This window comes from Microcebus murinus, chromosome 4, assembly GCF_040939455.1.
Source record: "Microcebus murinus isolate Inina chromosome 4, M.murinus_Inina_mat1.0, whole genome shotgun sequence".
NCBI classification, from domain to species: Eukaryota; Metazoa; Chordata; class Mammalia; order Primates; family Cheirogaleidae; genus Microcebus; species Microcebus murinus.
The window spans coordinates 15,041,750-15,108,695 of record NC_134107.1 but is presented as its reverse complement, the minus strand read 5'-3'; the positions used below and the strand labels follow the sequence as shown (position 1 = coordinate 15,108,695).

At 36.8% G+C, this 66,946-nt stretch overlaps 1 protein-coding gene across 1 annotated transcript; it reads left to right on the top strand.

The window, feature by feature from the left end:
* Window positions 1-19,303: 19,303 nt before the first annotated feature.
* LOC142870452 (membrane-spanning 4-domains subfamily A member 12-like) lies at window positions 19,304-60,579 on the top strand. Its single transcript, XM_076001255.1, has 7 exons — window positions 19,304-19,634; window positions 20,954-21,045; window positions 27,148-27,291; window positions 40,385-40,441; window positions 54,371-54,490; window positions 56,744-56,861; window positions 60,392-60,579. Exons 2-6 carry the CDS (start codon window positions 20,995-20,997, stop codon window positions 56,849-56,851), a joined length of 480 nt encoding a protein of 159 aa, XP_075857370.1. The 5' UTR covers window positions 19,304-19,634; window positions 20,954-20,994; the 3' UTR covers window positions 56,852-56,861; window positions 60,392-60,579.
* Window positions 60,580-66,946: the final 6,367 nt, after the last annotated feature.

The following is a 66,946-nucleotide window of genomic DNA, read 5'->3' as shown; positions in this document are numbered from 1 at the left end:
GTTGCCCTGTGGCTCTACATTGTTCAGACAAGAACTGAGAAGGACACTCACCCATATCTCAGCCCAGGAGCCTAAGCCTCCCTGATGGACTCACCAACCTCTATCTCACAGTAGATCCTGAGGGGGCCCCATCTCAGCTCCAGCCCTCTCTAGTCAAGGAGCTTTCCCATCTGTGTCTTGAGACCTGCTAGGACAATTAAATTGGCTTTCCAGCCTCCATCCCACAGGAGATCCCAAAGGGGCCCAGTCTCAGCTCCAGTCCCTTCTGATACAATCAGGGAATTATTCCATATGTCCAGGGTCCTCCTGGGAGACATATGCCCTTTGAGCCAAAGAAATTCAGCTCTCTAACCTCTAGCCCAACACAGATGCTGAGGGGAACACATCTCATATCTGGCCACTCATGCTGCAGTTGGGGAACTATCCTATCTGTGCAGGAACATGCTGGGTAACATACACCCCTCTGAGCTGAGATTTAGGATCTCCAACCTCTGCCTCACAGAAGATCCCATGGGGGCCCAATCTCTGCTCCAACACCTCCTGCTATAGTTGGGGAAACTATCCCATCTGTGCAGGTACCTGCTATAAGGTGAGACATGCACCTTTCTGAGCCAAAGTGAAAGGCATGCCAGCCTACATATCACAATAGAACCTAAGGGGACCTAGTCTCAACTCTGGCCTCTTCTACTCCAATTGAGAAACGAGCCCATTTGTATAGGGATCTGCTGGGGGATGCATGCCCATGAGCCAAAGATATGGGTTTACCAGTCTCCTTTCTACAGCAGTTCCCAAAAGGGTCCAGTCTCAACTCTGGCTTCTCTTGCTGCAGTTGGAGATCCATCCCACCTGTGCTGAGACCTTCTGGGAGACACACCCATTAGGGCCACTAAAGCAGTCATCTGGACTCAGGTTCCTGGCCACCATTCTTACACAGCCCCAGTACCCTTATTAGATCTTCCTTAGGTCCATCCGGGCCAGAAGGCCACATCAACCTTGAATCCCTTGTGAGGCTCACAGCAAGCCTAGGCTTAGAGAATCCTTTATGCTGAGACAACTACAGTGGTCACAGGTTCTGGAGAAACAAATGTCAGTTTGCTTAGAACCCCTTCATCACCACCTGAGCTCTGCCTCCACCTCTCCACCCATCTGTGGAAAAATTGTCTTACATGAAACCAGTCCCTGGTGGCAAAAAGGTTAGGGACTGCTGATTTAGGGAACTTCAAAACAGCAGAGAGCTTTAACAGTGGATTAAGCCAAGGAGGAGAAAGAATCTCAGAACTTGAAGACAAGACTCTCAAGCTAACCCAGTCATTTAAAGAGGCAGAGAAGAAAATAAAAAAGACTGAGAAATCACTGAGAGAGATATGGGACTATATGAAATAAACTAATATATGAATTATAGGTATCCCTGAGGGAGAAGAAGAAAGAGCTAAAATCATGAAAAATCTATTTGAGGGGTTTACTAAGGAAAAGTTCCCTAGTAATGCTAGAGATTCAGACATCTAGAAACAACATGGCCATTGAACACCAGTGTAGGGGACTGACATATATTTTCCTAGTTTAAGAATTAAATTTAGTGAGTACTGTACGTGTTCTGCCCAGAGCATTTGAAAGTAATATGTTCCAGACAAGGCCCTTGTGACAAATACAGTTGCTGCCTAGAGGCATAACAATAGACCTGAGTTTCTGCATTGAGGCAACAGCTGCCCAGCCCCACGATAAGTGGAGGCCTGGAGGCCACACAATAAGCACATTGTTCACTTGATTGCTGCTTAGCCTCATAAGATGGCTGGTTAGTCAATGACGGTTAACACCCCTCAAGGGAGGGGTGACCTAAGCCAAGCACAGCTGCAGGGGATCAGCCTAAGAGGAACTGGGGACGAAAAATGCCCCCTGTGGTGGCCTTGCCCAACCTTGCTAATCTTGGTCTGTGATCTATGCCTGGCGCCTCGAGCAACTGCCTGGAAACATTGAGTCAGGAGACATCAGCTACATGTTCCGGAATTTATGGCTATCGCTGCCATGCTTGGGTGGGCACATATGAGGAAGTAACTTTGATTTTGGGGGTATAAAAATAAAATGACTGGTGCATTCTGCACTGCAGTCTTGTAACCGTCTTTGTGTGTCCGTGTGTCTTTTTGTGTTCTGTGTTTATCTCCTGTCCTGCAAACGGGCCATGGCAAGTGGCGCAACGAGCAGGGTATTGAACCCTGGAGGGTCTTGAACCCTGAATGGAGTCTGCATCATTTCAGGATGGGAGGACTGATCAGGTGCCCCTTTGGCTATTGGTAAGTGGCATCCAACAGGGAACTCTCGGGAAATATGGGAAATACTCCCTCAGTTGCCGAGCATGAATATCAAAAGTTAATTCAAGGTTTGTTAAACTCGGTGGGGATTGAAGTAAGAGAAAGAACCCTAAAGCAGTTGTTTGCTTTAGTGCAGAAACACTGTTACTGGTTTCAATCTCAACCTCAGGTACAGCTAAATCTTCATAGCTGGCAACAAGTTGTTAAAGCTTTGCACACTGCCCATCAACAAGGAGATATCATTGATTTGAAAATTTGATCAATTTGTAGTGCTGTTACTCAGGCTCTCTCTCTTTTACGGTCGGACTCGGAGAGGGGTGATTCTGATAGGAAAAATGATAAAAACCCTCCAAGATCTCTACCTCTTTCCCCAAGTAAAGATGATCAGGAGGAGTCCTCAGGAGAGGAAAGAATTGATCCCTCTCCTGATGTTTCTGCCCAAGCCAAGATAAAAGAGCTCATTCGATCTGAAATACAGGAGTTAATCCCTTTGTTTGAAAAGAGCTGGATGGCTGCGGCAGCTGGTCCACTGCCCCCTCCTCCTCTTTCTGCCTATCCTGTTCAGCCTACCACCCTGTCTTCAAAACACATTTTTACCATTCCTTTGGGTACTCAGGGGCTGGATGATGATTTTCCACCTCCTCCTGATTTTGATGATAATCTACCTTTAATACCAAAGTCAGGCACTACTTTCACCATCCCCCGACATAGGGCATTTCCCATTGTTAAAGAGGCTTTTGGCCCTGAAGTAGATGCTAACTATCCAGGAGGTGGTTTTCATATTAGATATCAAGGTCTTCTGTATAAAATTCTAAAGGACGTCGAGCAAGCAGTTCAATAATATGGTCCCCAATCTCCATTTGTTACTGGTCTTATTGATGCCTTTTCAAGCCAAAACACTTGTATTCCTTTAGATTGGGAACAGTTAGGAATAACTACATTAGAGAGCCCCCAATGGCTACAACTTTGCAGTTGGTGGGTTGAGGAAGCTCATATCCAGGCTCGTCTTAACGCTCAACAAAATCCTCCAGGGCTGACGGAGAATGAGCTTACAGGCTCAGGGCAATATAAAACCTTAGAAGCCCAAGTGGGACTTGGAGATGCAACCTTAGCTCAGACCAAATCTATTTTTATCTGAGCCTGGAAAAGGATTGGAACATCTGGAACCCTGGGGCTGTCTTTTACCAAAACTATGCAAGGCCCCACCGAGCCATATACTGATTTTTTATCCTGCCTTAAAGAGTCAGTCCAGAGAAGCATTATTAGTTCCACAGAGGCCACTACTATTATCTTACAGTCTTTGGCTGTGAAAATGCTAATCCTGATTGTCAAAAAATTGTACACCCATTAAAAGCTAGCGAGGCTACTTTGGATGAGTTTGTTTGAGCTTGTGCCAGTGTGGGAGGCGCTGCTTACCACGCCACCTTATTAGCTGGAGCCATTCAAAAGGGGAATAATCATCCTACATGTTACAATTGTGGTAAAGTAGGACATATTAGGAAAGAATGTAAACGAAGAGGGCTAAATGCCCAGCCCATAAAAACTTTGCCTTCAAAGCCTTGTGGCCGGTGTGGTAAAGTAGGTCACTGGACTAATGAATGTCAATCAAAATTTGACAAAAATGGCAATCCTCTGCCGTCCCTTAATAGAGAGAATTCAGGAAACTTCTTGAGGGACCCCCAACCTCAGGGCCCCCAAAACAATCTGAGGCCTCACTTTCAGCAGTTTCTGGTGAGCGATGGGACAGCCCATCAGATGAACAACCCTTTTCTCCAGGAGAACGAGGCTTAAATGTCTCCCAATATATGCGGCCACCAAAGGCAGTACTGCGGCCAAACTCTCTGTGCCTAGGACATATACAGTAACGCCAGCAGGGGGCGTTCATAAGCTGTCTACTCAAGTTTTTGGTCCCTTGTCTCAGGGAAAAATTGGACTGGTAATTGAAAACAATAATAGCACCCTGAAAGGTCTTTTTGTACACTTAGGGGTCATCGATCCTGATTATACTGGAGAAATTCAAATTATGGCTTCAGTTTCTCAAACTACAAAAATTTTTGCAGGGACTCACATAGCTCAACTTCTACTTTTGCCTTATACCCCAGTTCCCACTAGAGACGCCGATTGCGAAGGGGGATTTGGCAGCACAAGCACAAAGATGTTTTGGGAAACTTGAATTCAAGATTCTCCGCCTGCCCTTAATCTTACTGTTACAGACTGCTCTTTTGAGGGGTTGGTAGACACTGGGGCCAATGTCTCCATTATTTGCCTTGCTCAGTGGCCCCCTGAATGGCCCAAGAGCGCCGTGCCCACTGTACTTTCTGGACTGGGCCAGGCTCAACTTGTTTATCACAGTGATGACTTTCATGTGCTTAGTACCAGAAAGTCAAAAAGCTTTAAGATTTTATATTACCGATATTGCAGTAAATTTTTGGGGATGGGATCTTTTACATCAATTTGGAGCTTTTGTGATCATTCTTTGCTTACCTGCCAACGTTAAACATATGATGTTAAAAATGGGCTATGACCCCATACATTTTTAAAAGGCTTCTGAGGCGACATCCTCTCCTTTAAACTAGTTGCTCATCAAACTCCTCAAGCTATGTCATTGCGTTGGCTCAGCGATCAGCCAGTATGGATAGAGCAGTGGCCTTTAACGAAAGAAAAGCTCGAGGCTTTAAAAACTTTAGTTGCTGAACAGCTTAGAGCTGGACATATAGAGCCTTCCACATCTCCATGGAATTCCCATTTTTGTTATTAAGAAAAAATCAGGAAGTGGCGATTTCTCACAGATTTATGAGAAATAAATAAGTGTATTCAACCGAAGGGTCATTTACAACCTGGCCTTCCTTTGCCTTCCATGATCCCTTCGGGATGGTCTCTTATGGTTATTGATCTTAAAGATTGCTTTTTTTCTATTCCTCTTCAATCCTCAGACTATAAGCAATTTGCTTTTACCATTCCTGAATATAACAATGGGTACCCCAATGAGAGATATCAGTGGCAGGTGTTACCTCAAGGCATGCTAAACAGCCCTACACTATGCCAAGAATCTGTTGATCATGCCATTAATCCTGTCCACTTATGGCACCCCTCTATTATCCTTTATCATTATATGGATGATATTCTTCTTGTAGCCCCAAATCAGACACTGTGTGATGCTGCATTTAATGATCTTCAGGATCAGCTTAAATCCTACAATCTTGTCATTGCTCCTGAAAAAATTTAAACTGAGTTGCCTATTGATTATCTGGGATATTGTTTATCTGAACAACAGTTAAGACCTCAAAAATTACAAATTAGGAGAGATAATTTAAAAACACTCAATAATTTTCAAAAGCTCCTTGGAGATATAAATTGGCTATGTGGAACAATGACTTAGTTCTGGATTTCTTACCTTTCTTCAACCTTCCTGTCTGATTATTCTCTACTTTTTTCATACATATCAGTCCCCTACAGGATGCCTGGGCCAAGACACTGGCATCCTTGAGTGGCTGTTTTTACCTAATAATCAAAATTAAAAAACTTCTTAACTACTTAGATAAACTTGCTCATTTAATCACCAGGGGCCGACGACAAAGTTGCCAACTATCCGGATGAGATCCTGATAAAATAGTTACAAATTTGAGTTCCAAAGATATTCAAACTGATCTTGAACTTTCTACTGACTGGCGGTAGCCTGTGCTGACTATGTTGGAACTTTTGATAACCACTAACCTCCTCACAAATTGTATTCTTTTTTATGTATACATTCTGTTCTCCCTCTGACAATTATAGCTTCTCAACCTTTATCTGCTTTTACTTTTTTTACCGATGCTTCCAACACTCGCAAAACCAGTTATTGGAGTTCCCAGGTACAAAAGGTTGTTATCTCTCCTTTTCCATCAGTCCAGCAGAGTGAACTTTATGCTATTTGTCTGGTGCTGCAAGACTTTCCCAATGAGCCTCTTACTATTGTTAGTGACTCTCAGTAGACCATTTATGTCACCTCCCAATTATCTACTGCCTCGTTACCACTTAATTCTTCTACAACGTTACAGCAGTTGTTTTCACACCTACAGACTCTTGTTCTCAAATGGCATTTTCCTATTTATTTGGTGCACATTCATCCACATCACGGATTGCCCAGTCCCTTATCACAAGGCAATACTAATATTGATTCTCTACTTGTAGCTTCAGTTCAAGATTCCCCAGCTAAGCACGCCCTTCATTATACTAATGCTAAAAGCCTTCAACAATGATTTTCTCTCTCTAGAAAACAGGCTCATGCTATTGTCTGCTCATGTTCCGCCTGCACCCCTCTCACTCTTCCCTCTCTCCCCACTGGGTGCAACCCACAATGGCTGCGTAGTAATCATATTTGGCAGATGGATGTTACCCACATTGCCTCATTTGGACAGCTTCATTATGTTCATCATACAAGTGACACTTATTCTCATTTTCAGTGGGCTACGGCTCATAGCTCTGAAAAGGCCGATGCGGTTCTTACTCATCTTTATTTCTGTTTTGCAGTCATGGGACTTCTGGTGACATTAAAAACAGATAATGCTTTAGCTTATACCCCTCAAAAACTTGTTAACTTTTTAACACTATATTCCATTCACGTATTACTGGAATCCCTTTTAATAGCCAAGGGCAAGCCATCATTGAACATGCCAATCGTACTCTCAAGCTTCAATTACAAAAACAAAAAGGGGAAGTCAAGGAATCTCCTCACTGACATTTACGCTGTGCCCTCTATACCCTTAATTTTTTAAATTGTTGGCAGGACTTGCATGCCTTGGCAGTAGAGCGTCATTTTGCTTCTTATCCTCCTTTGCAAAAGGCCTGTGATCCCGTGGATGTTGCTACTCCTACCGGAAGATGGATTGAGGGAGAAGTTCTACGATGGGGTCGGGGATATGCTTATGTCTCTACAGAACAAGGTTGTGAGTGGGTTCCTGTACGCTGACTCAAACGAAGATGCCCTAGTCAAGGCACCACTTGAGATGAGAACGCAACATCTGAAACCAAAGAAGAAAAAGCAGGCGGTAGCGCTGGCAGTGTGACTGCCCTTTAGCCTACCTGCCTTTCTACTAATTTTATGCTCGTCCTTGGTTGATCAGGTTATTTCTGCTGATGCTCAGCATGTATATTGGGCTTATGTTCCCTATCCCCTCCTTTTCAAAGCGGTATCTTGGGGGGAGCCTGAAGTCATCGTCTATACTAATGATTCCAAATGGCTGCCTCCTCCTTATCAATATCAATCACTGCATCCCGGGGATGAAGGGAGACCGGTTTCTAATTACTCTACATATGCTCAAGGGTATCCCATTTGTTTTTGAGCAAGAGAGCATTGCCTGGTACCCTCTACTCGAGCTTGGGGTCTGCAATATAACACCTCTACTTTTGCAGCCCACACTATACTATTATCTATGAAGGGGTTTAAAGGGGTGCCTTCTAACATAACTGAAAGACCTCCATCTCTACCCCTTTGTTCTATGCCTCAAATTAAACCTCCTGTAACTCATTTTGATTGGAGCATATGGAGAGGTAAAGTTCTAAAAGAAGTACACAATAATCCTAAGACTGTTGACTGGAGCCCCTGTGGCAACTTTAAGGAAAAGTTTTCTGGTCACTCCTTACGCTGGCGTGTTTATAAAGATACTATTGAGGCTAATTGCTCATTAGCCATCTCATTGCTAATGAGACGGTTATCTGGCATGATAAAGGCCTTTCTTCTCCCCAGTCTCACTTACTCAGGAGGTCAGAAAAACAAGGGCACATTTGGAAACTCTTGGCTACAAAAGGAAACCTTAAAATTTGGGTGGGGAATATGTCCTCAGATGAGAAGGGAGGTGTAAAAGTACACCTCCAGCATTGCCATTCTAAAATTTTACTGGCATGCATGCCTTATCCTTATCTTTTACTCATGGGAACTGTTTATTGGAATCAGTCTACAGGAAAGTTGACTTGCCCTGGTAACTGTGCCCTATTTACTTGTGTAAACTTCACTTCATGGGCTACTTTTAACAAATCCTTACATAGTCTATATATCCTTAAGGCTCACACAGAAATATGTTTGCCTGTTAAACTTTCTCAACCTTGGGGCAATTCAGCCCTGGTCCCCACTCTTTTAAATAAAATAACTTCTCTGGCTCATAGAACAAAAAGTCATTGGTCTGATAATCATGGCAGTCATTGGCTTAATAGCTATTGCTTCCTCAGCTGCTGTTGCCAGGATTGCTCTCCATCATTCTGTGCAAACTGCTGATTTTGTTCGTAAGTGGCATGAAGATTCACATAAATTATGGCAACATCAAAAAGAAATTGAGCCGGGCGTGGTGGCTCACGCCTGTAATCCTAGCACTTTGGGAGGCTGAGGCGGGCGGATTGCTCAAGGTCAGGAGTTCGAAACCAGCCTGAGCGAGACCCCGTCTCTACCAAAAATAGAAATAAATTAATTGACCAACTAAAAATATATATACAAAAAATTAGCCAGGCATGGTGGCGCATGCCTGTAGTCCCAGCCACTCGGGAGGCTGAGGCAGTAGGATCGCTGAGCCCTGGAGATTGAGGTTGCTGTGAGCCAGGCTGACTGCCACGGCACTCACTCTAGCCTGGGCAACAAAGTGAGACTGTGTCTCAAAAAAAAAAAAAAAAAAAAAAAAGAAATTGATACTCAACTGGAAGGTGAAATTATTCAGTTGCAGAATATAGTTCAGTGGCTGGGAGACCAAATTCAGGTTTTGACAACTCAATCTTTTCTCCATTGTGATTAGAATTCTTCCCGTTTTTGTGTCACTCCTATTCCTTTCAATAGTAGTCGACATTGGATGTCATTATGAAAATTGTTAAACGGAGGCCAAAACCTAACTGGTGACCTCCAAAACTTAGAACAAGAAATCACCTCTGCTTTTCAAGACAATCTGCAAGATTTTAATAATGATGAGTTCTTTTCTGGCCTGGCCAGTGGATTGTTGCAGGCCCACCCTTTGGCTTCATTAAAAACTATGCTTAGTAGTATTGGAAGTAATTTGGGTGTTCTCCTCCTTGCATTATGTTTTGTGCTCTTAATCTACAGGTGCTGGAAAAAAAGGCAAGCAACTCAGTGACAGCAAAAACAAAATGTCATGGCTGTTTTCCAGCATGTTCACCTTCAAAATTAAATAAGATAGGGGGAGATGTAGGGGACTGACATATATTTTCCTAGTTTAAGAATTAAATTTAGTGAGTAACATATGTGTTCTGCCCAGAGCATTTGAAAGTAATGTATTCTGGACAAGGCCCTTGTAACAAACATGGTTGCTGCCTAGAGGCATAACAATAGACCTGAGTTTCTGCATTGAGGCAATAGCTGCCCAGCCCCACAATAAGTGGAGGCCTGGAGGCCACACAATAAGCACATTGTTCTTTTGGATTGCTGCTTAGCCTCATAAGATGGCTGGTTAGTCAATGATGGGTAAGACTCCTCAAGGGAGGGGCAACCTAAGCCATTCACAGCCACAGGGGATTGGCCTAAGAGGAACTGGGGATGAAAAATGCCCCCTGTGGCGGCCTTGCCCAACCTTGCTAATCTCGATCTGTGATCTATGCCTGGCTCCTGGAGCAACTACCTGGAAACCTTGAGTCAGGAGACATCTGTGTCCTTAGGCTACATGTTCCGGAATTTATGGCTATTGCTGCCACACCTGGGTGGGCACATACAAGGAAGTAACTTTGATTTTGGGGGTATAAAAATAAAATGATTGGTGCATTCTGCACTGCAGTCTTGTAACCGTCTTTGTGTGTGTCTGTGGCTTTATGTGTTCTGTGTTCATCCCCCATCCTGCAAACGGGCCACAGCACACCAGGAAGATTCATAACAAATAGGAAATCTCCAAAATACATAGCAATCAACTTGGCCAAAGTCAAAATAAAGGAAAAAATTCTGAAAGCAGCAAGATGAAAGCAACAACTAACCTACAAAGGAAAGCCTACGAGGCTAACTGCAGACTTCACAGCAGAGACCTTACAAGCCAGTAGGGATTGGGGTCCCATCTTCAATATTCTTAAAAAGAACAACTTCCAGCTCAGAATTTTGTATCCTGAAAAACTAAGTTTCACAACTGAGGGAGAAATTAAGTCTCCTCCAGACAAGCAAATACTGAGGGAATTTGTCATGACCAGACCTGCCCTGAAGTAAATACTCAAAAGTGCATTATACATGGATCAGCACAATGGATACCCACCAGCATAAAATCACCCAAAAGCTAAAGCTCATAGATCATATAAGACAAAAGCTCAAGAGTGAAAATGAAGCAATAAAGTATTACCCAACATGAACAAATCAGCATCCCACATATCAATATTATCTGTCAACAGTCTGAATGCTCCACTCAAAAGACACAGGATGGCTGAATAGATGAAAAAACACGACCCATGTATCTGTTATCGCCAGGAAAAACATCTAACCCACAAGGGCTCACACAGACTCAAGCTGAAGGAATGTAAAAATATATACTGTGCAAACAGAAACCAGAAGAGAGCAGGTATAGCCATTCTCATATCAGATAAAATTGGCTTTAAATCAACAATGGTAAAGAAAGACAAAGATGGTTATTATATAGGAGTAAAGGGAGCAATTCAGAAAGGAGACATAATAATCCTAAATACATATCAAGCTAACATAGGAGCTCCCAAATTCTACTAGCAAAGAGATAAATAGTAGCATCATAATTGTCAGGGACTTTAACACCCAACTATCAGAGCTGCACAGATCATCAAAACTGAACATAAATAAAGCAACAGTGGGCTTAAATGGGGCCCTCAAACAAATGGATCTAACAGACATTTACAGAACATTCTGCCCAAAAAACTACTGAATATACATTCTTCTCATCAGAGAAGACATTCTTAGACATTCTTGGACGTTCTCTAAAATTGATCATACCTTAGGCCAGAAAACATGTCTCAATAAATTCAAAAAAATCAAAATCATACCATAGGTCACAAAACATGTGTCAACAAATTCAAAAGAATCAAGATCATACCATGCATCTTCTCAGAGCACAGTGTAATAAATCTAGAAATCAATTCCAAGAGAAACACTCAGATCTATACAACATCATGAAAATTGAACAACCTGCTGCTGAACTATTATTGGATCAATGATGAAATTAAGATGGAAATCAAAAGATTTCTTGAACTCGTGACAAAGGGGAGCTATCAAAATCTATGGGATTCAGCAAAGGCAGTCCTAAAGGGAAAATTCATAGCCTTAAATGCATACATCAAAAAGACAGAAAGATTACATATCAACAACCTAGTATCACATCTTAAGGAACTAGTAAGGGAAGAGCAAACCAAACTCAAAACCAGCAGACGAAAAGAAATAACAAAGCTCAGAGCAGAACAAAATAAAATGGAATCCAAAAAGACAATACAAAGGATCAATGAAACAGAAGGTGAGTTCTTTGAAAAGATAAACAAAATCAATAGGCCTCTTGCTAGATTAACCAGTAATAGAAGAGAAAAGATCCAAATAAGCTCAATCAGAAATGAAAAAGGAGACATTACAACTGATACCCTAGAAATACAAAACATCTCTACACACATAAACTAGGAAGTGTAGAGAAAATGAACAAATTCCTGGAAACATACAACCTCTCAATACTGAATCAAAAAGAAATAGAACTTCTGAACAGACCATAATGAGCATTGAGATCAAAGCAGTAATAAAAATATCTCTCAACAACAACAAAAATCCTGGACCAAAAGGATTCACAGCTGAATTCTATCAGACCTAAAGAGAAGAGCTGGCACCTATCCTACAGAAATTATTCCAGAACACTAAGAAACAGGAAATCCTCCCCAACTCATTCTATGAAGCCAGTATCACCTTGATACCAAGGCCATAAAAGGACACAACAAAAAGAGAACCATAGACCAATATCCCTTATGAATAGAGATGCAAAAATACTCTACAAAACACTAGAAAACTGAATTGAACAGCACATTAAAAAAAAAAAAATCCACCAGGACCATGTGGTCTTCATCCCAGGGAAGCAAGGATGTTTAAACACATGTAAATCAGTAAATGTGATTCATTACATAAATAGGAGCAAAAACAAAGATCATATGATTATTTCGATAGATGGAGAAAAAGCATTTGACAAAATCCAGCACCCTTTCGTGACAAAAACCTTTAACGAACTAGGCATAGAAAGAACATATCTCAAAATTATAAAAGCCACATATGACAAACCCACAGCCAACATCATATTGAATAGAGAAAAGTTAAAAGCAAGACAAGTGTATCCACTGTCACCACTTCTATTTAACATAATACTGGGAGTCCAAGCCAAAGCAATCAGGCAAGAGAAATAAATTAAGGTATCCAAATTGGAAAAGAGGAGGTCAACCCATCACTTTTCACTGGTGATAAGATCTTGTATCTATAAAATCCCATAGACTCCACCAAAAGATTCTTAGAATTGAAAAAGAAATTCAACAAAGTCTCATGTTACAAAATCAATGTACACAAATCAGTAGCATTTCTATATACTCATAACAGTCAAGCCACATGTCAAATCAAAGACTCAACGCCATTCACAATAGCTACAAAGAAAGTAATATACCTAGGAATATACTTAACCAAGCAGGTCAAAGATCTATTCAAGAAGAACTACATAACACTGAGAAATGAAATCACAGAAGACACAAAAAAATGGAATAACAGATCATGTTCATGGATCAGTACAATCAACATTGTTTAAATGTCCATAATGCCCAAAGTGATTTATAGATTCAATGCAATCCCCATCAATATACCAACATCATATTTCACAGATCTAGAAAAAATAGTTCTATGCTTCCTTTGAAACCAAAAAAGAACCAGAATAGCCAAGGCAATCTTAAGCAAAAATAACAAAGCTGGAGCCATGACATTACCAGACTTCAAAGAATAATACAAGGCTATAGTAACCAAACCACTATGGTAAAAAAAAAAAAAAAAAAAAAAAAAGAGGCATAGACCAATGGAACAGAACAGAGAATGTAGATATAAAACTATATACCTACAACCAACTGATCTTCAACAAAACAGACAACAACATACACTAAGGAAAGTGAGTCCTATTCAATAAATAGTAGTAGGAAAACTGGATAGCCACATGCAAAAGAATGAAACAGGACCCCTATATCTCACCACTCACAAAAATTAACCCAAGATGGATAAAAGATTTAAATGCAAAAAACCATAAAAATTCTAGAAGAAAATGTAGGAAAAACTATTCTAGACATTAGCCTAGGCAAAGAATTTATGAATAAGACCCCAAAGGCAATTAGAGCAACAACAAAAGTAAATCCATGGGGCTTGATTAAATTAAAAAAGAAACTTCTGCACTGCAAAGGAAATTATCAACAGAGAAAATAGACAACCTACAGAATGGGAGAAAATATTTGCAAGCTATACACCTAATAAAGGGCTAATAACTAGAATCTACAAAGAACTCAAGCAAATCAGCAAAAAAAAACAACAAACAACCCCATTAAAAAGTGGGCAAAAGAAATGAATAGAAGTTTTTCAAAAGAAGATAGACAAATGGCCAACAAACATATGGAAAAATGATCAACATCGCTAATTATCAGGGAAATGCAAATTAACCACATTGAGATATCACCTTACCCTTGTCAGAATGGCCATTATTAAAAAGTCAAAAAACAATAGATGCTGGCATAAATGCAAAGAAATAGGAATACTTATATACTGATGGTAGGACTGCAAATTAGTGCGACCTCTGTGGAAAACAGTATGGAGAATCCTCAAAGAAATAAATATAGACCTACTGTTCAATCCAGCTATGCCACTACTGGGTATCTATCCATAGGAAAAGAAGTCATTTTGTCAAAAAAACACCTACACTGGAATGTTTATTGCACACAATTCACAATTGCAAAGATGTAGAATTAACCCAAGTGTCTATCAATTCACGAGTGGATTAACAAAATGTGAGATATAGATATAGATCATACACACACACACACACACACACACACACACCATGAAGTACTACTCAGTCATAAAAAGAAATGCATTAATGTCTTTTGCAGCAATTTGGATGGATCTGGAGACCATTATCCTAAAAGAAGTATACCAGGAATGGAAAAACAAAGACCACATATAATCTCTAATAATTTGGAACTAATAAATGGGCACACATGTGCACAGAGAGAACTAAAAGTCATTGGGAATCAAGAAGAGGGAAGGAGGGGGAGTAAGGGAGAGTTAAAAATCTACCTAACAGCTACAATGATCACTATTAATGTTATGGACACACTAACAGCCCTGACTTAAAGCATTATAAAAGCTATCCATGTGACAAAAACATTTGTACACTCTTAATATTTTGAAATTTATACACACATACACACACACACACACACACACACACACACACACACATAGAAAGAGAGAGAGAGACGAGAGAGAGAGAGAAAATGGGTATAAAAAAACTTGAATGGGCACATCTCAAACAAGGATAACAAAGTAACCAACAAGCACATAAGAATTTGTTCTCTCTTTTGCATTTCTCTAATGATTAGAGATGTTGAACATTTTTTTATATGTTTGCAGGCCATTATTCTGTTTTCTTTGGAGAAGTTTCTGTTCATTTCCATTGCCCATTTCTTGATGGGGTTGTTCAATTTTTTCTTGTTTATTCTTTTAAGTTCTAGATAGATTCTTGTTATTAGACCTTTATCAGAAGTGTAGAGAGTGAATATTTTCTCCCACTCTGTGGGTTGTCTATTTGCTCTGATGATCGTTTCCCTGGCAGTGCAGAAACTTTTTAATTTGATCAGATCTCATTTTTTTTTTTTTGATGCAGCGGTGATTGCCTTGGGGGTCTTCCTCATAAATTCTTTGCCTAGAACAATATCTGATAGGGTTTTCCCAGCATCTTCTTCTAAGATTCTTCAAGCTTCGTGCCTTAGGTTTAGGTCTGTTATCCATCTTGAGTGAATTTTTGTGAGAGGTGAGAGGTTGGGATCCTGATTCGCTCTTCTGCATGTTGCAATCAAAACCACAATGAGATATCACCTCACCCCAGTAAGAATGGCCTGTATCAAGAAATCCCAAAACAACAAATGCTGGCGAGGATGTGGTGAGACAGGAACACTCTTACACTGCTGGTGGGACTGAAAATTAGTGCAACCTTTGCAGAAAAGAATTTGGAGATACCTCAAACAGCTAGAAACAGAAATACCATTCAACCCAGCAATAGCATTGTTGGGCATCTACCCAAAAGAACATAAGTCTCTCCATTATAAAGACATCTGCACCCGAATGTTTATGGCAGCACAGTTCACTATTGCACGATCATGGAAACTACCCAAGTGCCCGTCAAATCATGAGTGGATAACTAAAATGTGGTATATGCTCACAATGGAATATTACTCAATCCTAAGAAATGACAGTGAGCTAGCACCATTTATGCTATCCTAGATTAAGCTTAAGATCCTAATACAAAGTGAGATGACACAAGATCTGGAAAATGGGCTACATATCTACTCGCTATCAAATTGGTACTGACTGACTAAAACTAGGGTGCTCAAAAACTGGTAGTGTTCAACAGCGATTCAGGGGGGAGACCCACATCTTAAGGATGTGGCGAGCATTGTGGGGAGGAAGGGATTACCTCTATCCCTTTTCAGGGAGAGGCAAAGATATACCCTTAACCAAAATGTCTAAAAAAATCTGTTATCGGGAGGTGGGCAGGTGGAAGGGGGGAAGTGGGGAAGGGTATGTACTTACACAGTGGGTGCAGTGCACACCACCTAGAGGCTGGACATGCTTGGAGCTCTGGCATAGCAGGGTGGGGGTGGGGGGCAGGGGCAAGATATGTAACCATAACAATATATGTACCCCCATAATATGAGGTAATAAAAACAAAGATATGGATTTAAAAAAAAAGAATTTTTTCTCTCTGATCTCAATTACAAAAAACAATGGTGATCTAGCACCTCTTATATTTTCCTGGATAGAGCTTGAGCCCATCCTCCAAAGTGAGGTATCATAAGAATGGAAGAATAGGCACCACATGTACTCACTATCAAATTGGCACTAACTGATCAACACGAAGGTGCTCACACAGTAGTAATATCATTGGAGGTTGGAGGGATAGGGACGAGTAAATTCACAACTAATGGACACAGTGAGCACTGTATGGGGGAAAGGGCACATGTCCAGTTGGGCTTGGGTGAGGCAAAGTCGTAACATGTAACCAAAATGTTTGCACCCCCATAATATCCTGAAATAAAAAGAAAAAGAATTTGCTCAACATTACTAGCATTAAAGGAAATGAAAAAAAACAAATAAAATTCTACTGCAAACATACTAGAATTTAAAATTTTACAGAGGCTGAAAGCATCAAGTATTCATGAGATGTGCAATTCTCATACCTGATGGTGGAGTGTATGTAGGAAAATAAATTAATATTTTTGGAAACTATTAGCCAAATTAATTTTTGCCAATTAAAGATATGCCCTATCACTTAATAATTACATCCTTTCATAGATATTCAATAGATACTAGTCCATATTTGGAATAAAAGACAAGTTCTAGAGTGTTTCTAGTATCTTAATTGAAAAATAGCAAACTGGAAAAAATATAAACATCCATCACATCTAGAAAGGATAAATAAATTGTGTTGTAGTCTTACCAAAATAAAATTAAGTATGAAACCAAATTAGTGCTATAACAGACATATATAATCTCATAGACATGATCTTTAGCAATAGTTACCATACACAAAAGAGTATATAACATGATTCAATTTATATTAAACACAAAAATAGGCAAAACTAAATTATGGTGAGAGAAACCAAATTTGAATGAGGGCTAACAAGGATGCCCTGGGGTACTAATAATTTTCTATATTTTGATTTGGGTGTGATTATGCAGATGTATACATTAATAAAAATAGAGCTGGGCATACTTAAGATTTGTGCATTTTATGGTTTCTTACTCCAATAAAAAACTTTTGAAAATCAATCAATGTAATTCACCACACTGACCAACTAGAAAAAAGTTATATTATCTCAATACTTGTGGAAAGGCATTTGAAAAACATTCACCATAAATTTCATGATAAAAATCAAAACTCTTTATAAAGAGAAAATCTTTCATATGCTCTACAAAAAACCTACAGCATATGAAATTGTTGAAGATTTTTCTGTTGAGATCAGAATTAGTAAAAAGAGCTCACATTGATTTAATATTGTATCCAGGTCCTATTTAGTTCAACAAGAAAAGTAAATGTATTAAAATATAAAAGGAAGATATAAAATTGTCATTATTTGCAAAGAACATGCTATTTTATGTAGAAAATTCAAAACTATCTACAGATAATTTAATTAGCATTAATACCAATCTTATGGCAAACAAAAAATAAACTACATTTCAATACACCAGCAGAAAATTAGAAAAGAATTTTTTGAAGAAGTTGAGAATACACAGGGGTCTGTGTACAATAGAAGGCACATTCCAGAGGACACAGTCAAAAATCTCCCCACCCCATCCTCATCTCCGATGATGCCTGCAATTTTTCATTCTCTTGTGGACTATTCCCACCAGCATATGAACATGTTATTATTTCCGCCGTTTAAAATAAAACAAACAAACTCAACTCTACTTCTCCCTCTATATATGCCTCCATTTCTTTCCGTAAGACCAAAACTTAAAAGATCTATATTTATTATCCACAAATTATCTCCTCCTGTTTTCTCTTGAATTTACTCCAGTTAGGGTTTGGCCCACCACTCCTCTGAAACTACTGTTGTCAATGACAACAGTGACCTCCATATTGCAAAACCTAAAAATTACTGGTGCTCAGTCCTCACCTTAATTGACCACCCAAGGAAACTTTTACCATCATTTTACATTTTCTTTCCTTATATTCCAGGACTCTGTAGATGTCTACTTACCTTTCTGGCCACTCCTCGCCTCCTGTGCCGAATTCTGTGCCTTTCCCTGCTCTCCTAACATTAACACTTATCATCTTCCCTCATCTCACCCTTCCCACAAGGTAAGCTCCAGGGGAGGAAGGGATCTTTATGTGTTTTCTTCACATAAGGGAAAATTCATAGAATTTTATATTCATAGAATTCATAAAATTCATTTATCTCCAATACATGGAACGATACTTGCCACATATTGATGCTTAACAGATATCTGTTGAAGGAATTATACAATATGTGAAATACTTATGCATAAAGCCTCAATAAATGTTAATTCCATTCTCTATCATAACCATGCCTTTAGTTAGCCTTCAAATCAAATAATTTTTACCCTTAAGTTATGACTTGGTATGAACTGAGGAAGTTTGAATAGATGACCTTTAATTCATTCATTCATTCATTTCTACTATGTGCCAGAAACAGCACACATATCCTGAGTGTTCAGTGATTTCAAAAAACAAAAAAAAAAGTTCTATGTGGTACCTGCCGTCATGGAGATGGCCTTCAAGTTAGGATTGTAGCAGTAGATGTTAAACTTGTATAACCTGATTTCAGTATTCAGAATAAGTTAGTGTGAACCTGGGAGGTACACAGAACATACAATTATCTCAATTGTACAGAAAAACAATCCAAGGAACATGAAAGATCAACATTTTGCCCAAGCATACAATTATCTAACAAAAGAGAGAGTTAAGGACCAGAGCCCAGGTTTGCTGACCAGTACTCTTCCCTCTAGACCTTGTGAGGATTAAAGGTGAAAAGGCTTTTGCTGGTACTAACCTAGTAGACAAGCAGAGAAGAGGGTATTTGCTTGATGGAGAAGTCTCCGAACAGGCAGCCCCCTAGGGAATCCCAGGTCCGCGGACAGCCTATGATGATATCACCGGCAGGAAAGGGTTCATCTGTGCCAGCTCCCTCCCCACCACCTCATTCCTTACCCTACTCCTGGGAACCGGCAGAGTTTCTCGGTGTCCGCGCGGGTTCCTGGGTTCCTGGCGCGCGGCACTCTTGACCATAACCGCAGCGTTGGAACCACGAGAGGTAACAAAGGGCACGACCGAGAGAAGCATCGCCCACCCCCACCCGGCAGGTGCTGCCTCCGGGACTCCCGAAGCTGGAAGGTCCTGGTCTAAGAATGCCACCTGAAGGATCAGGTCCCTCTAGCCCTAAGATCAAGTCAGTGTAAAGATCCACTGGTCTGGTGTGGGCCACACCGAAGGCAGGCTTTGCCAACACGTTCCTCTTATTTGGGTTTCAATTTTGTACCAGTTTCTCTTGTTTGCTCTCCAGTAGGGGTTTTTGCTGCCGAGGAAAGAGTCTTTAAAAGAATAAATATGGACAAGGTCACATAAGGTAAGATTTGAACTCACATCTGGCAAGATTTGACTCTTTCCACTGTATCTTTCTATACCTTCTTCAATTTCAAGAGTCAATGGGCCATCTTTCAAGGGCAAACTAAACCTTAATAGTTCATGGTTTATACAACCTGGAGAAAAAAAAATTATAAATGAAGAATTTGAAGACAGGATCTCAGGCTTCAGATGTGGTTCCAGATAAGAGGTTAAAGAGACAAAGGAAAAAACCATCAGGCATTGGAGAGAGAGGAGAATGGATTGTCAAAGCTATGTGAGAAAAGTTAGAAGATAAAGCAACTAGAAAATAAAAACTTTTTATTTGTAAGAAACAAAAACTGTCTCTTAACTAGTTTTAGCAAAATTAAGATATACGTATTATAATATACAAACAAGCATATTTACATGTCAGCCGCCCCTCCTAAAGAAACTGGAACTAGAAAATGGAAAGCCAGCAGAAACTCAGGGAGTCCTGCTCCTCCTCCATGTCTGTATTTCTCTGGGTGTCCTCTCTATTCTTCTCATTCTCAAAGCTTACTTTCTCTACCTCTCTGTCCATTAGAGTAGATACTGCTCCTAAGTCTTTACATCTCCTCATCAAGAGACCAGCTCAAACTATCTGGGAAAGAGGATATCACGAGCCCAGCTTGAGTTAGATACTCACCTTTGACCCAATCAACTAGGATCAAGGAATAATTATCATGGATATTAAATACGGCAGCTAGGGAGAATTGATATGAGTTATACATAATAACAGAATAATAAAAGTTATACACAACTTTAACAATAGCTATCTGTTAGTTGTAATTTTCTTATCTATTGAACACCCTTCCTACATTTTTATGGGTTTCTAACTTGTGAAGCTTACACTTCCAAAGTATAATATATATAGCACTTTATTTTCTAGCCTCCCCTATAGCTGGTGTAGGTATGTGACATGGGTTCTTCCAATCAGGGGCCCCTGAACCAGACTTTAGTTTAGAAGAAAACACGAATGAGTATGAGAATAAACCATGGCAACCAAAATTCTAATTTTTCTGACCCTGTGAATATGGGGCTGTGGATACTTTCTAGACAGATTGGTGTGATTGGGGCAGCCACCATACACTATTTACTAGTCTAATTTAAAGTTGGTAAATAAAACTGAGAGGTAGATGATAGATTTTGTCAAGACAGTTATATTAGTGGTTTGCTACAAAAACATCTCTCAAGGGACTATAGCGAAAAATGAGCAACTGTAAGATTAGATTTCCCTCCCCAGTTTAAGCATCTTAACCAAGAAAATAATTAATACCATTTTGTCTCCATATTTTCCTACAGAAAATAAAGCACATTACACTCTCATTTCTCTATTGTGAAAAATGCCACGAAATCGACCGCAGTTAATCAGAAAGGAAATAAGAGTCTTCGGGGTAAGAACTAAATGCTACTTGAGTGAATAAATGACTATAGTGTTGCAATTTCTAAATATAAAAGGGAAAAGATTATAACTATATGCTATTATGAACACCCCAAATGGAGAAGAGTTTATAAAAGTATCCTGAAATGTTGACATAGCATCTGCATTTTCCACATGCAGACTGAACACATAAACTGTGTATTAGATTAAAGTTAAAGAAAGCAGAAATTATGACTCTATCAACTACTTTTAAATGACCCAACAATATCACAACCTACTCATACTTTCAGCAAATATAGCTGAGGTCTGGAAATGAGCAAAAATCTCTTTTGTGTATGTATAAATTATTTCAATCTAAGCTATGACATGTTTCTAAATGAGGTCAGATTGTGGAAACTACATTTAGAAGAAGGTACACACCATAGAGCTTTGTGAACAGTGATCATAATAGCACTATGCTTTCAACAACACCCCTGAGACATGCCACTGTTTCCCCAGTCAACCCTATCAAATATAGCAGGTATTCACCCATATTGCTGGATTATTTTGCATCCACCCAGATTGCTGGATGATGGAGTCAGATTAGGAGTGAAATCAGCGGTGAAATTAAAGCTCGGTTCAGGAAAAAATTCCCAACATCCCAAGTGTATTATTTCCTCCACTTATTTAAAATCTACCTGATCCCCTGCCAGCATTATACTAAGAGCCTTACATAAAACCAAGAATTAACTCATATTTCCTCTCCTCATTCCCAGTGTTCTGATGTTAAAGATGTGGATTCCTAACCCCCTTATCCACGTAATCTGGTCTTGGTATTGGGAAGTAATAGTTGAAGTATGTCTAAGAATAAATAGGTCTATTGGCCACATTACTGTCCTTCTAATGATATGTACCATTATTCAGAAAGACACAGAGTTCAGGTTTTATTTCATCCAATAAAATATTCCCATTTCCAGTTCTATACAAGATAGAGTAGATACACTTCTCTCTATTCCTATCACAAACTATAGCTAAAACTTTGAACAAATATAAGAAAACTCTGAAAAATACAGACAAAAAGGAGGGAGAGCTAGGGACCTTGGACCCCAAGGAATGATATAGTCATGGGTTTCCTGGGTTTTCTTTTTATATCATGTATCTCAAACTGGGTGCTCAAGAAGTCTGCAACCCCAAACACCAATAAGTGTAAAGAAAAAAAGTCCCAAGTAAAGATTATTTTCTTCAGTCATACATCCAGAAACAAGATAAAAAACATTTAGACAGTATCTGCTCTACTCTAGCTAAACACAGGAGGAAAAACTATGGGACTTTTCCTACCTCTCTCAGCAAAGTTAATGTAGGAACCTAGGCTTTCACCGTCACTTTGCCATAACAAAACACCTCTACCCTTCCTCAGGGTGTTATCAGAGATGGCTGAGTAGAAAGCTGAGATTTTCATCACCTCTTAACAGGAATGAGCTCCCTACTGCAGACCTCAGTATCAGAAGAGGTCACACGGGGGAGCAGTAATGAATGCAGTGACTGCAATCACCAGCCATGGCGGTGTCAGCAGTGGCCTACTGGAGCTTGAACTTCTATCTCCACCCACCAATACTAACATGCTCCTCTCTGCCAGGTATCAACTGAGGCTAAGTGGGAAGTCTAACCTTCCACTCTCACCTAGGAGTAACAAGGCTATGCCCCCATGCTCTTGCCAGCACAGTATCAGAGAAGATCTTATAAAACATAAGATTTAACTAACACTTTTAACTGTGGTAAAATACACCGGACATAAAAATTTATAACCAAAGCCATTTTAAGCATACAGTTTAGTGGCATTAAGTACATCCATGTGATTGTGCTACCATCACTATCATCCATCCACAGAACTCTTTTCATCCTCCAAAACCAACACCCTGTACCTATTACACAGTAACTCCCCATACTCCCTTCCCCACGGCCCCTATCAACCATTCTGTTTTCTGTCTCTACAAATTTGACTTCTCTATATTACTCAAATTAGTTGAATCCTAAAACACTTGTCCTTTTGTGACTATCTTATATCAAGAAAACCTAAACACTCCACCAAAAGGCTCTTAGATCTGATAAATAAATTCAATAAAGTTGCAGGATATAAAATCAACATACAAAAATCCTTAGTTTTTCTATACACCAACAATAAACAACACAAGAACTAAATCAAGGCAATAATACCATTAACAATAGCTTTAAAAATATAAATTAGCTAGGAATGAATTTAACCGAGGAAGTTAAAGATTTCCATAAAATACCTCTACAAATGAATGAAATGAAAGATATTGAAGGACATAAACAAATGGAAAGATATCCCATGCCCATGGATTGGAAGAATAATTAATATTCTTAAAATGACTATAATACCCAGAGCAATCTACAGTTTCAATACAATCCCTATCAAAATACCAATGTCATTTTTTCACTGAAGAATTCTACCAGATGGTTTCAGAATACTTAACACCACTTATTCTCAATATTTTTCAAAAACCAGAAGAGGAGGAACATTTCCCAACTCATTTGAAGAGGTTAATATTATTCTGATACCAAAACCAAATAAAGACAGTATAAAAGAAGAAAACTATAGATCAATATCCTTCAGAATATGGACACAAAAATCATTTACAAAATATGAACATATGGAAACCAAAATTTAAAATTCAATACTATTTACAATCACTTGAAAAAATAAATACATAGGTATAAATCTAATAAACCATGTATGGAAATTGTATTTTGCAAACTACCAAATACTAATGAAAAAATTCAAAGTAGTTTACATAGATGAAAAGGCATGTAGATTGGAAAGCTCAGCATAGTAAAGGTGTTAATTTTCCCCAAATTGCCATATCAGTTTGGCACACGTCCTATCAAAATCTCAGCAGCAATTTTTTATAGATTTAGAGAAGATTATCTAAAATGTATATGGAAATGTAAAGAAACTAAAATACCTAAAAGTTTTTGAAAAAGAATAAAGTGGGAGGAATCATATTACCTGATTTTAAGATATTATATAGCTATAATAATCAAGACTGTGTGTGTATTGGTATAGCAATAGATGCATAGTTATTAAATGAACAGAATATACAATCCAAAAATAAGTACAGTCAAGTATTTATTTGGACTGTACACCAGTACAGTCAATCAGTCAATTGATTTTTATAAAAGTAATTCAATAGAGGAAGTACAGTCTTCTTAGCAATGGATATTGGATGGCCATTGGCAAAAATAAATAAATAAATAAATCTTCAACCTAAAGTCTACCACCTTATACAACTATTAATTCAAAGTGGATTATAGATTTAAATATAAAGTGTAAAACTATAACACTTTTAGAAGAAAGAAAAGAAAGAAAGAAAGAAAGAAAGAAAGAAAGAAAGAAAGAAAGAAAGAAAGAAAGAAAGAAAGAAAGAAAAAGAAGAAGAGGAGGAAGAAGAAGAAGAAGAAGAAGAAGAAGAAGAAGAAGAAGAAGAAGAAGAAGAAGAAGAAGAAGAAGAAGAAGAAGAAGAAGAAGAAGAAAGAAAGAAAGAAAGAAAGAAAGAAAGAAAGAAAGAAAGAAAGAAAGAAAGAAAGAAAGAAAGAAAGAAAGAAAGAGAAAGAAAGAATGAATTTGGTACCTAAGACACATGTTAGACATGACACCAAAAGCATGGAAAACAATCCGCAGGAAAACATCCAGAGGAAAACAATCAATAAATTGATTGGACTTCTAAAAATTAAAATACTTTTGTTCTGTGCAAGACCCTGTTAGGAAGATGAAATGACAAACCACAGGCTGGGAGGAAATACTTGCAAACCACATGTCTGACAAAGGATTTATATCTATAACATATTTTTTTTAATTCTCAAAACTCAACAGTATAAAAAAAAACCCACAAATGATATAATTTTAAAACCATCAAAGACATAAAGGGACATTTCACTGAAGAAGAATACAGGTGGCAAATAAGCATGTAGAAAGATATTCATCATTAGCCATCAGAGAAATGCAAACTAAGACCACAATGAGATATCACTACACACCTTTTAAAACAACTAAAATAAGAAATTGTAACAATGCCAAATGCTGGAGACAATGTAGTGAAATTGGATCTCTCCTACATTGCTAGTTAGAATATAAAATGGTACAGCCACTTTGGAAAATAGTTTGGCAGTTTCTTTAAATACTAAACATACACTTACCATTAAACTCATCAAGAGCACTCCAGGGCATTTTTCTTGGAGAACTGCAAACTGATGTCTCCAAACTTATACATGACTATTCATAGCATTTTTATTTGTAATAGCCCCCAAACTTGAAGAAACTATCAAAATACTCCTCAATAGATGAATAGTTAAACAAAGTATAGTCATTTGTATCATGGAATACTACTCAGAAATAAGAAGGAATGAACTATATATTAATACATGCAACAACTTTAAGGGTATTATGCTGAACAAAGAAAGGCAATCTCAAATGGTGCATACTGAATTATTCTGTTCATATAACACTCTCAAAATAAATAAAAGTGTAGATATGGAAAACAAATTAGTGACTACCAAAAGTTAAGGATGTTGAGGGGGAGGGGAGAGTGACAATAAAGATATAGCATGAGGGCTATCTTTGTGGTGATGGAATAATTCTGTATCTTGATTATGGTGGTAATTATGCAAATATAAACGTGATAAAATGGCATAGAACTACACACACACATTATATACAAGTCGATGTCCTCATTCTGTTATTGTACTATGGTAAGATGTAACCATTCTTAAAATCTGGATTCAAGGTTCAAGAACAGCTCTGTACTATTTTTGAAAATTCCTGTGAATCTATAATTATTTAAAAATAAGAAGTTTTTAAAAAATCCTGCATCCTTCACTAAACTCAGACTTCAGAGAAAGCCACTGTGTTCCAAGCCAAGCAAGGAGATGAAACTGCCTAGTATGGCAGTAGTGGGAGAAGTCCTATCCACCCCCAGTTCTCCTTGCTTCCTCCCTCTGCCACAGCCTGTTATAAGTACTACTAAATGCATAGATTTGTGTTGCCTAGAAGTCAGAGTAATCTCTAAGTGAGAGGAATATTTCCACCAACTAGCCACTTCTTGGCATTCACCATAATCACATACCAGAACAGAAGGCCATCACAAACTTCAAGGCAAAATTGCCAAGTGTGTTAAGGTCTGTGAGAAAAAGGATGTCAGGGCCCCCAGGCATTGTGGAAATATTATTGCAGTAAGGTAAGAGATGCTAGGTTCCGAACTCCAATACAGCTCCCCCATTTTTCAGACTTAACCCATGTGTGGGGGTGGAAGTGAGGGTGGGAGGAGCCAGGAGACTGCCTAATTCAGCTGTGGCAGAAAGAGGCACACCTGAGAAGCATCTATCTGACAACCAATTGAAAGGCCCTACAGTGATATGTTAGAGGGCTGTACATAGCAACTTAGAATTGTCCTCCTCCTATGGTCCAGAACTATCATAGCTAGCCCATGACTTCAATGGGCAGAAATTATCTGATACCCTCACCCCACGTAATGGTCCCTTGGAAGAGTTACATAAAACCAAGGATCCCAAAGTTTCACTATCTTTCTTTTATTTATAAAGGGCCCAGGACTGGGATACAAATCACAGTTACAGATAGTACAGAGGTGGGCAGAACAAAAGAAATCAAAGTCCAAATCCTAGGTTTGGTAGGATAAGAGAAGGGTAGGTAAGGTCAGAAATACCAAGTCTAGTTGCCTATAGAACATAAGAGCTATATATGCAGGATATGGTTGCTGACCTAGGTCAAGAATTATTGACCATACAGGTCAAGGTTTGTTGACCACACAGGTACTAATGAGTCTTGAGGGAGATCAATTATTTCAGGGCTCCAGGGCTCATGCTGAATGGCCTCAGATAAATAGGCTCCTAGTATAACTTATTTGGATACATGCATACTAATTATAGCTGCAAATGGCTTTAAAATAATAACAAACTCTCCTCATCTGATTTGAATGTTGAGAAAACTGAAATTCTGTTAGTTCACCACCTTCTTCTTCCACCCTGCCTTTGTCTTGATATGTATCCCTTTCAAAGGATGGTAAAATAGTAAGTAATTAATGATGGTGTTCTTTTCTCCTAGGCCGTACAAATAATGACTGCCCTGATGGTTCACACCCTGGGAGTTCTCTGGTCGTACTTGATATCCTTACATATTATGGCATTTGGAAAAACTTATGTTCCTTTTACATCAACGATAGGATACCCATATTGGTCATCCTGGTTTGTGAGTAAATAATCTAATCCTTGATTGTTATTCATTAATATATTCATTACATTTAATGACTGTTTCTGAGCCAAGCAGTGTGCCAGAGTTAGAACACTAAAAATGCACAATCCCTGTTCTCAAGGAACTCAATTCTTTTATCTAGTTGAAAAAGAACATATCAATATAAGAGAACCCTTAGATTCTTATCAGTAATGTTCATTCATAATAAGGGTCTATTTTGTATAATGGCCACTTTTTACACTCTATTTAAATATAGGGAACAATGATAAGATGCACAAAAGGCATTTTGGGGAAACATAAAATTGTTGGTGACTATTTAACTACCCATATGACATTAATTTTTCCAGTGGGCAAGTAAAAATGAGAGCATAATTGCTGAGGAAATACTAGAATACAGACAATGGTATGGAGAGAAAAAATGAAATGTTTGTGTTCTATTGATCCAAGAAGAATTTGATAGAATTGCACACAGATTTCTAAAGTAAATTTTGTTTGTGTCTAGTAGTATGGCAAGTGATGTGCCATTGTCCTTAAAGGAGGATATCCTAAAAGAAGGATATTATGGTTGGTGGTAAGCCATTGTTCCTGACAAAATCCTGAGTGAAACTCATTATAATATCACATTTGAAGTTTGGTCACTCAAACAATATTTATTGAGTATTCACTATGTGTCAGGCACTGTTTTATGCACCTAAGACACAACAACAAAACAGCAAAAAAGCAAAGATCCTCGTCCGTACAGCACTTTCATTCTAGTAGGGGGTAGTATGTTAGAATATGGTAAGAGTAAAAGGGTAGAGAACCTGCAACCTTCTGATTTCAAGATTGTTCTTTCTTAACCACCAAAGGAGACAAGAAAAGCTTCATCTTTCTCTGCTGCACCCCTTTTAATAAAAGGATTTGTTCTATAAAATTTGGATTTAGTCAAAAGGCCTCACTTAAGGACCTGGAAGGCCACATGTGGCTTTAAGGCCACAGGTTCTCTACCCCAACCAGGTGAAGGGATATGGGTTATCATTTAAAATTAGATAGTTGAGTTAGAACTTATTGAAAAAAATGACTCTATTACTCATCTATTGTTATATAACAAACCACCACAAAACCCAGCGACATCCAACTACAAGCATTTATTTTTTACTCATGCAGAGTTAGCAGAGATTCAGCTGATCTGGGCTAGAACCAGGCAGGCTTGGCTTCAAGCTACAGGACAGGTCCATATCTACTGTACAAGTATCTTATCCTCCTTAGACTAGTGGTTACTGGAGACATATACTTCTCATGATGAAAGGTAGGGACACAAGAGGACAAACCAAATCACACAAAAACATTTCAAGTCTTGGGTTGGGCCATGTCTGCTAAAATATCAGCCAAAACAAATAAAATGGTCAAGTTCCAAGTTAAGGAGCAGGGAAGCATAATCCAACCACCTTGAGACTACAGCAAGAGTATGAAGAGGTATTATTAATGTCTGAAATTAAAGAGTTGTGACCAGCCATCCCAACTACCACAATGGCATGTGAGCAAAGACAGAAAATGGTATGGTTTTGTCCACATGGATATGGGAAGACTGAACATTCCAAGACAGGAAACATCCAGAACAAAGTCTTCAATGTCTGATAGGCCTGGAGTGTTCTAGAAAAGTGTGGCCAGTATTTCTAGAGCAGAGTGGTAGTAGAAAAGAGGTCAGAAAAATAATGGGGAGCTTGTAATATAGGGCTTTATAAGCCATTGTAAGGATTTTGGCTTTTACTATAAGAGAAATTGGAGTTATTATTCTGTTTCATGAACAGTGTTAGTTAAACAGTCTGGTTTAAGTTTTAAGAGGATCACTTTGGCTGCTGAGTTGAGAAGAGCATGAAGGGGGTGAAGGAGTTCACTTAGAAAGCTACTGCAGAAATCCAGGTGAGACTCAAACAAGGTTGGTAAGAAGTGAAGTGAAAGTGGTGAAAGTAATTATTTTTTTATCTTGCAAATCATTATTTTTCTTTTTTTATTTCAGCATATTACAGGGTACAATGGTTTAGGTTACATATATTGCCTTTGCCCCACCCAAGTCAGAGCTTCAAGCATATCCATCCCCTAGACAGTGTATACCACACCCATGAATATACCCATCCCCTCCTCCCACCTGCCTGACACCCGATGAATGTTACTACTATATGAGCACCCAGGTGTTGATCAATTCATATCAATTTGATGCTGAGTACATGTGGTGCTTGTTTTACCATTCTGGTGATACTTCACCTAGTAGAATGGGCTCCAGCTGTATCCAAGATAAGACAAGAGGTGCTAGATCACCGTTGTTTTTTGTGGCTGAGTAGTATTCCATGGTACATATATACTACATTTTATTAATCACTCATGTATTAATGAGCACTTGGGTTGTTTCCACATCTTTGCAACTGTGAATTGTGCTACTATAAATATTCCAGTGTATGTCTTTTTTACAGAATGTCTTTTTTCCTTGTGGATAGATGCCCAGTAATGGGACTGATGGATCAAATGGTAGTTCTACTTTTAGTTCTTTGAGGTATCTCCATGTTACTTTCCATAGTGGTTGTACTAATTTGTAGTCTCACCAGCAAAGTATGAGTATTCCTATCTCTCCACATCCACGCCAACATTTGTTTTTTGGAAACTTTTTGATAAAAGCCATTCTCACTGCAGTTGAGTGATATCTCATTGTGGTTTTGATTTGCATTTCCTTGATGACTGGAGAAGTTGAACATTTTTCATATTTTGTTGGCCATTAGTCTGTCTCCTTTTGAAAAGTTTCTGTTCATTTCCCTTGCCCACTTTTTAATGGGGTTGTTTGATTTTTTTCTTGTTGATTTTCCTGAGTTCTGTGCAGATTCTACTTATCAGCCCTTTATCAGATGTGTAGCATGCAAATATTTTCTCCCAATCTGTAGGTTGTCTGTTTGTTCTTGTGATAGTTTTCCTTGGCTGTGCAGAAGCTTTTTAATTTGAGCAGGTCCCATTTATTTAATTTTGCTGTTGCTGTGATTGCCTTTGGTATCTTCTTCATAAATTCTTTCCTTAGGCTGATGTCTGTAAGAGTTTTTCCAACATTTTCTTCTAAAATTCTTATAGTTTCATGCCTTAAGTTTAAGTCTGTTATCCAACATGAGTTGATTTTTTGTAAGAGGTGAGAGGTATGGATCCTGTTTCAGTCTTCTACATGTGGCTATCCAATTTTCCCAACACCATTTATTGAATAAAAATTATTTTCCCCAGTGTATGGTTTTGTCTGCTTTGTCAAAGATTATATGGCTATATGAGGATGGTTTAAATCTGGGTTCTCAGTTCTGTTCCATTGGTCTATGCCTCTGTTCTTGTGCCAGTACCATGCTGTTTTAGTTACTATAGCCTTGTAGTATAGCTTGAAGTGTGGTAAATTGATGCCTCCCAATTTGTTCTTTTTGCTTAAGATTGCTTTTGCAATATGGGATCTTCTCTGGTTCCATACAAAGTATATATTTGGGTGTGGAATGTGAAAGAAGTTAAAGATAATGCCTGTGACTTGACATCTACTGATTTAGGGAAGATCACAGATAGAACTGGTTTTCAGAGGAATACAATGAGTTTGTTTTGAACATGCTGAGTTTGAGATATTTATTTAATATTCAACTGGAAATATCAAGTAGCCTGTTGGATATAGAATCTAGAGTTCATAAGAGAGAGTTAGGCTCAAGATACATTTGGTAGTCTTTGGCAAGAAGATATTTGAAAGCCATAAGACTAGGTGAGATCAGCAAGGAAGTGAGTGAAAATAGAGATGAGGAGATAAGTAACGACTAGAGCTGCACTGTCTAATACAGCAATCACTAGTCATGTGTGGCTATTGAGCCTGAAAAATGCAGCTAAACAACATTGAAAAGTGCTATCAATGTAAAATACACAAGAGTCCAAGGAATTAGTATAAATAAAAAGAATGTAAAATATATAATTAATTTTTGTATTGTTCTTGTGTTAAAATGATGTTTTGAATATACTGAGGTTGTATAAAATATATTATTAAAATCAATTTCATATATTTCTTTTTACTTTTCTTAGTGTGGTACTGGAAAACCTAAAATTACATATGTTTCTTGCATTACATTTCTATTGGACAGCTCTAGACAAGATTCCAACTGAGGGAAGTGCTATGATTAGACTGGTTTTAATATAGTCACTCTATGAGTAATAAAAGATTAGATTTAAGAATACTAGGGACATTAGAGAAGGTCACCAGGGTGGTTCAGATAAGAAAAATGTTGAGGGCCTTAATTCAACTTAGAGGTGCCAAACATATGAGTTCTTAGTCTGTTTTGTATTGCTCTAACTGTATACCAGAGACTGGGTCATTTATTTAAAAAAAAATTATTTCTCACAGTTCTAGGGGCTGGGAAGTCCAATATCAAGGTTCTAGCATCTTGTAAGGGCCTTTGTGCTGCATCATCCCATGGCAGAAGTTGGAAGGGCAAGCAAGAGTGAGAAGAGAGAGAGGGCTGAACTTGATTTTATGACAACCTACTCTGGTGATAATGAACCCACTCCCATGATAACAACATTAATCCACTCATGAGGGCAAAGCCCTCATAGACTAATCACCCCTTAATGGCATGATGTGCTAATACCATCACAACGGCAATTGCATTTTTGCATGAATTTTCAAGGAGATATTCAAACCACAGCAGGTTCAAAGGATTTTTCTGAAATTACTAGATAACTAAATAATTGAAGAACAGATGCATCAATTGTATTAATATATTTAAAAAATCTGATTAAAAACAAGGTTGCCATTGTAAAAATTATCACATATATTTATATTTATAATATGAAAGTATTAATTGAAATTATTCAGGGATTTTTATTTGTTTAACTGACTTTTTCTAAGACTACTGTTTCCTCTATTCAACATATATTTTGATTTAATTAAAGAATTATTTATTTACCATTTAATTTGTGTGTGGCATTTTACTGGATGTAAGAATTAGAAGAAAAATAAATAAGTTATCTGCTCCCAACAAATTTATACTTCAGACTGAGAGACATTCGTTATTTCTTTTTTTTAAAGTTTTCCAAGTCTATTAAATGCCAGACACATTGTGGGGAGAGAAAGGAGAAGGGGCCTTTGAAGGAAATCCTGGTTGAAGCAATAACAAGGTTATACATAATCAAAAATGTTTTGATTGTTGTGAGAATTTCTCATCCTTTCAAAATGCCTTCTCGATTTTTAAAATATTTTTCAGAGATCGTATTAGAAATGTTAGTTCTGTATCTTAAATGATGTTGCCAGTGTTTTCCATGAACTTATTTTCAATATGGACAGGAATACCTTATAACCACTAATATTTGCATGAGGTCATTAATACATTGGATCAGAGAGTTTTTTCTATGTATTTTATTTATTATTTTTTTCATTGACAAGTAAAAAAATGTATATATTTATGGTGTACAACATGATATTTTGATACATGTACACATTATGGAATGTCTAAATCAAGATATTTAACATAGGCACATAAGCATTAGTTCTTGTATTTATCATTTCTTTGTAGTGAGAACACTTAAAATCTACTCTCTTAAAAATTTACAACTATACAATATATTGTTATTAACTGTAGTCACCATGATGTACAACAAATCTCTTAAAATTACTTATTCCATCTGTTTAATTGGAACTTTATGTCATTTGACCAGGATCTCCCCCATCTCCCCACCCTCAAACCTCTGGCTACCACATTTTACAACTTGTTTCTATGAGTTCTAGTTTTTTTAATTACACATAAAAATGAGATCATGTAGAATATACATGGATTATTTCACTTAACATAGTGTCTTCCATGTTCATCCATGTTGTTGCAAATAACAGGATTTTCTTTTCTTTTAAGGCTGAATAATCTTCCATTGTGTATGTATACCATATTTTCTTTATCCATTTATCCATTGATAGACATTTAGGTTTATTCCATATTTTGGCTGCTGAATAATACCACAATGAACATGGGAGTTCACATATCTCTTCAACATACTGATTTTGCTTCATTTAGATATATACCCAGTAATGAGATTGCTGGATCATATGGTAGTTCTATTTTTAATTTGTGTAGGAACCTCCATGCTAGATTCCATAATGGTTATACTCATCCATGTTGATTTTACCTCAGGTAGAGAACTATATCCTAAAGGAAAGCTTAAATTGGTGAAAGAAAATCCTGGTTGGCCTTTAATTTTTTAATTAACAATGTATTTTTTATTAATACATAATAATCTATAAATGACATTTTATGTGCAAAACATGTGCAATGATCAAGTCAGAGTATATGATATATCCATAACTTTGAGTATTAATCTATTCTGTGTTTTAGGAACAATTCAAGTCCTCTCTTCTAGCTACTTTAAAACATACAATACATTGTTGTTAATTATAGTCACCCTTCTGTCACAAAAAAGAACTTACACCTTTTATCTAACTGTATGTTTCTATCCATTAGCCAGCCTCTCTTCATTCTCCCTTCCACCCACACACCTTTCTCAGCCTCTAGTATTATTTTATTTTCTACCTTTATTAGGTCAACATTAGCTCCCACATATGAATGAGAACATGTGATATTTATCTTTCTGTGTTTGGCTTATTTCACTTAATATAATGACCTCCAGTTCCATCCATGTTTCTGGAAATGACAGGATTTTATTCTGTCTTGTGGCAGAATAGTATTCCATTGTGTGTATATATATCACATTTTTATCCATTCGTCCATAGCTAGACACTTAGGACAATTCCATATCTTTACTATTGTGAATAGTGCTGCAATAAACAGCAGTGCAGGTATCTCTTTGATATACTTACTTACTTGTTTTCCTTTGGATAAATACCCACCAATGGGATTGCTAGATCATATGGTAGTTCTATTTTTAGGTTTCTGAATAATCTCCATACTGTTTTCCATAGTAGCTGCTCTAATTTACATTCCCACCAACAGTGTATAAGAGTTTTCTCCATCCACATCTTCACCAAACATCTGTTATTCTTTTGCTTTTTTAATAATAGCCATTCTAACTGGGGTAAGATGATATCTCATTGTGGGTTGTTTTTTTTTAATATTTTATTTTGGCATATTATGGGGGTACAAATTTTAAGGTTTCAAAAAATGCCCTTTCCCCCCTCCCCCCAAAAGTCTGAGTTTCCAGCATGACCATCCCCCAGATGGTGCACATCTCACTCATTATGTATGTATATACCTGCCTGATGATTAGTGATGTTCAGTATTTTTTCATATATCTATTGGTCATTTGTATGGCTTCTTTGGAGAAATGTGTATTCATGTCCTTTGTGCACTTTTTAATGGGCATACTTGTTTTTTTAGTGTTGAGTGCCTTGTAGATTCTGGATTTTAGTCCCTTATCAGATGAAGAGTTTGTAAGTATTTTCTCCCATTTGACAAACTGTGTCTTCACTCTATTATTTCTTTTGCTGTGCAGAAGCTTGTCAGTTTAATACAGTCCCATTTGCCTATTTCTCATTTGTCTATTGTTTTTCTTGCCTGTGCTTTTGAAGTCTTGGATGTAAATTATTTGCCTAGACCAATGTCCTGTAGTGTTTTCCCTATGTTATCTGCTAAGACTTTTATAGTTTTGGGTCTTATGTTTGAGACTTTAATCCACCTTGAGTTGATTTTTGTATATGGTGAGATTTCAATTTCCAATTTCATTCTTCTGCATATGAGTATCCAATTTTCCCAGCATCATATATTGAAAAGGGAGTTCCTTCCCCAGTGTTCTTCTTGGAGCCTCTGTCAAAAATCAGTTGGCTGTAAATATGTGGATTTCTTTCTTAATTCTGCATTCTGTTCCATTGGCCTATGTGTCTGTTTTTATACAAATACCATATTGCCTTGGTTACTATAGCCTTATGGTATAATTTGAAGTCAGGTAGTGTGATGTACAAATTTTAGGATTTTTTTAATTTTCCTGTGAAAAATGACTTGGGTATTTTGATAGGGATCTCACTGAATCTATAGAATGCTCTGAGCAGTATAGTCATTTTAAGAATATTAATTCTTTCAATCCATGAACATGAGATGTCTTTCCACTTTTTTGTGTCTTTAATTTCTTTCATTACTGTTTTGTAGTGTTTTCTTGTAGAACTCTCTCACCTCCTTGGTCAAATTTATTCCTAGGTATTTTTTTTTTGTAAATGGAATTGCCTTTGTTATTTTATTCTTTGCTATTTCATTGTTGGTATATAGAAATGGCATATTTTTGTATGTTGATTTTTTATCCTGCAACTTTACTAAAATTAATTTATCATATCTAAAAGGTTTTTTGTAGAGTCTTTAGGTTTTTCTAGATATAAGGTCATACCATCTGCCAAGGGTACATTTGACTTCTTTTTAAATTTGGATGCCTTTTATTTCTTTCTCTTGGCTGACTGCTCTGGCTAGGACTTCCAGGACTACCTTGAATAGGAGTGGTGGAAGGGGTATCTGGCTTGTTCTAGTTCTCAGAGAAAAAGCTTTCAGCTTTCCCACATTTAGCATGATGTCTGCAGTGAGTTTGTCATATATGATCTTTATTATGTTATGTTCCTGCTATGCCTAGTTTTTGAGGGTTCTTATTATGAAGTGATGTTGTATTTTATCAAATATTTTTATGGACCACTGAGGTGATCATATGGGTTTTGTATTTCATTCTGTCAAAGTGATAGATTGTATTGATTGATTTGCATATGTTGAACCATCCTTGTATTACTAGGACAAATCCCACTTGAACAGAGTGTATTATCTTTTTGATGTGCTGTTGGGTTCTATTTGCTAGTATTTCATTAAAGATTTTTGCATCTATATTCATCAGGGGTATTGGCCTATAGTTTTCTTTTATGTTTTTCTTTGTCGTTGCTGTTGTTGTTATTGTTGTTGTTTCCTCTTCCAGTTTTGATATCAGGGTAATGCTGGCCTCATAGAATGAGTGAATGAGTTATGGAGAATTCCTTCTTCTTTAATTTTTTGGAATAGTTTGAAGAGAATTAGTATTAGTTCTTCTCTAGAGGTTTGGTAGAATTCGGCAGTGAAGACATCTAGTCCTGTGTTTTTCTTTGTTAGGAGACTTTTTATTACTGACTCAATCTCATTTCTTGTTACTTGTCTTTTCAAGTTTTCTATTTTTTTCCTGATTCAATCTTGATAAGTTGTATGTGTTCTATATAACTGAAAAACTTAAAGGAATTTATCTATTTCCTATAGGTTTTCCAGTTTGTTATTGTATAGTTGTTCATGATAGTCTCTAATGATCTTTTGTATTTCTGAGGTATCAGTTGTAATGTCTCCTTTTTCTCTGATTTTATTTGAGTCTTCTCTTTTTTTCTTGGTTAGTCTAGCAAGAAGCTTATTGATTTTTGTTTAATTATAAAAAATAACTTTTCATTTCATTGATCCTTAGTATTTTATTTTAAATCTCTATTTTGTTTAATTCAACTCTAATCTTCATTAGTTCTTTCCTTCCACTAATTTTGGGTTTGTTTTTTCTTGCTTTTCTAGTTCCTTGAGGTGCATCAGTAGATTGTTCATTTGAAATCTTTCAACTTTTTTATGTAGGTGTTTATTGCTATAAATTTCGCACTTAGCATTGATTTTTTTGACAATTGTTATTTAGTTTTTATTTCATAATCATAAACTTAACTCTGAAATCCAACTAGACATGGCGGGGAATAAGGAAAATACAGAACCCAAAGAACTGCAGTGAGAACACAAAGATTACAGGATATTGCCAGCAAATAGGGTAAAGGGGTGCTCTCCTGAGCTATAGAAGGAATGGTCTGGTGGTTAAGATAAAACACTTAAGTCAAAGTCACTAGAGTTGTTCACAGTCAACAATGGTGATCTTCTTGCTGGTCTTGCCATTCCTGGACCCAAAGCGCTCCATGGCTTCCACAACATTCATGCCCTCTTTCACCTTGCCAGAGACCACATGCTTGCCATCCAACCACTCAGTCTTGGCATTGCAGATGAAAAACTGGAAACCATTTGTTAGCACTGCTTTTTATGTATCCCATGGGTTTTTATGTTGTGTTTCCATTTTGATTTGTTTTAAGACTTTTTAAATTTCCTCCTTAATTTCATCCTTGACCCAATGATCATTCAGGAACATGTTGTTTAATTTTCACATATTTGTACAATTTCCAAAGTTCCTCGTATTATTGATTTCTAGTCTTATTCCATTGTGATCTGAGAAGATGCTTGATATGATTTTGATTTTTTTTAATTCATTGAGATTTTTTTGTATCCTAACATATGGTCTGTACTGATGAATATCCCGTGTGCTATTGAGAAGAATGTGTATTCTCTAGTTTTTTAATAACATCTTCTGTAAATGCTGGTTAGGTCTGTTTGGTCTAGAATGTGTTTTAAATCCAATGTTTCCTTTTTAATTTTCTGTCTGGATGATATACCCATTGCTGAAATTTATTGTTAATATATAGTATATTAATGTCCCCCACTAGTATGTATTGGAGTCTATCTCTCCCTTTGAAACTAATATTTGCTTTACATGTCTGAGTGCTCCAGTATTGGATGCACATATGTTTACAATTATTTTATCCTCTTGCTTAATTGATCACTCTATCATTAAATAATTCCCTTCTTTATTTTTTGTTACTGTTGTGATTTAAATTTTTTTATCTCATATAAGTGTAGCTACTCCTGATTGCTTTTTGGTTTCCATTTGCATGGAATATCTTTTTTCATATTTTTACTTTCAGGTTACATGTATCTCCATGAGTGAGATGAGTTTCCTGTAGGGAGCATATTTTTGGGTCATTTTTTTTATCCATTCAGCTGGTCTAAATGTTTTGAGTTGAAAGTTTAATTCATTTACATTCAAGGTTAATATTGATATGTGAGGGCTTATTCCTGTCATTTTTTAAATTAATTTCTGGGAGCTTTGTATATCCTTTGTTCCTTTCTTTTCCCTTATTGTTTACCATTTGGATTTGATGATTTTCTGTAGTGGTATCATTTGAATTTTTTCCTCTTCCTTGTTTATATGTTTGCTCTACCAGTGGAGTTTTATATTTTCATGTGTATTCCTAATGATAGACATTGTTATTTCGCTTCCAGGTTTAGACTTTCCTTCAGTATCTCTTATAGGATTGGTCTAGTAATGATCAATTCATTTCCTTAGGTTTTTATTGCCTGGGAAAGTCTTCATTTTGCCTTGATTTATGAAGGATAATTTTGCTGAATACGATACCTTTGGCTGGCAATTTTTTCTTTTACTACTTTCACTATTATTATCCCATTGTCTCCTAGCCTATAAGGTTTATGTTGATAAATCTGCTGTTACTCCAACGGGGGTTTCCTTATAGGTAACTACATGCTGTTCTATTGCTGTTCTTAAAATTCTTTCTTTGTCTTTGACTATATGTGCTATGGAAAAGACCTTTAAATTTTGAACTTCCTGAATCTTGATGTCTAAATCTCTTGCAAGGCTTAGGAAGTTTCATCTATTATTTCATTAAATAGTTTTTCTAACTCTTTAGTTTTCTTTTTGCCTTCTGGGACATCAAAAATTCAAATATTTGATCATTTTAGGATGTCTCATACATCATGTAGGTTTTGCTCATTCGTTTTTATTCTTCTTTCTTTATCTTTGTGTGACTATGTTATTTTAAAAGGCCTGTATTCAAGTTCTAAGATTCTTTCTTCTGCTTGATCTAGACTATTGTCAAAACTTTGAGATGTGTTCTGTATTTTATTCAATGAATTCTACAGTTCTAAAATTTCTGTTTAATTCTTTTTTATGATATCTATTTGGTGAATTTCTCATGCATATCCTGAATTGGTTTTCTGATTTCTTTATATTGTTTTTCTGCATTACTGAACTTCCTCAATATCAATATTTTGACTTCTTTTTTGGGATTTTATAAATATTTTTATTGGAATCTGTTGCTAGACAGTTATTGTGATAATTTGAGGGTGTGATATTTTCTTGCTTTTTCATGTTTCTGGTGTCCTTACATTGATATCTGTGCATCTGATATAAAAGTCACTCCTTCAAATTTTTGGATTGACTTTCATAGAGGATGACTTTTCCTGAAGATGTGTCTACGGTGATGATTAGCAAGCGTACTTTCACTTTGATTCTGAGCCTCAGATGGAAGTGGTAGAAACAAATTGAATAGAAATAATTCAGCACATTGCCTTATATTGCCTTAACTATTACAACACTATCACAACACCACAATGAGGTAGAATATCAATCCCAATTTTACCAATGAAAAAGTAAAACTAAATAATAAGTTAAGTAATTTTTCCTGAGCCACAGAGAAAGGGAAGTGCAGAGGACTCAAACTCAAATCCTTCTGACTCCAAAGTACTATTTAATATCAACATGTTAGTGTCCCCATTTTTCTGGGAAAGAACATTCCTCTACCCTACTACTAACTGAATAGTTCATTTTTTTAATGTTGTGGGAAATTTTTATGCAAATAATTTTTATACAAATAATTGCATAAAATTTGCACCAATGAGAAAATAAATTTCTTATTCACCATAACTGCCATCTTTATAACAAGTGTTAGATTATGATAGAAGGTCTCAGAACAAGCTACCTATGGAAGACATTATGTGATTCTTATATTTAAATATGTAAACTGAAGCTTGATTGTTTTCTGCAGATACTTTCTATTAATAAAAGATTTTGATATTATATTAAAAGTATTTGTATATGAGCTCACCAAGATATAACACTGTCTAGTAATAATTCATTAATTAGAAACATTTTCTTATAATTCACCTTATGGGCTTAATAAATTATGATTGACAAAAACTAAGTAAAATTTGATATTCCTTTTCCTGTAAAGTTACTTCAGGGACCCTTAAATTCCACTTCCAATACATGTTTCACATTAGTGGCCAGATATTTCATGGCTTTAGCCCACCTCTGCAATAGAAAACCCTTGAATATTTCCTGGATGATTTTCTCAGTGATCCCACTAAAGAACTAAGATGATATTATTCATGTTACAGAATTCCAGAATTCTCTTACTTTTTAAGTTTATATATAAATGTAATGACTTGGTATTAATAAATGTGATCTTTGTTTCCAGTTTACCTTCTCAGGAATCTTTGCAATAGTGGTAGAGAAGAGTTCTTCAAGTTCCTTGGTAAGTCAGAATACTTATAGCAACTCTAAAGATTTTTATCTGCCATAAGAGCTAAAGTCAGTGAGGAAGCAGCATTGTCTATGAGTCACTAGAGACCTATCCATAACCTTTGGAGGATTTTTAAAATAGAAGAAATGTAAGTTTCTATTGCATTCTCATCCAAAAAAGCATACACTCCAGTTTCCAAAATTTTTGTTCTATTTCATTTGTTATAGAAATAATTCAGGACTACGAAGTTAACCAAGAAGTTAAATTTTATATGATAATCCATGTAATGCAAATTAGAATGTCAATTATGATATGTAAATACAGAGACCTTGAAATGACACAGTATCTGTTATTATCTTCTTTTTCATTGTTTCTTCACATCTAGGAACATTTTAATTGTATGGTGGACATCGTGTGTGAGGTGTTGTAAAAGAGTCTGGATTATGTTGATTTCCTTTAGATAGTGTTGAGTTTTGTATTGACAGTAAGATGTAAGAATAAGAAATTAGAATTATTATGTATGTTAATGATGGAAGATTGACTTCTGGGATGGCAGAGTAAACAACTCCATAAATTCATTCTTAAAAAAAAAATAAGGAAAACACTGGCAAAACAACTAAAATTAATGATTCAGAACACTGATAATTAATCAAGGCCATGGCAAAAACCAAAAATTGTCTATCCAAGAGATGCAACTAAACCTCAGTAAAGCAGAGGGATCTATAATGTGTTAACTTGAGGCTGTTTCCATCTCCTCTCCTTTCTCATTTCATTGGCAACGTATCCGTGAAAAGCCAACAGTATTGCAGCCAACTGATAAGACTGACATCATTTGATGTTCTATTAAAAGCACTATCTCCTGAGCATAGTCAACATTTTGTCTGAACTGGCTGGGAAAAAACATTCTATTCCCAGGATGTTCTGGCTATTTGGACACAGACCTCAGTTCAGTAAAAAAAAAAAAAAAAAAAAAAAAAAAAAAAGCCCTACAGTGATCTAGCTCCTCTTATATTTTCCTGGATAGAGCCTGAGCCCATCCTCCAAAGGGAGGTATCACAAGAATGGAAGAATAGGCTCCACATGTGCTCGCCATCAAATTTGCACTAACTGATCAACATTATGGTGCTTACATGGTAGTAACATTCTCCAGGGATTAGAGGATTGGGAGTGGGTAAACCCACAACTAATGGACGTGGTGAGTGTTGTAGGGGTAAAAGGCATGCCCCAAATCACGGTTTGGGTGTGGCAAAGTCATAATATGTAACCAAAATGTTTGTACTCCCATTCTATCCTGAAATAAATAAATAAATAAAACAAAGCCCTACCACTAGGTGGCTTAAACAGTATCAATATGCTGGCAACAGCACAGCTGAATTAGGCAATGAATTCAGGTGAATAGGAGCCTGGTCATAAATTTAAGAGGAAATCCTGAATAACTAGAAAGCCATAGGGAACCTCGAAAAGCTCTGACATATTCTTGGAGATCTGAAATGCTTCACACATGTGGAAGGCTGTGTGCATGCCCAGGAAAGACCTGAGAAAGGAGAAAGGCCCACTAATTCATCTCTGGCTGACTGAGAGGCCCCAAGCAAGGAATAAATGAAAGCTAAGGCTGTCTTATAAACTGATTAATGTTTTAAGTATGTATTGTCTTACGTACAGATTCCTCTTGGAAAAGTATCATTGGCTGACATGAGATTATACTGACTCATGGGTGACTCCTAGAAAGCAGAGAACTCACAGGCCCTACATTGAGGGAATATAATATTTCCAGAATTAGTCAAGGAAAGTCAACAAACAAATAAGCAGGAATTAGAAAAACAACAATAACAAGCAGCAGCAAAAATAACAAACCCTTGGGGTAGACAACAGTCAAATACCAAGTATTTTACAATATATTAGGTAAAATGTCCACTTTTAAAATAAACATAAAACATGCAAAGAAACAAACATATTTTATATACACAGTGGGAAAAATGCAACCAACAGAAAATGTCCCTATGGAACCCCAAATTTTTGGACTTAGTAGTCAAAGATTTTTAAATCAGATGGTTTAAATATGTCCAAAGAACCAAAGGAAACAATGTTTAAAGGATTAAAAGAAATTATAAAAGTGATATCTCATGAAGTAGAGACTATCGATAAAAAGATAGAAATTAAATAGATTGTTTTAACTTAATATGTTAATTGGAATTCCTAGGGAAAACACTAAAAAAAGAACTTAAAATAAACAATAAACAAGAAAATGAATATGATACTATGGTTGAATGTTTGTGTCTCCTCCAAAATTCATGTTGAAACTTAATTCCAAAGCAGCAGTATTAATAGGTATGGGCTTTTGAATGCGATTAGGTCATGAGGTCTCCACTCTCATGAATGAATTAGTGCTCTTATAAAAGACCTGGATGGAGCTAGCTAGGCCGGTTTTCCCTTCTGTCTCTTCTGCCATGTGAAGACCCAGCATTTGTTCCCTCCAGAGGATGCAGCAGCAAGAAACCATCTTGAAAGCAGACAGCAGCCCTCACCAGACATTGAATCTACTGGCAACTTAGTCTTAGACTTCTCAGCCTCCAGAACTGTTAGAAATAAATTTCTATTGCTTATAAATTATTCAATCTGTAGTATTTTGTTATGGCAGCACAAATAGACTAAGACCACCAGCAAATATATATTTAAGAAAAATTAAGGCAATAATGGAAAAACAAAGAAACAAAACAAAACAGATATATATATAGAAAGCTAAGAGCAAAATGCCAGACATGAACCCTATCTTATCAGTAATTACATTAAATGTTAGTGGATTGAACACTTCAATAAAAAGGCAGAGATTGGCAAAATTGATTTAAAAAGCATTTCTAACTATATGCTATCTAGTATGTAGATAATGTATAAATGAGATACATTTTATATTCAAAGATGCAAATAAGTTGAAAGTAAAAGGATAGAGAGGGACATCAGCAAGATGGTAGAATAGAGCTCTCTAGTGCTCACTGCCCCCACAGAAACATAAATTCAAACAACGTTCTACACACAAAAATATCTTGACAAGAACCAAAAGAGAGATTACAGCACCTGGAAACCAAAAGAGAGATTACAGAACCAATATAAGAAAAGATACTTTGGAGAGGATAGGAATGGCAGTTCCACATTACATACATGACCTCTCCCCGAACTTTAGGCAGCAGAGCCAGGAGAGAGATACATTCCACCTAGGGGAAGGAAATGGAAGTAAGCATCATACTTTGCCTTGCACTCCAACACTGGGCTTGCCCCAGTACAGCCCAGCACTGGGAAGGCACCCATGACCCCAGACTCCTGGTCAATACCCACATATTGAGCCTCTAGGCCTGCACTGGTATGTGTACAGATCCTGTAGGCCCAGTCTCCAGGACTGCCTTATTGACTCAGTCTTCAGGCCACCTGACTGCCAAGGCTGCCTCAGCAGCCCCAGCCTCCAGACTGCCCCCAACACAAGGCTGGCTCCCATAGCTCCAACCTTCAGGACTTCTAGAAGTAGAAAGATAGCACCGGCAGACCCAGCCTCTAGTCTGACCCCTGTGTATATAGGCTTCAGGCCTGCTCAATGGCAGGCCAGCTCCTGTCATGTCAGACTCCAGGCCAGTACCCATGCACTGAGCTTACAAGTATGTCCTGGCACCAGGCAGGATCCTGAAACACCAGGCTTTGTTCAGCCCATCAGGCTATGTCTGAAAGCCTAGCCCAAAACCAGGCTAACTCCAGTAGCCCCAGGCTCCAGACCAGCCCCAACACTAGGCAGACCCCAGAAGCCCCAAGCTTCAGGCTTACTAGTCATCAGGCCAGAGTCTGTGGACCTAGCCTCTAGGCGGGCCTCTGTGAGTATGAGCTCCAGGCTGCCTAGCACTAAGCTAGCCCATCCAGCCTCAGGCTTCAGGCTCATCTTAGTTCCAGATTGGTACCCCTGGCCTCAAGGCAGTGAGGAACGCATGAACACAAGCTCTGGACATTGCTAGTGCCAGGCGGTCCCTGTGGCCCCACCCTGCAGGCTGTCTCCTACAGCCCCATGCTCCAGTAGACCAAGGTCCAGGCATGCTTCAGCAGATCCAGGGTCTATCCGCCAATCTCATTAGATCTCAGTGCTGGATCAGCTTCCACAAATGCAGGCACCAGGACTATCCTTGCATACCCAGGTTCTAGACAAGCCCCTAGGCCTCAGGAACCAAGCCATCTTTTGTGGACCTAGTGTCTAGGCCAGCATCCACACACCTAGCCTGTAGGCCAGTATCAGTAGACACAGGCACCAGGCTGGTCCCCACAGTCCCAGGCTTGAAGCAATCTCCAGTGACTGTAGGCACCATTCCAGCTTCCAAAATCCTAGGCTCCACACCAGTCCTATAGACCCAGACCCCACACCTGCCCCAGCATCAGGTCAACTCCAGGCTTTAAGCCAGTCCATGCAAATCCAGAGTCTAGACTCATCAGCAAACCCAGAGTCTAGACTACTACTCCAGCAAACCCAGAGTCTAGACTCACCCCAGTATGGACTGAAGCTCCAAGACCATAACTAAAGACCCAAGTTCTTTGCCAGTTCCCATGAACCCAAGACCCAGACACACCTCCACAACTCAGGCTTCAGGCCTGCCCCAGAATAAGGCCAACCCCCATGGACTTAAGCTCCAGGCTTGTCCCAGTAGTCCCGGGTACCATATCCTTCCCAACACCTGGCTGGTCCCTGCAAACTCAGGCTCATGGGTCAGCTCCTGTGGACCAGGTTTCTGGATGGCCCCTGCAGATTTAGACTTCAGGTCCATCACCATAGACTCAATGAATAGGTCCACCCCAGTGGGCACAGGCTTCAGGCCCAACCCCACAGACCCAGGGTGAGGCCCACCCACCTGCTTATTTAGGCACCAGCCCAGGATGACTGAGGACTCCAGCAGCATGCCCACCACCAAACCACACTAGATATCCTGCCCAGAGTGTATGGATGGACTGACTGGTGAAAGGCTTTTCCGAACAAAGCCAGCCTTTAAAAAACTGTAATATATCCCTACTTCTTCAAATGTCCATATATATCAACAAAAGTCAACAAGAAACATTAAAAACCAATGAGACATAACATAATAATCTCCCAGTAACTGACCCCAAAGAAATGGAGATTAAAGAACCACCTCAAAAAGAATTCAAAATAAGTGTTTCTTAAAAGCTCAAGGAACTTCAAGAAAATACATAGAAATAATTAAATAAAATCAGGAAAAAATAAATAAGCAAAATTAAAAATTTAACAGAGTGATTGAAATTATTAAAACTAAACTAATTCTAGAGTTGAAAAACACAATAAATGAAGTAAAAATACACAGTAGAGAGCATCAACAGCAGATTTAATCAAGAAGAAGAGAGTATATGTGAAATCAAACTCGGAGCATTTGAAAATATACAATCCAAGGAGAAAAAAGAATGAAAAGTAAAAAAGAAAATTGTTAAGGCCATATACAATAAACCCAGAGCCAATATCATACTGAATGTGGAAAAACTGAAAGCATTCCTGCTTAGACCTGAAACCAGACAAGGTTGCCCATTATCTTCACTTCTGTTCAACATAGTGCTAAAAGTCCTTGCCAGAGCAATTAGACAAGAGAGGGGAATTAAGGGCATCCAAATGGGGGCAGAAGAGATCAAACTCTCATTCTTTGCTGATGATATTATATTATATCTAGAAAAGCCCAAGGATTCAACCAAGAGACTCCTGGAATTAATAAATGACTTCAGTAAAGTCTCAAGATACTAAATTAATGCACACAAATCAGGGGCATTCATATATGCCAATAACAGTCTCAAGCCAAAAATCAAATAAAAAACGCAGTACCTTTTACAATAGCCTCAAAGAAAATTAAATATCTAAGAATTTAATCTAGATTCCTAGATTAAGTATCTAGGAATATCTAATGAAAGAGTTGAGAGACATATATAGGGAGAACTACAAAACACTTAGAAAAGAAACTGTAGAAGATGGAAAGAGATGGAAAAATCTACCATGCTAATGGATTGGCAGAATCAATATTGTTAAAATGTCCATACCACCTAAAGTGATCTACAAGATTAATGCAATCCCTATCAAAGTATCATCACCTTTCTTTACAGATCAAGAAAAAATAATTCTACACTTTGTACGGAACAGAAAAGACTTGGAATAGCCAAAGCAATCTTAAGTAAAAAGAACGAACTGGGAGGTATCAGTCTATCAAACTTCAAGCTTTAATACAAAGCTATAGTAAGCAAAACAGCATAGTATTGGCACAAGAACAGAGAAAGACCTTTGGAACAGGACTGAGAACTCAGATATGAAACCATCCACATATTGTCATCTAATCTTTGAAAAAGCAGACAAAAATATATATTGGGGAAAAGAATATTCAATAAATGGTGCTGGGAAAACTGGATATCCACATGCAGAAGATTGAAACTGAATCCCCACCTCTCACCTCTCACAAAAATTAACTCACGATGGATAATAGACTTAAATATAAGGCATGAAACCTTAAGAATTCTAGAAGAAAATGTTGGGAAGACTCTTTTAGACATCAGCCTAGGCAAAGAATTTATGAAGAAGACTCCCAAAGCAATCACAGCACCAACAAAAATAAATAAATGTGACCTGTATCAAATTAAAAAGCTTCTGCACATCCAATAACGGACTGATAATAAGAATCTATATAGAACTTTTAAAAAATCAACAAGAAACAATCCAACAACTCCATCAATAAATGGGCAAAAGACATGAACAGAAATTTTTCAGAAGACAGAATAATGGCCAGCAAATATATTTTTTAAAATGCTCAACATCTCTAATAATTACAGAAATGAAATTCAAAACCACAATGAGATATCACCTAACTTCAATGAGAATGGCCTTTATCACAAAGTCCTAAAATAACAAATGCTGGCATGGATGTGGAGAGATTGGAACACTCTTACACTGCCGGTGGGACTGCAAATTAGTACAGCCCCTGTGGAAAATAATTTGGATATACCTTAAAGGGCTAAAAGTAGAAATACCATTTGATCCAGCAATCCCACTACTAGGCATCTACCCAAAGGAACAAAGGATGTTCTATAATAAAGACATCTGCACTTGAATGTTTATGGCAACACAATTCACAATTGCAAAGATGTGGAAACAACCCAAGGGCCCTTCAATCCATGAGTGGATTAATAAATGTGGTATATGTATACCATGGAATACTACTCAATTACAAAACACAATGGTGATCTAGCACCTCTTATATTGTCCTGAATACAGCTTGAGCCCATCCTTCAAAGTGAGGTATCACAAGAATGGAAAAATAAGGATCACATGTAGTCGCCATCAAATTGGTACTAACTGATCAACACTAAGGTGCTCACATGGTAGTAATGTTCATTGGATGTCGGTCAAGTCAGGCTGTGGGCTTGGGTAAACTCACAACTAATGGATGCAATGTGCACTGTATGGGGGAGGCCACACCTCTAGCCTTGGCTTGGATGAGGCAAAGTCATTACTTGTAACCAAAATGTTTGTGCTTCCATAATATCCTAAAATTTAAAAAAATAAAAATGAAAAAAAAATGCTGGTTTAAAGTGAAAATGACTAGAATTTGAAAGTGTTGCTTATAAGTCACTTATTTTAGTATAAACTTGAGTTTTTGTTTTTCCAACTGATTTTTAAAATTCAAATAGAATATATATTCTCAATAAAATTCTTAGAGCAAAAAAAATCTAGAAAAGAAAAACAAAATTTAACACAAAGGTAAGAGAAAGTATAAAAAAGTAAAGAGAAGAGATGTCAATAAAATAGAAATTAAACTAACAATAAAGAAAATTAATAAAACCAAAAATTAGTTTTTGAAAAAATTAACGAAATTGATAAACCCCTAGTATGACTGATCAAGAAAACAAAAAGAGAAAGCACAAATTACCTATAATGGAAATAAAAGAAGAAATATCACTATAGATACTAGAGAAAACAAAAGGATAAGAAATATTATGTGACATAGTTATTTTAAATTATACATCATAATGAAGTAAAATTTATCCTAGGAAAGCATGCTTTAACATTCAAAAATCAATGTAATTCAATATAGGAGGATAATTTAAGAGATGAAGAAAAAGCATTTACAATCATTTTTTAAACCCTTTCATCAAATGAATAATATTCATAGAATGAAACTTCCTCGACATGATAAATGGCACATACATAAAACCTATAGCAAATATCATACCTAATGGTATATGACTGAATGCGTTCTCCCTAAAATCAGGAACAACGCAAAACGTACCATCTTACCAAATCTATTTATATTGTACAGGAGTTCTTATCCAGTAACGCAAATCAAGAAAAAGATATAAAAAGCATTAAGATTAAAAGAAGTAATGCTCTGTTCATAGACATCCTAAACAAAACATCTTAAGATATCCTAAGTAGTCCCCAAAAATATAGAATTGATAAGAGAATGTACCAAATGTTGCAGAATACAAGTTAACTTTTTAAAAAAAATCACTTGTATTTCTATGTATTGGAAATAAAATTTTTGAAAACACCCATTACAATAGCACACAAAAATAAAATATTTAGGAAATATTTACCCTAAGTGTTAGGGAAATTATAAAATATTGCAGAGAGAGATTGAACAATATCAAAATAAATAGCAAGATATGTTCATGGATGGAAAGATTTTATAGACTCAACACAGTTCCAATCAAAATCCTGAAAGGTTTTTTTCTATTTATTGATAGATTTCAAACACCATACATAAATAGCCAAAAAGTATAGGACTAACACTACCAGATTTCGAGACTTACCATATAGCTAATCAAGACAATAAAAAGAAAAATAGGCAAATGGGATTGCATCAAGCTACAAAGCTTCTTCATAGCAAAAGAAACAGTTAACAAAGTGAAGAGACAACCTATAGAATGGGAGAATATATGTGCAAATCATACATCTGATAAGGGATTAATATCCAAAATACATAAGGAATTCAATAGCAATAAAACATATAATCCAATTAAAAATGGGCAAAAGACCTGGATAATTTCTCAAAAGAAGACAGAAAAATGGCCAACTGGCTTATGAAAATCTGTTCAAGATCACTAAGCATTAGGGAAATGCAAATGAAAATCACAATAAAATATCACCTCACCTGTTAGAATAGCTATTATAAAAAATACAAATGATAACAATTATCAGTGAAGATATGGAGAAAAATGAACCCTTGTACACTGTTGATGGGGAATGTAAGTACAACCATTAGGGAAAACAGTATACGGGTGCAATGAATGCTTATAATTTTATGTTGTCTTGGCATACTATTGGAATGCAGGCAACCTTCACACAGTTTCCAGTTCCGTATCACATCCAAGTGGCTCCAGCCAACGGCCAGAGATAAGAACTTAGAGACATCTCTTCTGCCTAGCAGACTGGGTGCCCAGCTTTCCCACTGCTTTCTTTAAATGGACCATTCAAGCATTTGCCTGGGAACTTAAAGTGACCCACATCCTATTCCCCCCAATATACTGCTAGTTGCCATTCTTTCTTTTTTCTCCCTTCGTGCACTCGCTGACTCCGTGTATTGGCTCCAAGTGTGCAGCATATCTCCCACTGTCTGTAAGTTCTAAAACCTCTTAAATTTTCACATTGTGGTTTTATCATTGAAGCCTGCCTCCAATCTGACCCCTGAAAGCAAGAACACCCTGAAGGGACCCATGCAGGTGGATCCCCTTTTGTCCTGGCCTCTGGTGGCTGCTACCAGCTAAGTTGATAGGGGAATACCCAAAGAGTTTCATTTAAACCAAGAAGTTCCCTCAAAAAAATTAAAAATAGAACTACCACGTAATCCAGCAATTCCTCTTCAGAGTATATATCCAAATGAGATGAAATCAGTGTTTACAAGAGATAGCTACACTTCCATATTCATTGCAGCATCATTTACAATAGTCAAGATGTAGAATCAACCTAAGTATCCATCAGTGAATGTATGGATTTAAAAAATGTGGTATATATACACAAGTGTTCCATTCAGCCTTAAAAAGGAAGGAAATTTTGTCATTTGCAACAACATAGATGAACCTGGAGAACTTTATGTTAAGTGAAATGAGCCAGGCACAGAAAGGCATGATCTCATTTATAAGTGGAATCTAAAAAAGTCAAACTCACAGAAGCAGAGAATAGAATAATTGTTACCCTAAGGGTGTAGCAGATGGAGTCTGGGAAGATATTGGTCATAGGGTACAAAATTGCAGCTAGACAGAAGGATACATTCAGGAATCTATTGACAACATAGTGACCATAGTTAATAACTAGGTATTGTATTGTGCATAAGAAAATTGCTAAGAGAACAGATATTAAGTGTTCTCATAACAAAAAATGATAAGTATGTGAGATAATGGATATGTTAATTAGCTTTATTTAGCCTTTAGACAATGTATACACATATCAAAACATCATGTTGTATACCATAAAAATGTATAATTTTTGTCAATTAAACAAGTAAACATATAAAGAAGAAGATAACATTGGTGTGTGTGTATAGATACATATACACTATATATATATATATATATATTTCTATATATAATATTCCTATACATAGATACAGAAATAGTCCTAGTCCTGCCACATATATTTGGTCAATTGATTTTTGACAAAGGCACCAATGTAATCTGGTAAGGAATGGCACTAGAACAACTGAACATACATATGGAAAAAGAGGACCTTTGACTTCTACCTCATACCATACACAAAAATGAATTTGAAATGAATCATAAATCTAAACATTAAAACTAAAATTATAACATTTCTAGATGTAGCAATAGGAAAAATTCTCTTTGACCTAGAGTTAGGAAAAGACTGCTTAGAAAGGAACTATCTAAAAAGCAGGAATCATGAAAGTAAAAGTTAATAAATTAGACATCAAAATCAAAACTTTCTGCTATTTAAAAGATGCTGTCAAGAAAATTAAAAGAGAAGGCACATGGTAGGAGAAAAATACATAAAACTTATGTATCCAACAGGCATATACAGATTATATAAAAGGGATCCTTGTTACTGAGTTCAGTAATAAGGCGGCCAATAACTGAATTAAAAATGTGCAAAGATTTGAACAGTCTTCACAAAGAAAATATATGAATGACCAATAAACAAAAGTTGCTCAAAATCTTTAGTCATTAAAAAAATGCAAAGTAAAACTATAGGAAATATCACTTTACCCTGACTGGAGTGATAAAAATTAAAAAGCCTGTCCACACCAAATGTTGACAAGTATGTGGAGCAGACAGGGCCTTCATGTTGATGCTGGAAGAGTAAAATGACACCATGACTTTGTAAAAATATGCGGTAGTTGCTTAGAAATTTAAATATATGCCTGCAATCTGACCCAACAATCCATTCCTAGGTAATTATCTCAGAGAAATGAACGCATATGTCAGAAACAAAAACTTGCACACAATGTTTACAGCAATTTTACTCATAATAGCCAAAGCCTGAAATTAGACTAGATGTTAGGAAAAGTTTATCTGAAATGTTTTAGTTATTTTAGAAATAAAGCCTGGAATTTTAAAAATAAAGATTAATAATTTTCTGTGGATATAATAAAAGTATGAAAGTGTTTCTTAAAATATTCTTTATATGGTCTCTATTTTCAAAAATTACTCCAAAAAAAAAAATAGTAGATGGCAGGATCTCATCATGCCTCACACTTTTTAACCATCATATCCGGCTGTCATACAGTTGCCCCTTCATGCTCTTCTTTTTTTTTATTTTTCAATAGTTTTATTGAGGTATAACTGATACATAATAAATAATAAACTGTACAGGTTTAAAGTACACAATTTGATAAATCATCACTATAATATGATAGTGAATAAAACCACTGGCCCCCAAAATTTCTTTGTGCCTATTTGTAATCCCTCCTGCTGATCCCTCCCCAAAATACCCCCTCCTGCAAGCATCCATTAATCTGCCTTTGTCATTATAGATTAGTTTGCATTTTCTAGAGTTTTACACAAATGGAATCATACAATATATATACCCTTTTGTCTGACTTCTTTCACTCAGCATAATTATTTTTAGATTCAACCATGTATATAAATAGTTAACCTCTTTTTTATTTCTGAGTCATATTCCATTGTATGGATATATTAATACCACAATGTGTTTATCCATTCGCCTGTTGATGGAATTTTTATCGTTGCCAGTTTTGAGCTCTTACAACAATCCATTCCTAGGTAATTATCTCAGAGAAATGAACACATATGTCAGAAACATATGCTACTATGAATATTAACATACAAGTCTTCATACAGACATATGCCTTCATATCTCTTGGGTAAAATATGCTGAACCATATGCCATATTCATGTTTAACTTTTTAAGAAACTGCAAAACTGTTTTCCAAAGTGGTTGTAGCATATCACATCCCCACCCACGGGCTGGGTGTTCTAGTTTCTCCACACCTTCACTCCCTTCTTACAGTATACTCCTAATATCACCTCAACCAAAACAAGCAACTCTGCTTGTTTTATTTAGATAAGCTTTTGCCAGCAAAACTTCATACTCCAGGCAGGGGTCCTAAAACTTTTTAAACAGGGGGCCAGTTCACTGTCCCTCAGACCATTCGTTGGAGAGTGCACACTGTGGGCCCGGGATGAGTCAGCTGCTAAGCAGGACAGGCAGCGGCGGCAAAATCACCTGGCGGGCCGGATAAATGTCCTCGGGGAGCAGCATGTGGCCCGTGGGCCGTAGTTTGAGGACACCTGCTCTAGAGAAGAAAACCTGCTACAAGCAGCCTTGTCAATGCATTTTCTCAACAAGGTAGCCCTTTTTCTAAAAAATAATAATAATAATAATAAATTATTATTTTGGCATAACCATTTGTATAATTGAAAAGTCACCAAATACTTCATTTTAAAGATTGAATTACATTGATATACTATAATTTGCTAAGTAATAATATTGGATATTTAGTTTATAAAATGAGTTAATGAAGAATCTATTTTAATTTAGTTGTCTTTCTTTAAATATTTTTTTCCAAAAGAATAAATTAATTGAAACCACTCCACAACTTACAATAGCAATTTAGATAAACACATGCTTTATCCAGTGAAATAGGTTTTCAGAATTAGGTAGTTTAAGTTTTCATACTTTTTTCTAATTCACATTAGATACGAAGAAATTCATTAGTTCAAATGTAGACAAGGAAATAAATATAAGAAAGAGATCTTCTCAATAGCAATATCATATGACTTATCATCTCTCTGACCTCAAATATGGACAAAATGCAATTATACAGCAACATTACACATATGCATTGTCTAGAGTACATAGCCTGGCGTGAATGTGGCCTGAAAACAGAGTAAGTACATTCTGAGAAACCTATTAATAGTTCTCCACCATTTTTAAGATAAAATCTTGCCTAGCTGGATAGTACCGTCTTTCCAAGAAAATTTCCTAAAACTCACTTCCTTGCACTCCAAAATGAACCACAGAAAACTTCTGAAATGTTAGCTCTCTGGTAATATGAAATTGTTTGACACTAAAGATTTGCCTATGTTGACAATTTTTTTACATTCTATTCACATTTAACATGCACTTGTTTGTCTTCCTCGGCAGTCTGAAAATTCCTTGAGTGCAGAGATCATTTCTTTTCTGCCTTTCATCTACTAACGCAGAACATAGATTGCAGGGTACAAACTAGGCATTCAATAAATTTCATGTCAAGAAAAAAAATAAACACCTGCATCCTATATCAGAAGTTTTATTGTCTTCGAAATTTTTCAGTCCTATTGGGATCCTAAAAATCTGCAGTTCTGGCAGACTTTTTAATGGTCTTACTATTCTTAAAAGATCAGAATTTATATAAATATTTTTGCCAGTCATACATATGAATAACTTCTAATGACCGAATGATTTTTTTTTATCTATTTCAGATGTGCTATACTACATATCTGAACATCACAAGTTTCTGTGTTGCATTGGTTGGTATGATAGCAATAACATTTGAGTTAGCAGCACAGAGGGCGAGTAGACATGTTCCTATTTGGCCACATGTAAGTACCAGGATTCTGTAAGAACTTCATCACAATTTTAGAATTATGAATTAAATTATTTGATAAATGATCAGAGTATTTAAGTATCATGCAAGTCATGGGGATGACCCTCATCATTAATTTACTCTTTGGTATATAAAACTACATGTTTATATTCCTAAACCTAGGGCCACCAAAAACCTCAAGTAACAAATGGAAGATATTTAAGATATTAATAGATGTATTTTGAGTGATTAAGCATTACATTGGTTATTTTTATGATGGGCAACTCAGTTCTTTTCAGGCACCTACATTTCTGAGGCCAGTTCTCCCAGGCCTTAAGAGATCACATTTGTTGCAGCAAGGCTTGGTATTGGGAAAAAAGAAATGGCATCCTTGATGTGCCTGTGATACTCAGGGATTTATGTTCAATATCAGGGCTGTAGTCTATAAATGTATGCAATTTAAAATGCATATGACTCAGTTGTATGAGAATATGACTAGGTGGACATTTTTGCACTACCTGCTTTGAGTCTGTCCATCTGTCAGCAGGTCTGTATGGGCTGAAGTGGGTCCATGTTTGTATTTCAGTGTCTATGTATATCTGTGTTTCTAAGCATGTGGGACTCTGGACATATGTACACTTATCTATATAAGTTTGTTGGTGTGGAGAAAGGGGGCTAGGAGGAAAAGATTGAAGTTCAGTGTTAAGTTGTGTAGGAAGTGAAGCCCATAGGTGCTAAAGTCTTCTCTAAGATTCCTATCCTTCTGCTCTATCCCGTATGCTAAGGCTTCACAGAGGGCCTTTAACCGAGACCTGGAAACCAACTTTTTGAACTGAGCCCCCAGATGTTGCCTATTTTTAAGTTCCTAGCCTAATTAAGTAAGCTCTCTTAGGCTGCTATTCTGTCCCTTGTCCAAAAACTCTTGGTTAATTAGCTAGTTCCAACGTATATACTTGTTTATATTATGGCGGATCTTTCTTATGTCTATGTAGCTGTAAAAGTGATTTTACAGTGAATATGACTGCAAACTTCCTCAAGTAATGATTTATGTGCCTGATTCAATAATGAAAAAACCTTAGAAATGTTAAGCTACTTACTCAGGGTCACAGGGATAGTCACTTGCAGAGCATTTATTCTAATCAAAAAGAGTCTAAATTTTAAGTTATTTTATCATACAAAATTGAGTCTTTACAAAAATCAATTCAGTGGCACATCAAGGGACCACTGCTGTAGGGAATGCTAGTATTTTATGACGCATAATCTGGTGGATACCTTAAAATGATATTTTAAACAAATATAAACACCAAGATATTGCTTAAAATCATATTTGTTTAACAAGAATGACTCATTTTATTGGACTGAACTATAATTATGGTCTTAACAATTTCATTTTTCCAATTCATGTCTTGAACAACCAATGCTAATATTAGTAGGAAATCCAGGATCTTTCTCTTGAAGCCTCTTCCCCATTTGTCCTGTCAAGAATTAGAACACACTGGGAGCCAAAAATTCAATATTGACTCCAAACCCTTAGTTGATAGAGTCCTGGAACATCTCAGCAGTCCATGAGAATGCCCATAATTACCACTGTGGTGGTTCAGTTACTATTAAATGGTGTCATCACTGAACACTGATCTGAATGGCCCATGGAAGCCTTGTCACAAAAGTGCTTTGGGTACTGAAGAGGATTGGGCTTCCAATATTACTGATTCTGTATTCTTATTCCTAGCCCAAGGATACGGGTCTATTGCACTTTATAGTAAGAGGCACAATCCCAGGAGGAAACAGCCTACACCCAGGACACATAAACCCTTGTTTTAAGCCTAGGTTACAAATTTAAACCTTCTCTTCTTTCACTATGAGTTTGTCTCTAAGGTCCCTTCCTAACAATAGGGCAGATTTTATAAATCTCTCCATTAAATAAGTTCGATAACACTGAACCTCAAGAGCATCTCAATTCCATCTTGTCTAGAAGTATCTTGGCCTCAATAAAAATTTGCTGATCGTATTCACAATGACAAACAGGAAAATACAATGATCCTCATTATTTATTTGGCAGAAATACATCAGTTTATTATCATCCTCAATAATTATTAGTTATTATCATTATGATCAAAAAATATATTAAAAATTTTGCTGTCGAGGGTGATAGACATAATGGGTAGTTTTCTACTTTTCTTCTTCCTGCAATTTTATGACACATATATTATTTTTAAAGTATTAACATATAAATATCTATAAAGAATGTACATTTTCTTTTTGAATACAGACGGCTGGTAAACTCCTTACAGAATACTTGGGCATATTCACCATCTTAGAGTTGTTTGCAGCATTTGTAGTGGTCCACTGGGTAAGGAAAGCAAGACATGGAGGATAATAAAGATGCAGTGAGTATCCCATTTCTCCCTTGGTGAATCAGAAGACACTGGCTTCTGTTATGAACCCCATTTGAAGAACTAAGGTTTTGATAAGAAGTGTCATATTTAAGCTATGAGATCAATGAGATCATAAGAACAACTCAGAAGGAGCAGGAGTTCAAAGTTAACATGAAGGAGACAGTGGTTTGTCCATATGTCCTAGACTGGATATGCAAGGAGGTTTAGGAAAATTCAGCTCCCTTTCCATTTTACCACTTCTAGTCTCACTAATTGGACCCTTTGAACTAGCTTCGTATTTATGCCATAATCTCGTAGGCTGCTATTCTGTCCCTTGACTTTTCCAACTGTATTCTATAGTTTCTCTATAGGAAACACCATATATACCTATAGCTTGGTTAACCACCTATAAATTTACAACCCTAATGCTGAATCACTACTCTAGACCTTTCTATTGAGCTGTGGGCTCATATTTCCAACTGCTTTCTAGAGATTTTGACCCAAGTGATTCCAAAGCACCCCAAATAAAATATATTTAAAACTGAACTAATCATCTCACTCCCAATGTCATTTCTCTATCTCTTTTCCATTTAAGAGCACCACCATCCACTTAACTGCCCTGGCCAATGAGCTGAGAGACAGAGCCAAACCGAAAAAATCTGATAATCTTTTTTTTTTTTTTTTTTTTTTTTGAGACAGAGTCTCACTTGTTGCCCAGGCTAGAGTGAGTGCCGTGGCGTCAGCCTGGCTCACAGCAACCTCAAACTCCTGGGCTCAGCGATCCTACTGCCTCAGCCTCCCGAGTAGCTGGGACTACAGGCATGCGCCACCATGCCCGGCTAATTTTTTGTATATATTTTTTTAGTTGGTCAATTAATTTCTTTCTATTTTTGGTAGAGATGGGGTCTCGCTCAGGCTGGTTTCGAACTCCTGACCTTGAGCAATCCACCCGCCTCAGCCTCCCAAAGTGCTAGGATTACAGGCGTGAGCCACCGCGCCCGGCTTGATAACCTTTTTTATATGATCCCTTAAATATACTCTATTCTGTCCTCCTTTTCTTCATCTCTCATAATGAAAGTTTATACAAGGAACACTTAACACATGAGGGCCTTATATTCTAACACAATATTTATTTCTGTAATAATTTAGCCCCAATCTACTTTCTTAATTCCATCTCCCACCACTCACCCCACAAACTCTGTGTTCCAGTCTCATCAATTTTTTTTACCATTTCACAAATATGCCTTGTTTAGTTTACCTTCTTAATCTGTAGATATCTTTGCTTAAGCTTTATTTTGAATTAACCTGATAAAATTAATTAGGAAAGGAGAAGAAATTATCAAACAAATTTTTCCTTGAGTTTCCCACTATCTCTTGACACTCAGAGGCTGCATCTTCACTTGTGCTGCAAAAGTCATTTCCTTTTAAAAACATGGATTAGATGTTACGCCAGAGGAATTAGGGTATTAAAAATACCCTGATATCTGGATCACTGATAACTTTTCAATAAAATTTAGTTAAGTAAGGTAGTAAAATGGGGAGCTGAAGTTCCATCTAAAGGCATAAAACTCATTATCTAGAAAAAAGTATAGTACTAGTTAAAAGCAAAGTAAATAAAAAACACACACCAAACACACATACACATATGTACACACACACGCACACACACACAGAGGTCTCATTCTTAATTCTCTGAATAAAGTGAAAAGAGAAAGGGCATGGATTGAGCATATAAGAACACACAGGTTTCTTCTCAGACTAGATAGAATTTAAACTGATAGGTATTCAATGCTATACTTAATAGTAATCTAAAAAATTATAACAAATCAAATCATAACAAATCAAATATGAGTAGAAAACTATATGTCTTTATGATCAATCCTTGCCTTGGAGACTCTCTCTTTATTTAGCATTGTCTTTAGATTACAACTTAAAGAAACAAAAAAGGCTATAGTAACTGTAACTAAAACAAAAACAGAGACACAGACCTTTAGAACAGGACTGAGAACCCAGAGATGAAACCAATTGCATATGGTAATCTAATCTTTGACAAAACAGACAAAAATATACACTGGGGAAAAGAATCTCTTTTCAATAAATGGTGCTGGGAAAACTGGATAGCTATATGCAGAAGAATGAAACTGGATCCCCACCTCTCACCTCTCACAAAAATCAATTCAAGATGGATAATAGAATTAAACCTAAGGCATGAAACCTTAAGAATTCTAGAAGAAAATGTTGGGAAGACCCTTTCAGACATTGGCCTACACAAAGAATTTTTGAAGAAGACCCCCAAAGCAATCACCGCAGCAACAAAAATAAATAAATGGGATATGATCAAATTAAAAAGCTTTTACACAGCCAAGGAAACTATCATTAGAGCGAATAGACAGCCTACAGAATGGGAGAAAATATTTGCTCTCTACACATCTGATAAAGGGCTGATAACAAGAATTTATCTAGAACTTAAAAAAATCAACAAGAAAAATCAAACAACCCCATCGATAGATGGGCAAAGGAAATGAACAGAAACTTTTCAAAAGAAGACAGAATAGTGGCCATAAAACACAAAAAACATGCTCAACACCTCTAATCATTAGAGAAATCCACATCAAAACCACAATGAGATATCACCTAATTCCAGTGAGATTGGCCTCTATCAAAATAAATCCCCAAACAGCAAATGCTGGCAAGGATGTAGAGAGACAGGAACACTTTTACACTGCAGGTGGGACTGCAAATTAATGCAAACTCTGTGGAAAAAAATTTGGAGATACCTCAAAGAGCTAAAAATAGAAATACCATCTGATCCAGCAATAGCACTATTAGGCATCTACCCAGAAGAGCAAAAGACATTCTATAATAAAGACATCTGCACCTGAATGTTTATGATAGCACAATTTACTATTGCAAGGATGTGAAAACAACCCAAATGCCCATCAATTCATGAGTGGATTATTAAAATTTGGTATATGTATACAATGTAATATTACTCAATTATAAGGAACGACAGTGATCTAGCACCTCGTGTGTTTTCCTGGATAGAGCTTGAGCCCATTATACGAAGTGCGGTATCACAGGATCGGAAGAATAGGCTCCACATGTATTTGCCATCAAATTGGCACTGACGAATCAACACTATGCTGCTCACACGGTAGTATTATTCTCCAGGGATTAGAGGGGGGGGGAGTAAACTCACAACTAAAGGACACGGTGAGCATTGTAGAGAGCAAGGGCTTGCCTCTAACCCTCGCTTGAGGCATGCAAAGACATAAAATGTAACTAAAATGTTTTTACCCTCATAATATCCCGAAATAAAAAAAAAAAGAAACAAAAAAGAAGGAAGGAAGGAGAGAAGGGAGGGAGAAAGTGAAGGAAGGGGGAAGGGAAATGTTAAAAGCATCAAAAGCACATGGTTTGATTTTAAAATCTCAGTGATGAGAATATTCCTATTAGAATTCTTTCAAAAATGCTGCCCCAAGTCCAACAGTTCTTTATTTTAGAATGTATTAATTAATAATCAATGTACTAACTTATCTCAGGTTCATGGCAGAAGGGGATCCTTTTCCTGCATATTAAGGGACCATCATGACCTCAGTCGAGGAGGAAAGTTTAGTGGTGAATGAAGAACTTCATTTTGTTCAAGATGCTTCTTGAAAAATGTAATTTAATTACATCCATCTCAGTACTTTCCTTTTCCTATCCCATTAAAAAAATTAAAATTGGTGAATATGGTTATTCTTTTCTGTGTGGAGAGCTAAGCAAAAAATTTATCTTGGGTTGAATATAGTCAGCCTGAGTTAAAGGATTCTCCCATACAAGAGAAATTCTATGAATGGGCACATGTTTCTAGAGTAGAATCCAAATCTAAAATTGATAGTGATGTAATAAATGTTGACTCAAGGAAATCATTTCATTGCAAAAAGTAAAATTAGCAAGTAAATTATAAACAGTATCATTGCCTGTGAAGGCCTCCTGGCAGATTAGCTCTAAACACTACTTTTAAGTCTGTCTTTCTCACTGGATATTGTTAAAATAAACCTAGCTTACCTATAACAAAAAAGGTATATTACAATTAGCCATATCTTCATGTTATTGAGACTACATGAGTGAATGTGTACTACATTTTAGTTTTTCTAGAAAGTCCAGCTCCCAAAATGTTACATCTTTTTGCCTACAATTTTACTCTATGGCTTATCACACTCTGAATTTTATAAACATTTTAGCTAAATTATATTGTTAGAAATGTTTTGTTGCCTGTAAAGATACTTCTTACGTTTTTAAATTTTCTTTGACCTCCATACCAAACTCCCACTTCCTTCCCTCCATGAGCAACTTCTCCATTGTGTAAAACATAAATATTTTATTTGTAAGTGTCCCCAGAAACTGTATGGCGTTCTATCGTAGGCAGGTATTTGTTGTAATCCATGAAGATCATACACACACATACGTGCACACATACTTTTTTCCTCTTGGCAGTATGTTGTTAAGACCTATCCATGTTGCTATCAGTACATCTCAATCAGTACATCTAGCAGTTGATTTTGAATGCTGCCTAGTAGTCTATGGCATGTATCCAACATGTTTATACATTCACTGTCCCAGGAATGAACATCTCGGTTGCCTCATCTTACACCCTTGAATAATTTCTCTGGGATATGGGATTCAGCAGCAGAATATCTTTCCTATATATGTATGTGTCATTTGTTCATGAAGTACAAGAATTTTCACCACTTAGAACAGTCTTTTGTTGCAGGTGCTTTATGTTGTGCACTTTTTCCTCAGTCCAGTCTGTATACTTCCAATCTCTTAGGGATTCACAGATTCCAGTCCACCAACTGATGTGGCATGATTACAGGACGGGGGATGAACACAGAACATAAAATAATGACAGAGACACACACAAAGACATTACATGACTTGAGTTCCCAATGTACCAGTCACTTTATTTTTATACTCTCCAGTCCCAAGGTTAGTTCCTTATACGTGAGCATCTGAGCATAGTAGCGATAACCATTAATTCTGGAGTTTCACAAGGGAACAATGGTCCCATGATCTCAGACCTCAAAACGGTTACTTAAGGCGCCTAGACATAGCTCAAAAGCTAAGGCCGAGATAAGCAACATAGAGCAATGCAGCCATCTGAAAAACTTCTTGTTCTCTCTCCCAGCCAGCGGCCAGCCCCCAGAGTTGTGTCTGTCTTAGGTTGCCCCTCCCTTGAGGAGTCTTACCCGTCACTGACTACCAACCATCTCATGGGGCCGGGCCTTGGGAATGTTCTTCTTATCTTTATGGCCTCCAGACTCCCACCACGGGGGCCCACCATGTGGGAGCTGGGCAACATTTGCTTACATGCATAAACTCAGGCCTCTTATCATGTCACGAGGCAGCAACTGTGTCTGAAGAAAATGCTGACTACCGCTGCGTCATGCAGCACACGTACATTACAGGCTATAGTGAATGATTAGTATAAGGCACAACGCCAGAATCAGCCCCCAACAACCAACATGTTGTTTCTTATTTTCCAATGTGGCAAGGGATATTTCATCCATTTCTTGGAATTGGAGTTCATACAAGAAATAAGTAGGGTGTATACAACCACAACAAGTAAGATGTGCAACATATAGGGGATGGATATGCTTGAAGCTCTTACTCAAGGGGGGAGGGGGACATGGGCAATATAAGTAACCTTAACACTTGTACCCCCATAATACACTAAAATAAAAAAAAATTAAATTAAACTAAAAAAAGAAATAAGTAGCATCTGCTCACTCCACTTTTGTAAACTAGAAGCCACAACTGCAAGAGGGACTTTAGTACATTATGAGTTGAGAAGAAATAATAGAACAGGAAGTAAGATTTGAATATATTTGGGAAGAAAGAAATAATCAGTAGAATAAGGTTGAGGTTAGTAGCACAGAACAGATATACATTTTAGAACAGAGGAAGGATGCCTAATTATTAACAAGTAATAAAATAGTGAATAATTGGTTTTTAGGTAAATACATATATTAGGGAGGGATAGGGAAGAACATGAGGGCCTTTGTTTCTCCTTTGAAAAATGTGATAAAGCAATATGTTAAAAGTGAGGGGCGGTAATTAATAAAATACCTGCTTGGATTAAGAGTTGCCAAGAATCAAAGACAGCAATGACAAAATTATAATCAAGGAATTAATCAGAGGCACAGGCGACACTGGGATTTCAGACGACATGTTTGCTGTGGTGCCTGTCCATGTGATTGTGAGGTTTCCCTATGATATTTCACACAGAGAAAGCAGAATTACAAGGTATAAAACTTGCATTCATGGGTTTTAATAAGATAATGAGTTATATCTGTGGGATACAAGCTGAATGAGGAAGGGTATGGTGCCAGGAAACTTGAAAGTAATGTACAGATTAGGCCACCAAAATTTTGAAACAGAACTACTAACACATAAAGTACCTTTGTGGGATCTAAAAAAAAAAAAAAGCATTTCTTCCAAGGGGACAGGTAGTTCAATGGCAACCCATCTGGGAAAATGAATTAGAAGGAGGATCCCCCTCTGGATAGTATGTACAATTAGAAATTTAGCCCCCTTACTCCTGGATGATCCACCCAGCACCAGAGAGTATGCTTTGCAGGTGGAGACCAGGTGGGATTCCAGCCCAATCCTTGCCCCCATGGACATGCACCCTTCCTTGCACAAGATCTCAGCTTCAGAGCCTGATCTAGTTTAACACAAAGACTAGCTCTAGATAGGGAGTGATATGACATAGGGAGCTGGAGAATGGTTGGTTTTGATCACGGAACAGGATAATAGAACTAAAATATGAGAGAGAATCAGCTACAGGTGATCAGAAACTATCAGGTAGCTCTTTCATTCACTCATACGTTTACCAAAAACTATTCATTGGCAACCTACTATGCACCAGGCATAATTCTTGCTTCTGAGAACAGATATAAACAAAAAGGACAAGACCCTGCCCTCATGGAGTTTATATGATTCTAGGGAAAGGAAGTCGGTGGCACTATATGGATCACACACTGGTCAACAAAGCAAATATATAAAAACATATAAGGCTAACTCTGCCCCACACAAAAGAAGAAGAAGAAGAAAGAATCATTGGTCACCTTTGGAAGGTGCTCATTATTCCCTAATTTTATAAGTAAGATAAAATCAAGCACCTATCCTGCTTCTTTTTTATAACAGTTTCATTGAGATATAATTCACATACAAAATTCACCTATTTAAAGTATATAGCTCAGTGATTTTCAGTATACTCACAGAGTTGTGCAGATACCACAACCTAATTTTGGATACAAACCTATTAGCAGTCATTCTTATTCCCCACTTACTCACCCCAGCACTAATGAACCACTAGTGTACTGTCCTTATGGATTTACCTCTTAGGGCTATTTCACACGAATGTCTTTTGTGACTGGCTTCTTTCATGTAGCGTGATGCTTTCCAGGCTTCTCCATGTTGTAGTGTAAACTAGGGCTTTGTTCTGTTTCATTGTCAATTGATATTATGCTATAAGGATATACCAAACACTGTTTATTCATTCATTAGTTGATAGGCACTGGAGTTGTTTCCATTTTGGAGCAATTATGAATAATGCTGCTATAAATATTTGTGTACAAGTTTTTGTGTGGATTTATTTTTTCAGTTCTCTTGGATATACACTTAGGAGTGAAACTGCTGGGTAATATGGGAGTTCTAAATTTAATATTTTAATGAACTACCTGTTTTCCAAAGTAGCTGCACGATTTTACATTTCCAGCAGCAATATTTATGAGTTCCAATTTTTCAGCATCCTCACCAACACTTGTTATTGTCTGTCTTTTTAATTATAGTTACCCTAGTGGGTATGAAGTGGTATCTCAATGTGGTTTGGATTTGCATTTACCTAATAACTAATGAGGTTGAGTATTTTTTCATATGCTTATAGGTCATTTGTATATATTTTTCAGGGAAGTATCTATTCAAGTCCTCTGCCAGTTTTTAGAATTAGATCACATGATTTTTTATTGTTCAGTTATAAGAATTCTTTACATATAGAATGCTAGTCCTTTATTAGATATATGATTTTCAAGTATTTTCTTCCATTGTTTAGATTGTCTCTTAGCTTTCGTGATGGTGTCCTTTAATACACAAAAGTTTTTTAATTTTGATGAAGTCAAATTTACCTATTTTTTTCTTTTGTCACTTGTATATTTAGTATCATATCTAAGAAACTATTGTCTAATTCAAAGTCATGAAAATTTACACTTATGTCTTAGGTGTTTTATAGTTCTAGTTCATCCATTTAGGTCTCTTGATTATTTTTTATTTTTTATTTTTAATTAGTATGGGTACATAGTAGTTATGTATCTTTACAGAATACATGTGATGTTTTGATACAGGCATACATGTGAATTAATCAAATTAGAGTTAATGGTGTATCTATCACCTAACCATTTATTAATAACATTTCTTTGTGTTAGGAACATTCCAATTCCACTCTTAGTTATTTTAAAGTATATTCCAACTTATTGTTGATTATAGTCACTTTGTTGTACTATCAGTGTTCATTCTATCTAACTAACTATATTTTTGCACCCATTAACCATCCCCACTTGATCTGCAGCCCCCTCCCCACTCCCCTTCCCAGGCTCTGATGACCATTCTGCTCTCTGTCTTCATGAGATCAATTGTTTTTAATATTTAGCTCCCACATACGAGTAAGAATATGTGAGATTTGTCCTTCTGTGCCTGGATTATTTCATTTAACATAATGTTCTACACTTCCATCCATATTGTTTCAAGTAGCAGGATTTCATTCCTTTTGTGGCTACATAATATTCCATTATGTATATGTACCACAATTTCTTTATCCAGTCATCCATCAATGGACACTTAGGTTGATTCTATATCTTGGCTATTGTGAATAGCATTGCAATAAACATGGGAGTGCAGGTATCTTTTCAATATCCTTAATTCCCATCCTTTGGATATATACCTAGCAGTGGGATTGCTGGGTCATATGGTAGTTCTACTTTCAGTTTTTTGAGGAACCTCCATACTGTTTTCCATAGTGGTTGCACTAATTTATATTCCCACCAACAGTGTACAGGATTCTCCTTTCTCCACATCCTCACCAGCATTTACTATTGCCTATCTTTTTGATAAAAGCCATTTTAACTAGGGTGAGATGATCTCTCATTGTAGTTTGGATTTTCATTTCTCTGATGATCAATAACGCTGAGCATTTTTTTCATATACTTGTTGGCCATTTGTCTGTCTTCTTTTCAGAACTGTCTGTTCAGATTCTTTGCCCATTTTTTAACTGCATTATTTGATTTTTTCCTGTCAAGTTGTTAGAACTCCTTATATATTCTAGTTATTAATCTTTTGTCAAATGGGTACTTTGCAAATATTTTCTCCCATTCTGTTGGTTGTCTCTTCACTTTGTTGATTGTTTCTTTTGCTGTGAAGAAACTTTTTGGCTTGATGTGATCCTACTTGTCCAATTTTGCTTTGGTTGCCTGTGCTTTGGGGGTATTATATTACTCAAGCAGTCCTTGCCCTGACCAATGTCCTAAAGTGTTTCCCCAATGTTTCCTGTTAGTAGTTTCATAGTTTCAGGTCTTATATTTTAGTCATTAATCCATTTTGATTTGATTTTTTTATATGGTGAGAGACAAGGGTCTAGTTTCATTCTTCTGCACATGGATATCCAGTTTTCCCAACACTATTTATTGAAAAGACTGTCCTTTCCCCACTGTGTGTTCTTCGCACATTTTTCAAAGATACATTCACTATAGATGTGTGAATTTATTTCTAGGTTCTCTATTCTGTTCCACTGGTCTATGTGTCTGTTTTTATGCCATTACCATGCCATGTGAGTTACTACAGCTCTGTACTACCATTTGAGGTCAGATACAGTTTTGTTTTTTTGTTTTTTGATTAGGATGGCTTTGGCTATTCTGGATCTTTTATGGTTATATATAAAGTTGAGGATTATTTTTTATATTTCTGTGGTAATATTGGTATTTTGATGGGCATTGCATTGAATCTATAGATTGCTTTAGCTAGTATGGACATTTTAACAATACTGATTCTTCCAGTCCATG

Bases quoted from the DNA above. Each gene is read 5' to 3' on its own strand.
- LOC142870452 (XM_076001255.1), top strand. From the start codon at position 20,995: ATGCCACGAAATCGACCGCAGTTAATCAGAAAGGAAATAAGAGTCTTC. The intron at 27,292-40,384 runs GTGAGTAAATAA...CTTTGTTTCCAG, and splicing joins CATATTGGTCATCCTGGTTT to TTTACCTTCTCAGGAATCTT. The intron at 54,491-56,743 runs GTAAGTACCAGG...TTTTGAATACAG, and splicing joins ATGTTCCTATTTGGCCACAT to ACGGCTGGTAAACTCCTTAC.